The sequence below is a fragment of the Thermobia domestica genome, chromosome 9 (assembly GCF_964235325.1).
Source record: "Thermobia domestica chromosome 9, izTheDome1.hap1.1, whole genome shotgun sequence".
NCBI classification, from domain to species: Eukaryota; Metazoa; Arthropoda; class Insecta; order Zygentoma; family Lepismatidae; genus Thermobia; species Thermobia domestica.
The window spans coordinates 162,884,558-162,945,265 of NC_137462.1; the positions used below are offsets into that span (position 1 = coordinate 162,884,558).

At 35.4% G+C, this 60,708-nt stretch overlaps 1 protein-coding gene across 2 annotated transcripts; it reads left to right on the forward strand.

Annotated features, from left to right (window-relative positions):
- Positions 1 to 15,184: 15,184 nt before the first annotated feature.
- Positions 15,185 to 51,393, forward strand: Gnmt (Glycine N-methyltransferase). Of its 2 annotated transcripts, XM_081772110.1 has the most exons (8): positions 15,185 to 15,590; positions 19,360 to 19,592; positions 27,838 to 27,965; positions 32,294 to 32,426; positions 37,741 to 37,861; positions 41,637 to 41,726; positions 46,654 to 46,790; positions 50,564 to 51,393. In XM_081772110.1, exons 2-8 carry the CDS (start codon positions 19,387 to 19,389, stop codon positions 50,730 to 50,732), a joined length of 984 nt encoding a protein of 327 aa, XP_081628236.1. In that variant the 5' UTR covers positions 15,185 to 15,590; positions 19,360 to 19,386; the 3' UTR covers positions 50,733 to 51,393. The 2 variants fall into 2 exon arrangements, with proteins under 2 accessions (XP_081628236.1, XP_081628237.1); XM_081772111.1 differs by lacking the exon at positions 41,637 to 41,726 and having other exon boundaries at positions 15,195 to 15,590.
- The last annotated feature ends 9,315 nt before the right edge of the window (positions 51,394 to 60,708 follow it).

The window sequence follows — 60,708 nt, forward strand, 5'->3', positions numbered from 1 at the left end:
TTAATTAGATTTTTTCCAATAGTCTGGAAATTCATGATCCCACTAATTTCTGCTAGATATAATTTTCTGCTTATTCCCATTGGGTGCACTTTTCCCAGCTCTTTATCATTCAATTTAAGAAATACAAAATATGGGGCAAGATGATGATTTTGATATACATTATTTTGTATTTCACCTTTTGATTTAGTAATCATTGATTTATTATTATCATTTTCGTATGACACTTCCATTTTAGTTTCATTACTTGTACTGATGTTGTCCTTATTAGAAGGATTACCTGTAGAACTGATTAAATCTATAATATTCACTTGTTCGTTAATTATCTGAAGACTTTCCGCCATTTTTAAATGAGCCTTAACCCTAACAAGAAATAAGTTAAAATGTCTAAACCTAATGCCTTAACACTATATTATATATACAACCCTAACCTACTTAATATTATTTGCTGGAAAATCTTACTACTATTAACTTATATTAAAATTAAGACAGCTTGCTCATTTATTTTTCACTTAAAGTAAGGGGGTCCATTTTTTCCCTAGTTTCCATTTCTTTGTTTCTGGAATAATCCTTGTCGTTTTAACTAACGTCACTGAACACACAATAAAATTAACACTTTACATTTTAGTTTTTAATTTTTCACTTTTTAATGGAACCCATATAAAATGACGTTCACTAATAAAAGTATGAAATATGACTGCTTATGCACAGAAATTCTATAATTATTTTTCCACTAATAATGGAGACCTTGCTTGTATACATTCGCAACACAGTTTTCATTTCAGCACTTCTGTAGTCTGAAACTTCCACACACTCCAGTTCTTTCTTCTTTCTTCTTCACCATTATCGGTGTAATTAAAAAGCATCAGCTTACATCAAGTATGCTAAAAATGCGATTAATTTGAAAAGTTTGTATTGGTTTTGTAACTAATCGTGCAAATGGCGGAAGCCGCCATTTGCATTTTTTATTTTTTTGTTGGTCGACTTACTAGTCGTATTACCTGTAACATATAGTATTAAATGTATTTTAAGTATGAATTGTTCGTTAGTTAAGATAAGGTATATAAAGAAACAATTAGACAAATTCGAGTAATAATTGTAATGTCATAGTCAGGTAAGAAAATGTCAAAATCGGGAAGGAGTTCCAGCGGGAAGAAGAGGGCCAGTTACCCTGATGGTCGGGGTGAAAATGTTGGATAAAGTGAAAAATAAATGAAATGAGTATGTGTAGATTAATTGTAATTGTGTGTAAACGCTTTCGTGTTCTAATGTGATGAGTGTAAGTGGTGAATGATGAAAATTTTCCACTTTAACCACTTCCTCTTCAGCAGCTGTCACGATCACCGAGATGTTTACACTGTCACGATCACCGCGGAACTCCCACACTCCAGTTAGACTGCCCTTTTAACATTAATTTTTGACTTTCCATTGTCATATCTTTTCACAACAACAGTACTTTATTATTGGCGACAACCAACTTCAACAAATTTCGAGTGAGAACAGTCATAATCGCTAGTTGCATTTTTCACTTACTACAATGCTCTCGTGCCTGGGCCCATAACCTCTTAAAAATTGGGAGTATGATACACAGGAACTTGAATATTTAATGGTTTTATTTTGACTAAATGTTAGTATTTCAAACAAGAACGTTTTCAATTATTTTAACATCTTAGCACACATCTCTTTGAACTAGGCAGTCTGTCTCTCTTCTTTTTCTCTTAGCGAACACACATAAAAAAACTTCACTGTTGCCAGATACAAAACAACATTATATTTGCAATATCTAACGGAAGGGGTTCAAAGTACTAAGTAATGACGTCATACTCTATGAGGTGTTTTGCTCATAAAATCAACTGGAAATTTGTCAGTGTTTACAGCGAGTAAGTGTTGACTTGACAATGTAGATCAAAAGAAAGGACAATAGTCTCCTGCATGAGTTGACAGTTAGAACAAGAATAAACATGGTTGAGTATCTTGATATAGCAAGCAGCAAGAGCAAGGAATATTTACGGACTTTTTTTTTTTTCAAGGATGCATTTTGATTTTCCTCGACTTCTGCTGATAGCGGCCTTCTTCACCAATGCTGCTGTAGGTCTGATAAGACAGTCTTATAACTAGAGGAAAGAAACGAGCTTGAGAGCCTTGACTAGAATAACCATTCATTTTACTTTATTTTACTTCACAACAACAAATTTCCAGCAGATTTTATGAACAAAACACCTCCTAGAGTATGACGTCATTACTTAATACTTTGATTTCGTTCTGCTCAAAAACGCAAAACGCGTTTTGTTGTGTGGTATGGTATATTTCAGATTTTTTATCCAGGCTCATTGGAGATATTAGACAGTGAAACATGCCAACTTGGCATAATTCTCCAAATTTTACGATTTTTTTCAGGCCTTTGGGGGCAGCTACAGGTCTGTAATTTTTTGTGTATTAACTTATGACCCCGGACTACAAGCACTCACAAATTCAACCTTCTGTGTAAGTTGTTTCCTCTTCCGAAACATATTTTCAATGTTCAAAAATGTTGCTACTGTAGGCAATGATTTCACCCCCTTCAAATGATTTTAAGAGACCAAAGTTTTAGCTCTGCACGAGCTGGAGACGTCCAGCAATTTTCAATTTGTTAGGACAAATACATGCTGAGATATTCAAAACAACGTAAACACCTAAAATCGAGAAAACGCAAAATGGCGCCAGCCCCTGTGTCGCCATGGGATGTAAGAAAAAATTAATTGTGGGTTTGAAGTAGCCTGACATAGAATAACCATTCATGAAAAAAATAGATTTTTTTTTGAAAAGGTCGAGCGGCAATTTTTCTTTTTTCTCGATCACTTTGCATGGATTAAGCCCAGGACGATGTTGCGTCCAACCAGCTCAGCTCGAGCTCCGGCTTGACTCGGCTCGATTCACCTGAGTCATCGGCTCGAGCCGGTTCGGTTGCGATGAGCCATCAGCTCGGTTCGGTTCGGCTGTTGAGTCTTCGGTTCGGTTCGGCTCAGCTCAAGTGAGCCATCGAGTCGAGCCGGCTCGGTTGGCGTGAGCCATCGGTTCGGCTCGGTTCGACCCAACTGAGCCTAGGCCTTGAGCCGGCTCGGCTGGGTGAGCTGTTGGCTCGGGTCGGCTCAGTGGTGACTGAGCCGTGAGCCGAGCCGCTCGAGCCGTTGGCAACACTAATACAAAGTAGAAGCTGGATCCGCGGTATTGCACCTCCGGGTTCCGTAGGCCATAGAGTTAGTTAGTTAGTTAGTTAGTTAGCTTAACGCAAATGTAATCATTGCAAGTTCCATACGTAGCACATTTCTTTGGAGCCCACCGGAAACAAATTATACCGGAAGTATTTCATGCTTATCTCCATCATTTCAGAAGGTGGAATTTCTACCCCTCAGAGTTATGAAATCGAAATCACCCCCACGCCACCTGGTCATAGCTACAATCGTGCGTATTATCTCTACTTTTGTACTACTATTTCTCACCCATCTACTTTTTCAGAAGAAACTTTTAAATCACCACTGATTATCCCATGCATAGAATTAGAAAGCTTATTTGGATATTTGATCTAGCAGCGTACTTGGATATTGAGCTGGCAACCCTGACAGAATTTCTGGCTATACTGTAATATTAACGCCGTTTCGCCGTGTCTAAACATTCACATATGAGAAATGAAGGTTGTGGTTCGAAAGCTTGCTCTATTAAGAGGAATCAATGCATATGACGTAAATGAATGAAGTGCATTGTATACTGGATTTTACGAGTCAAGCACAATAAATGTTGCTATGAGCTAATTTGACAGCTCAGGTTACTCTCAATTTTCCATTATTTCTGGATTTAAGCAAATGTAGTGATGTTGAAATTACATTGCATTGTACTACGAGTTAATTAATCAAATAGCACTAGTGAGCCTGAATTGAGAATGAATAAACTAATATTTGTCTGCTTGTTCTTGAAGTCGTAGTTCTGCACCGAGGATAAATAAGACATGAGTCTACAGCTAGAACCGTACTATGTAAATATAACACTATTTTAGTTGAAGAATAACTATAAAAGACGAGAAAAGTTAAAATTTAGAGATTTTAGCTTCCAAAAATTTAAAAATTACTTCGAAAAGTCCTATAACAACTTCGTATCACGTCATGACGCTTTACGAGTTAAGAAATGATTCTGATATGTTTCTAACTTGGTGATAGTGGCAGAACACCTACATATTAAAAATGTATCTGATTTGTGCCAAAATGTCCAGTGCCGAAGAAAAGATGTTATCAGCTGAGAAAAAGTTCACTTGGCACAAATGTCCATTATCAGGAAATGAGAAATGGCAATGCAGCTATGCCCTTAATTCCTAAGTATGACTCTACTTGTTTGTATCACGCTTTAAACAGTAGCGTCTGCATTGTAGTTTGAGAGATGACAAGGTACATCAGCGTAAAATCAATCGATCAATCAATGAGAAGTGAGAAGTACACACGAAAGAAAGCTTTTTACAAACTAAGTTTTCTATCAGCCAGTGGCGGATCCAGGGGGGCGATCGGGGCAATCTCCCCCCCCCCAGAGGAGGAAACTTTCTTATTTTATGTATTTAAATAAAACCCATCCCAGAGTTTGAAGCTCTTAAATGTAGCTGAAAGTAGCAGTATGACAACCCCCCCCCGAGAAGTTGGTCGTGAATCCGCCCCTGCTATCAGATTAGTTCCACTGTAACGCAATAGCTCGCAGGTGATTTAGTTGTAATTTATCATTCTTAAACTTAATCAACACAACCACAATTATGAATGAAATGCAAAGATAGCTCGGATTATTTCTTAATTTGGGATCAGAGATCCCCGCTCGTAATCGAATACGATTCCTCAAGACCAAAACTTTACCTTGTTAATTAATTATAAATGTACATGATTCCATACTAAGAGATTCGCCACATCGGCCTCCTACACTTTTCAGTTTCTGTAGAACAAGAGACAAAATTTGGGGAAAAGAGAACTGTCTAGAATGTAGAACGTATTACCAAAAGAGTGGAAACGAATTTTCATTCGCTAGTCTTAGCTTAGACGGTATAGTAAATGACATCACAATGCTCTTTCCATAATTCTCACGTAAAAGTAAAATCTCAAGATTTTCCCACTCTATTTGAGTGTATATTCTATTAGACCGTTCTCTTTTCCAACTTTTGTGGTGGACAACATTGTGTCCGTGAGTTTTCTCGGGGTAGTCCTCTTCTACATTCTCATTCCACTACATCTTCCATCATCATTCACTTCCCTTAATCATCCATCTCCCTTAGCATAAAAGGCATAAACGTGGGACGTTAAATTGAAACATTTCATTTCCTTTTCCTTTTCCAACTTTAATAATTTCATCTTGTTTTAAAGGTAGGTTCTAGTGCGCAAAATGCAAAATTGAGATCTAATAACTTAAGCATATACAGAGTAAGAAGCTCGTACAACACAAAATATATGAAATCCTGTTCCTTCTAAAGTACTAGAACAAGCAGAGGAAGAAAATACATAAAAGTACACAAACAAATCAAAACAAGAAACGACGTAATAGTCTGCGTATTTCGCTTCTTCCATTAGGAAGACTTAGGCGGATAGTTGGTGTACCTCAAACTACGAAACGGTGGACTGTCTGCAGCTGCTACTGGCGGATCGCCAATGAAATTAGTTATACAGCCATTAGTTCGAGGGCAGTTCCAGTGCTGATCTCGACATAGTATACCCTACGGAACGCACTTAATAACACGACACGAATATTATGTCTACAAAAGTAACAATTTCCCAGGACTCGAGCCATCACCCATAATTAGAAACATTCAGCCTTTAATCACATTTTTAAAGTTAACTGATTTATTTTACCTAACGTTCCTCAGTAACGTAATTTCTCCACCTCTACTTTTACTTCATTTTATTGATTTCCATTAACCTTAAAAGAGCAGGGACATGAATACAGGAACATCGATCAGAGTTAAAATTCCAAAGGCTCTTCCATTAGGAATCGAACCCAGGACAATGTACACCAAAGGTGCACACGCTAGCCACTAGACCAGCGGGAAAAGGATACTACTCGGCTATTTCCACGTTACACCTTCACTCATACGGAGCGCTATAACGTTTTGAACGACAGCACAATTTTACGTGAAGACACATAAAAAACGATTGACAAAAGTAAAGTGAACATGGCAAGTTTTCAGAGTAACCCCCAGACTTAATCTGGGAGCAAGCCAGGTTGCGTTCAGCTGTCATAGTAGTACCACCTTCTGGTCAAAGAAAAAAAAAAGCTAATCGCGCAGTATCCGACTTCGGTCCGAATACGAAATCGAGCCACTCATAGCAGCCTAAATACCGAAAGTGATCTAAATATGCTTACACTTTCCATGATCTGCTTGACCCACACTGTTCCTTATCACGGGGCTCCATGTGCCACCCTGAAGTTTCAAACAGTAAGGTATGTAATGTAATATATTATTGAAAAGATAATAGAAAACAAACTACTTTTGTAGGAAAAAAGCTTTCCGTGTGCCGTGCCGTTTACGAAATGATCACACGGAAACGGTGAACCACGCGAAAAACTTTTTACCATAAAAGTTGATTGTTCATCTGTGGCACTTTTAATGGTGCATCAAATTACATCCCATACGATTTACAATTTTTTATGCTTCCTCTTAGGCCCATGATAAAGTGTCTGTGAGTTATACAAAAAGCTCCATGCGGTGAGCCTTCTGATATTTTCTTATCAGCCTTTTCTTATATCCTCCTTTTATCTCCAACCAATAATGATTTATAAGCATTGGGAGTTTGACAATAATTTAGTTTCCGGGGGTGGGGTATAATCAGCAACGAAACATAAATAATATATTAATCGATTCAGCTTGACAAAACAAATCGATCAATATCGATTTTAAGTACTTCCGATTAACCGCTACCGGTTTGCTGAGTCTAATTTAGTTACCAAGGGTGGGGTATAATCAGCAACGAAACATATAAAATCTGTATTTGTATATGTTTCGTTGCTAATTATACCTCATCCCCGGTAACTAAATTAGGCTCAGTAAATCGGAAGTGATTAACCGGAAGTTAAAATCGATATCGATCAATTGGTTTCGTCAAGCTGAATCAATTGATATATAGATTGTTTATGTTTCTTTGCTGATTATACACCACCCCCGGAAACAAAATTATTCACGGAAGTTTTATCTGAATATGCAAGAACTTCCAGTTGAATGTCAACCATTTCACGAAAACTTTTCCTACAATCACTGTTTGTTTCCAACGATCTTTCCAATGAAGCAAACATTACTTACGTAGGTAATCCCAGAAGTACCCGACCTGACGTGTAGATGGCGATTGTTGTTTGAGAAACATTACTATGATCGAAAATGCCATCCCTATCAAGTTCAAGTTTGAAGTTTGAAGACACTCTTTTATTTAGTATTTCTTTGGCAGCCATCAATATTGAACACTCTCAGAAAACAATGTGTCAACTGTATGTGATACAATACCATCATTTGAAAGGTCTAAGTTCAACCAATATCAAAGCCGAGCTAGATTCTACTCTTTGAGAGACTGCTGTTTCATTAATTATTATTATTGGGTATTCTATCTTTCGGCAGGTCCTGGGACTAATGAGGATTTTTTTTTCAATTTTAGATTTTGGACTGGAAATGTTTATTCCACTTTTGTCGATCTTCAGCTTCCTCTTTTAACTCCCAATATTTTCTTCTATCTTTCAAATCATCGCTGAGCTGTGTTCTTATTCTTATTCTTCGCTTCCCTTCCATCTTTCCTTCTATGGCGGTGTGAAGAAGACAATTTCTTCTCAAGATGTGTCCAATTCAATTGGCCTTTCTACGAAGAATGGTGGCTAGAAGTGCTCTCTTCTCTCCTGTCCGTTTTAAAACATCTTCGTTTGTTGCTCTCTCTGTCTATTTTATCTTCTCCATCTTCCTCCAACACCACATTTCGAAGCTCTCCAAATATTTCCTCTCTAACTTCCGTAATGTCCAAGTCTCTGAACCATACAGTCCAATGCTCCATATATAGCACTCGACCAACTTCTTCTTAAGTCCAATATTGAGCCTGCTAGTTAAGAGTGATCTTTTCTTGTTGAATGCTTCTTTAGCTATGGCCATTCTTGACCTGATCTCTTTGGTGCAGTAAGCGTCTCTCGTCAAAATACTTCCCAGATACTTGAAATTATCGACCTCTTCAAGTTCTCTTTGTTCTACTCTGATTCGTAAGGGCGTATTTCCAGGGGATATTCTCATGACTTTCGACTTTTCGATGTTAATTTCCCTTCCATGCAGTTTTTCAGTGTCAACTAGTTTGTCAATCATCTCCTGTAGTCCTCCTTCGCTTTTAGCTATTATAACTGTATCATCTGCATACCTGATCTTGTTAATGATCTGTCCTCCAATCTTGAAGTCTCCGGTTCCCATTAATGCTTCCTTCATTAAACATTCACTGTAAATGTTGAATAATTGGGGCGACAAACTACATCCTTATCTGACCCTTCGTCCAACCTCCACACTATTGGTTTCTCCTTCATTCAAGCGAATCTTCACTCGTTGTCCTATGTACAGGTTTTGAATGAGTCGTTGATCTCTCCAGTTGACTCCAATTTCTTTAAGTATTTTCAGAAGTTTCGTCCGAAAGCTTTTCGCCAGTCGATGAAGCACAAACGCAACTTTTCCTTTAAATCAAGAATTCTTTCTGATATAATTCTCATCAATCCAATAGCATCTCTGGTGCCTTTTCCTTTCCGGAATCCAAATTGATCTTCTTTAACCTCTCATCTATCTTGTTTTCCAGCCGCCTGTTCAGTATGCATGCAATGTTCTTTCCAGTGTGGGGAATCAGGCTAATGGTTCTGTGATCACTGCACTTCTTTGCTTTGTTTTTCTTGCTCAACGCAATCATTGTAACATCAAGAAAATCCTTTGTCCATTCTCCACTCAGGTAGATCTTGTTAAGAAGTGAGGTCAGCACTTTCATTGCATTGTTTCCTAATTCCTTGAGCAAATCTACTGGTATGTCGTCGTCTCCAGTGGCCTTTCTCCTTCGCATGTCTTTTATTGCTTGTACTACTTCACTTTTCAATATATTTGGTCTTTTTCCATCATTATCCACCTCTTCCTCTTCTTCGATCGCAATATCTTTGGGGCGGTTCTTCTGATCATACAGATCTTTTATGTATTCCTTCCAAATTCTAAGGATTCATTGATGGTCAGTGGTTACATTACCTTGTTGATCTTCGATGCCGAACGTTCGTATACTTTTGTTAGCTCTCCATCCTAATTCTTGTGCTTTCTGGTACATCAGATCATATCTGCCGCGCCGTTGAAGTTCCATTATTTTTTCACATATCTACACCATGTACATTTCTTTGGCTTTGTCCGTTTCTCTTATAAATTCTTTATTCAGCCTTCTGTATTGATTGATGACCGTGTTTTTTGTTTTCTTTTTGCCGTTCTGCGTTCCTCCATTTTCTTAAGCATTGTTTCATTATCCATGGTTTTCTCGGTGCTCTTTCTATCCTACCAGTGTTATTGTGGAGTGTGTCAAGTAGAATCTGTTTAACTTTTCCCCAAGTATTCTCTATATTGTCAACCATATCTCCTATTGCACAGAATTTTTCTTCAATCTCTTCTTTCACATCATCGTCGATATTTCTTAGTCGCTCTAAGTTCCATTTTCGATTTCTCCTCCCATTTTTCTTGATCGATTTTGACCAGGTTTGCACTTCCGCCACCAGTAGATTGTGATCCGAATCAATGTCCGCTCCTGGCAATGTATTTACGTCTCGTACACTATTCCTGAAACGTTGCTTTACAAGAATATAATCGATTTGGTAGCGTTTCTTATCTTCTGGACTTTTCCACGTGTGCAGCTTTGTTTTTCTTTACTTAAACCACGTGTTCATCGCCACCAGGTCATGTTGCCTACAGAAATCGATAAGCATTTGGCCTCGTTCGTTTCTTCTACCTAGTCTAAATGGTCCCACTACCTTATTCATAGCTCCTTCCCCTACTACGCTGTTGAAGTCTCCCATTACTATGGCGTTGACCTTACCTCTTCCTTCCTGATGCAATATGTCACTGATCTGATCATACATTACTTCTGCTTCATTATCATCATGGTCAGTTGTTGGCAAATACACTTGTATTATCACAATATTCACTGGTTTTGCATATAGTTTTACAAACATCAAGCGGTCACTGCAGTATTCCACTTTGGTTACACTTCTTGCTACTTCGTTTTTCATTCTCGGCCTTATATTTTACAGTTGTAAATGAAACACCATTCTCGGCCTTATCGCCACCGGAATAGTATATTTTGTAATTTCCTGATACTATCTCATCTTTCCCTGGCCATCTCACGTCAGTCAACCCCACTATGTCCACTTTACATTAATCCATTTCCATTTTTAAATTTTCAAGTTTTCCCTCTCGTCGTAGAGTTCGTACGTTCCAGGTTCCTATGCTGTAGTGAAAGTTATTATTTTCTCCTCTGATGTTTCTTCCGGGAGTAGTCCCCACCCGGAGATCCGAACGGGTGACTATATTACCTCCGGAATTTTTTACCTCAGGAAGAACCATCATATTTATTTATTCTCCTCCTTCGTCCCTTCTGGGAAAAAGATAAAGTGGTAGTATTCCCATTTCCTTTCCACATCTCCATGTCGTTAACTATCTAGTGGTTCATCCGCCTTTTAGGACAGTTTCCCCTCCTAAGAACAAGAAGGTGCCCTGACATCTACCCGCTCATCCGTCCTCCGAGAAAACTGTTGGCACTTGGTAGAAGCCGACTCATTATCCAGGGAGTCGGTCGGCCCTCACCTACGTTAGCCGCCAAAGACGTTGCCCGCTTTCTCCCGAGAGGAGGTGTAGGTTGGGATTTTCCCTTCGTTTAGGATGAGACCCGAAGGCTTTTCTCAAACCTCTCCAGTAATTTTAGAAAGCGCTGTTTCATTTACAACTGTAAAATATTGGGTGGCAAAGTTTTAACGAAAACGTACGAGCTGCAAAGATGAACATGGCAGTGGTCGACCAAATGAGACGATCACACCAAATATGGTGATGAAAATCCACAAAATTATATTAGATGAACGTCGATTGAAAGTGTGCAAGCTAGCAGACATAGTGGCATTTCCAGAAATGCAGTATAGCACATATTGAGTGAAAATTTGAAAATGGGAAAGTTGTACGCGAGGTGGGCGCCGTGTTTACTTATAATGGAACAAAATCAACGTTATGAGGATGTTTCAATCGAGTGTTTGGCAATGTTTCACAGCAATAAAACCGAGCTTTTGCGTCGATTCATAACTCGCTTCACACCTGAGACAAAGGGACAGTCAAAACAATCGACTGAAAAGGAAGAGTCTGCTCCAAAGAAGGCGAAGAGTTCCATCTGTTGGCAAGGTCTTGGCGTCAGTTTTTCAGGATGCGCGTGGAATTATTTTCATTGATTATCTTCAAAAAGAAGAAAGCAATCAACGGCTAGTATTATATAAACTTATTAAAGCGATTCAGTGATGAAATCACGAAAAATCGGCAGCACCTGATGAAAACGAAAGTGTTATTTCTTGAAGACATTGCACCAGTTCACACCTCCGTTATCGCAATGACCAAAATAAATGAGTTAAAGTTCGAATTGCATCCTTACCCACCTTATTTATCAGATGTAATCCTCTCAAATTATTTTATCTTTCCAAACTTGAAAAATTGGCTCGATGGTAAAAGATTTGCCAACAATGAAGAGGCGGTGTCTGTAGTTTGGGGAGCTCGACGGTTTACACTATAAACAAGGAATCGAAGCAACAGAACATAACTGGGAAAATCGTATCGAGCTTAAAGGAGACTATGTTGAAAAATATAGTTTTTTCCTTTTTTGTTTTTGTTTTCTTTGTTAGGTCGGGTACTTTTGGGATTAAACCTGTACCTAGCTACTTAAAATTTTTAGGTGACCCCAGCTTCCCCCTGATAGGGCCTCTTCTGAGGCAAATAAATTGTACCGTTTGGTGCTCCCTATGATATTTCCCTATTTCACTTTTTCTTTCATTCCTTTATCTGTGACTGTTTTTGCTTTAAAGCACTGGCCATTTTTCAAACACCCTGTATACAGATATAGATCTGTAAATAATTGAAATAATCGTTGAAATTAATATTGTTGCAGTGTTCAATTTCCAAGAAAATACAACAGAAAACTCGAAGCAAGGAAATTTAATTTTTATTTCCTAATCGGTACAGTGACTTCATTTCAGGCATCAGGTGGGAAAAATCCCCCTTCCCCCAAGTTTGAGATATGTAGGCCCTATACATTTAATCAATATAATAACAATCAATGAGAATCTACTTATATTGAAGAGTCACTCCCCCTCTTCACCATCCAAGCAAAACCTGAAATGAAACTATTGAAAGTTTAGTTTTGTAAGTTATAACTTTTCTCTATGCCATTGAGAGATTTATTCAGTTCTAAAAGTTGCCTTTTTTTTAGTCTGTCATAATAATGGTACTGTAACCCTATTCAAAATGCGATACAGAATTCCGCATTTAATAATGTTTTATAACATGATGAGCTTACTTCTATAGAAATAATAATAATAATAATAATAATAATAATAATAATAATATTGTTTGCCAAACCGTTCAGTGCTTCCTATTTGCCAAGGTCAACGGTAGGTACAAAGAGAAATCTTTTATCATAATTCACAAAGCTTATCCACTTTTGATCGGTAAACGAACGATATAATTAATTGACTTGATAAGAAACTGGAATATACTGCTTTTTACCAGTTTTATTGTCCTTTTCTTCTTTCTTTATTTTGTTAATTGAATTATGTATCATGTCATATTGTAATATTGTTGTTGAAATATCCACTTGAGATATAAAGATAATTGCTCGAGTCACTTGGAAAACATCCTCCGACGAAAACATCTCAATCAGTATATGATTGTTTCTACTTGTATGTGTCTGTACTTAGTGTTTTATGCTAATGAAATATATACGGTGTATTTATGAAATACAAACAAAATAATTGGAGCTTCTTTCCAGAAATTGCAATTTTCGATTTTCACCCTCTAGTAAGCTACCCTAATTTTGGGGTATCATATAGAAAGAAAGTACGAAAAATATCCCTGAATCATTTTTTTTTTGTCAAGTAAAAGTTTGTTTTCATTTGTTCTATATATACAGGGTGTTAATGAAATACACCGACAAACTGTAAGAGGTGATTCCTCTCATGAAAATAAGAGAAAAAGTTCATATGGACCTACGGCGAAAAGTGCATAGTTTCAGAGCTAGGGCTGTCGAAAATCGCAAAAAAGCCAAATTTCAACAGACCCTATTTCGAATTCGAGAAACTGTGGATGTGGTCCTTATCAGCGTAAAGGAAGCCACGCATACACAATCCAAAAATGCATATTTCTTCAATTTTCAATAGGTGTAAAGGGTATTCCCTACAGGGTATAATTCTCAGATATACTCTCAACAGAGTTTTCAGATATACCCTGATTTCAAGGAGGGTCCAAAGTAGGCAGGAGGTAAACCTTGACAACAATCGACATCCAATGCTTCGGAGGGAAGTCGGAAGTGTTAGGAACCGGCAGTTCCATGCTTTTTTGTATCCAGAATAACGTGTGATGCAATGTATTTCGTCACGGTATATTTCACGTTTTCTTCACTTATAAGCGTGAAAGAAAACATCCCAGCATACGTTTTTCCAAGTACAAGAGATCGTGCTGCTGACGATCCTTAACACTTCCGACATCGCGCCCAAAACATTCGGTGTTCACTGCTATCAAGACTTATCATTTGCCTACCTTGGACCAATCTTAAAGTCAGATATCTCAAAATTCGGTTTTTGGTATGTCTGGAAATTTCATTCTGCAGGGAATACTTTGTATACCCATTGAACATTAATGAAATGTGCAATTTCGGACTGCGTATGCATGACTTCCTTTACGCTGATAAGGACCACCATCCACAGTTTATCAAATAGGGCCTGTTGAAATTTTGCCTTTTCGCAATTTTGGACAGCCCTAGCTCTGAAACTATGCACTTTTTCCCGGAGGTCCATATGAACTTTTTGTCTTATTCTGATGTCAGGAATCACCTCTTACAGTTTGTCAGTGAAGTTCATTAACACCCTGTATATTTTAAACATATTTATCTGAACAAATAACTGAAAGGCTCAAGGGGTGTTCAGGTTCTCTGGCCAGCCTCTAGCTACAGACCTGCATAAAAGAAAAAACGCATTTTGTTGGGAGGGGTCCTAAGTTTTTTGGTGGGGTTTCAATATGTCTATATAGTATTGAGTCTGTGGTATCCTGCACCTGAAAATACAATAATAATTGCTAATTACTGCCATCTGTATTCTCAGAAAATTATATAAGAGAAAAAGAATACAAATGAGGTGTAAAATTAAATCTTTAGGTTACTTCAATCATTGCTCTGTTAAATAAGTACCAGTTTAGTTGTGTTCAGAAAGTGTACAAATGTTAAACGAATTTCAAAGTTTTTTTTGAGAGAGGGGGTCCAGACCCGATGGATCCCTGCGTGGGTGCGCCTCTGCTAGCCTGTATACATTTTCTTTCTCCACCCCTTTCTTTAAAGGTAAGTTCAGAATACCTACTGCAGAACTATGTAATTAATTGTACGGTACATACGTTAAATTAATTAAACGTTGTGAAGATTAATACTTTCATAAGATAAAGGTTTACAATAATAATAATAATAATAATAATAATAATAATAATAATAATAATAATAATAATAATAATAATTAAAGAGTACAAAATGCAAAGTCAGTACTTCAAGAGTGCAAGAAAATCCTCAGAAACGCTCGATTAAAGAAAGCAATAAACTTGCACTGTAATCCAATCAAATTGTCATTAAAAAAAGAAGTGAGTCACTCTGCAATTTCAGATTGTAACTAGTGATCTCAAAAACTTTCTACTCACAATTTCGTGTATTTACAAGTTGCAATATAGTATAAGATTATGTTATCTAGTTTCTGTTTGGAAGCTATTCAATTTTGTCTTCATGGACAAGTTCAACACCGAAGTATTAGTTAAGTGTAAAAACAAACCTATGGAATGGGAAATTGTGACATATCTTGAACGCTTGCCAGTAGCTTCTTATCTTCAAAACAACACAAAGTTATATAGGCAACGACGTAAATTATGCTATATAAGGAAGAAGAGGATTTTGGTGTAATAATCCTATTAAACAATAAGAAATCTTTTGTAGTTTTATGTGGCTATTATCGATTTTGTTGCCAGAGGTATTGTTAATCGATAATATTATCATATGCATAGAAATGGAATGTTTTGAATTACTCCTGTGAGTGAGAGGTTATGAAAGAAGAAAAGAAGATATTGAAGAAGTGGATTGTTGTTGTCACGTGTTCTTTCGTTTTAATCATTGGAAAGTGTTTTGGGGAGCGTTGTGTGACATTTCATCAGAAACAGCTGACGTAGATGTGATAAAGCACTTATCGAACAGGGATAACGGCTACGTAAAAAAGCGGGGATTGCAGCATGCGAACGCAGATTGTTTTCTGGTGCACACAAGCAACACGACAAGGCAGCTTCGTTCCTACAGGCAAGTTACTTTACTTTTGTGTTTTACAATGCATATTATATAGCTATCATAAAATATACCATCTAATTAGTTATGCTTACGTTTAATTAATTAAAACACCGTGAAAATTAATACCATTATAAGCATGAGCGTTGAGAGAGAACTTTTAGCAATATTTCTTATAACGACACCTACGCTCGTACTATGAATGCTGAATGAGGTTGTCTCTATAGCATACGCCAAGGAAGTAGTTTGTAGACATTGACTAGATAATGCAGAAAGCGTAATGATAGAAACTCGTTGTACCATAGTTATGCTGAAACGTATACTCATACATACATTTATATATTAGATTGTCTAAAAAGTATTGGACCTTTGAAGGTCAAAATTGAGAATACATTTATTTAATTTGAAATAACATTTTGAAATTACATAATTTATTTCGATGATCTGTCATTTTTCGGCAATATCATAATCCCGTCACTATTGAACTTCTGTAATGACTGTTAAATATTGTGACATATGATTTTCACAGCCCTCTTTCGAAACTAACTTAACACCATTCAGTGAGTTATGCAGAGATCGAGACAAATGGTAGTCTTCCGGTGACAGACTCGGGCTATACGGTGGATGCATTAAAATCTCCCAGCCAAGTTCTATCAATTTATGACGAGTCGTTGAACGTATATGCGGTCTTGAGTTGCTACCGTGGTATACGACACCCTCTCTCTTCACCAGTTACGGCGGTTCTTTTGACTTGCAAGGTGTACTCGCCCTATTTTGACAGCACAGTTCCGAGTTTATCGTTCTGCCTGGTGGTAGGGCTCGTGATGTATGATGCCCTTCCAATCCCGCGAAACGCACAGCGTACTTTCCTGTACGTTAATGTGAGGTTTGTCATAGACTGGAGTTTCTCCTCGCTTCGACCAACCTTTTTTCAACATTGTTGTCGTAGGTTATCCACTTTTCATCACTCGTGATCAAGCACTTCGGAAATGACTCGAGTTCATTACACTTCAATAGAGATTCACATGTAGAAATTTGATTGAGTACATGTTTTTGAGTCAGATAATGTGGAACCTAAACGTCGAGCTTCTTTTCCTAGCCACCTTCCTCCAAATGCTGTAACACTGTTTGGTGGTGGATGTTTAGGTCATTGGTGATGTCATGACTGCTTATATGCCGGTCACAGACTATTATCCAGTTTTGCTCTGATTAGTCGTCCACTGAGAGGAGCGTCTTGGACATTGAAACTTCCAGAACGAAAGCGGCTGAACAATCTTCTGGCTGTTGCTTTTGATAACGTATCTTTCCTATAAACACAATATTTTTCATGGGTGTTTATATTTTTTATATTATATGCTCTTTATAGGTTAGGTCATAGGGTTGATTTTGTATGTACAGAGCGTATTGGTATACAACCTTTCTCCTCATACTTATTCCGTCTATCAAAACAAAACTTGGTGCACACATTAATTTCTTATCCCCTTTAGTATTTTTCGAGATACTTTTAGATTGTGTGTTTTTACCCGGAACCATTCCAGAGAGAGCCCAAAGTTGATGGGAGGGACTTTTGGAGGGAATTTCCTCGACATTCTCCTAATTTTCCCTGTTCAAGTAAGTTATGGGTTCTCAATACCTAGCACCTCTGGAAAGCTTGTTTCATGCTGAAGAGAGCGAAGTTTAACTTCCCACAATTAGGAAGGCTAAAAGAGACAGTGACGATGATGAGATGGATGATAATAGTGGAATGACGAAAATGGGAGAGAGAACTCGAAGAAAACGCATGCATACGGTGTTATTCCATTACAAAGCCCAGTTGTAACCAGGGACACTACGCGCTAGGGATCCAACCAAGGACACTACGCGCCAGAGGTGGACACTCCAGCACTGAGGCACATCGGCTATTTTAGAATATTTCGACAGTCAAAAAAAAATTTTTTTAAATTGTTTTATTCTTACAAAACACAGCTTAATACAATAGTTTTTACTCTCGATGTATTCTCCATTTTCAAAGAATACATTTCGAAATATATTAAATTATGTGATAGTAGGCTTAGACGATGAACAGACAAGAAAGAATGCCGTGCCAACTGGTAAGTTTCTTAATTGCAGAGTAAAATCATTCTCTATTGATTAACAGTTCTTTATTCTAAGTACCACTACATTTAAAACATGGTTAATTAAAACATTTCATAATTTATTTTTTTATGCCACAAATGTACGTTTAACAAGTTTGTTTCATATAGTTTTGTTTTGAACAAAAATTAGATTTTCTTTGCGCGAAAATGTTACTAACAAGATACTTTAATTTTAGTTACTCATAGTTCGAAAATCAAAGGTCTGCACAGAGAAGTATTTCACATGTAGACTGAGAAGTTTAAGGTTACCATTGTGCTAAATTTGATAAATATCGGATTAAAATTAAATGAAATCTTTTAGTTTTACGTCCTACGGTTATGCGTGTAGGCTAAAGGATACATTAATGATGACAAATGAATAAAACGGTGGAATGAAGAAACTGAGAGAAACTTAAGTACTTCGAGAAAACCCACGCACACGATGTTTTACCACCAAAAAGTTCACTTGACGTGAGCGGAAATAGAACCAGGGATCACACACCAGAGGTAAACGCTCCACCAACTAAGCCACTGCGGCCCCGAAGATCGGGTGAGTTTATCTTAGGACTTTTTTCTATATCCTTTCAATTGCATAGCCTCTAGGTACGTACATCTACATACACGAACGGACAGACAGATATACAAAAATCATGTTATCGACATGTATAGATTATGAAACCTGTAAATCCGTTGAAATCTCGGATTCGATTTTTTTTTTTTTTTTTTTTTTAGGATTATTACAATTTCTTAAACCCTTTAGGAAGACCGGAAAGATTTATCAATATGCACTTGTGATTCCAGTGATATGACATGCGAAGAAATCCTTTCACAATATGCAATAAAGTCATTCGTGCACAATGACGCATATCAGTGGATAAAATATTCTTATGCACTTTGTATTCTATGTACAGCCTGACCTTGTTGACGTCAGACTGACCAATGCAATCGTTCCTTTAATCTACTATTTGAAGCAATGTATGTACACATGCATGCTTCCTAGCTTCCAATAGACTAACAATCATGTAAGCTAGGAGAAAAATACTATATTAAGACAAATGAAGCGAAAATGGAAAAAAGAGATTATTTAGCACTACATCTTACACGGTTACCGAATTGACGTTTGACATGAACCAATGAGCTCGTGGCGTACTGTTGCTAAACCCCTGATAAGTTTCCTTTCATTTTGCGAATATTTGGCACACGTGACCTTACTAAAAGAACATATAGCATATCGGCCAGATTGGACTCCCGCATCACAGTATTGAACAACGTCATTGGAAGCTCATTGGTAAACGTGATAGCAGCTCTCAACGTGAAATGCCAGTTCGACTGTCTTGCACAATAGTGATGTGATTCGGAGGTGGAGGTTAATTCAGTCCCTCATTATTGACTGATTTCAATCCCAAGCAGTAGGAATTGTGAAAAACGATTTTTTTTAAACGAAAGCTATCGTAGAGCATATTTCCTAAATGACTACGGAAGGGAAGTTAAATTCAGTCATTCATTCTCGAATGATTTTAGAAATAAACATTCCGAACGTTTCTAGTGATTTTTCATAATGTGAGAGAAGGCTACCTTAAGTTCTATTTAGGTTGGGAGTTAGGAACAAGACTTATGATATTAATTTAGTAAAACCTTTTAAATAATTGCTTCTTCGTTTTCTTTTACAGAAATTATAACGTTAAAGTATTAACAAAATGGTTGACAGTATATATCGTACTCGGTCTCTTGGCATTGCATCCGAGGGTTTGAGAGACCAATATGCAGATGGCAAAGCTGCAAAAGTATGGGAAGTTTATATTGGAGACAAAAATTCAAGAACGGACCATTACAAACGTTTCCTAGTTGGTCTTCTACGTGAGAAAAACTGCAAACACATTCTTGATGTTGCATGTGGAACAGGGTAAGTAGTAATATTTATAATTTTGTGATATGTTATCGTGTTACTGTTTCTGTACTTTTAAGGATAGACATATTAATAAATATGTTTTATTAAATTGAAAAAAAAATATCAGTCATGGAAGGTTTATGCAGTAAGGGAATAGGAAAATGAAATTAAATATTTAAGTTTTACGTCCCACGGTTATGCCGGCTAGGCTAAAGGAGATGGTGATAATGAGAAATGAATGGAATGGTGGAGTGAAGAAAGTGGGAGCAAGCGGGAGAACCCCGGGAAAACCCATGCACACAGAGTTTGTCCACCACAAAGTTCACTTGATGCGAGCTAGGATCGAACCAGGGACCCCATGAACCAAAGATGATTTCTACCACTGAATCACCACGGCCCGTAAGGGAACAGGAATTAAAGTTTCTATTCATCTGCGAATAATATAAAATTCTCTGTGTTCTTTAGGGTAGAGCAAAATACGGTACACGGGAGATTGGACTTTCTCATCACTTTTTATTACAAAATGTTCCTCTTGAATACAAATATATTAGGCCCTACAACGAATAAAGTTTTCCTCTAATATATGGGTAAATAAGTGAAAGGAACCCAATGACCAGGCGTCTTAGGGCTTTGTTGATTAGGTTACTCTCTATGACCAGCCGTCGTCAAAGGGAAAAGAAACCCAATGACCAGGTGTCTTAGGGCTTGTAGGAAAGATACCTCTCAATTGACCAGGCGTCGTGAGAAAGGTAAGGTGTTCCCAATGGCCAGGTGCCTTAGGGCTTTTGGTAGTTTGATCAGCCGGGTAAGACTTATACTTCTTGATGTGTGCTCTCCTCTTTTATACCATAATGTTGCTGACTGCTGGCCTATTCGTCACTAGGCGAATATTGGCGATGATGGACGATGTCCTCTTCGGTGCTGTCGTCTGTAGTGTGTTTGTTTACTGTAAACACGTGGTTACAGCATGGTGTGAAGACATGTGGAACCTTACAATATTCTATTCATCTAGTTGCAAGTCTATTGACCTTCTAATATATCCATAATTTCGCTTAGAAGGGTATCTAGAGATAAATTTTGGGGAAGGTAATCGTCATATTTGAAGTTTTGTTTGTTTGGAACTTGGGGAAGTAATTTCTACCTATTTTCTCCTCCTTGGATCTACCTCTTCTTTACTGACTTTCTTGATTTTATTAGATAAATTCATTACTGAAGTCAAGGTTATACAAAAAGAAGAGTGCTAGAGTGTTTGTGATTGAATAAGTTCATAAAATGATACAGTTTTCAACAAATTACAGTATCCCCCCCTCCCACATTCATAAGTTTGAAGAAACAGGAGGAAAATTGTGCAAATTAGAGAAAGGTGTAAATTTCATGAAATGAGGACGACCTTGAAAATGTATCGTCATAATCTACATAATGTTCCATATTCTTTTCATGCAAAACTGCTGAATGAAATAATATACAATCTTGGCTAAATCACATAAATCTGATACAATATTGGCTAAATCACATAAATCTGATAAAATATTGGCTAAACCACATAAATCTGTGTTTTGCACTGTTATAAACTTGCATCTTCTTCTTCATACAGTGGTTCAACATATGAACTGTTGCCATTATCATGTTGTCATTTAAGATAGTAAGTCACTGGCCAGAGGGCTGACATGCACAGAACAACGGAACTCAAAAGCAAGTTTTTTCTTTTCTTTCTTTCTTTTCTTTCTTTTTCTTGTTATCTAAATGTAGTGGAATCTGATAGATAGCACACAGATTAGGAGTGTTACCGCGCATCACCTTCGCAAGAACTAGGGAATCCGTGGTTTATTTCGTTGTTTCGATTGGTTCTATTATGTCTCTCTGTAGTGCACGCTTTCTCTTACGCAGTAACAGAATATTAACATTTCGTCAAGGTTATAACGAGGATTTTAATGTATTGTGAATATAGTGAAATTGTAGGGAACTTTAAAAGGTGTGCGTTAAATGCAGGAACTTAAAATCTAGTTAATACCATATTTTCATCTACTTTGTTTTCTGAGTTTATAATCTTCTCTCACGTAATTGAGTATCTCTCTCTCTCTCTCTCTCTCTCTCTCTCTTTCGTAACAGCGCTTGCATCTACTTACAAGAAAGTGCGAAAAGAAGTTAATTTTCATCCCACATTAATTTGGTACATTTTTAACCCTTAGAAACCTGCCGTGAGCTTAAGTTACAGCGTGTATTTTAAGAAACCATTTCCCGCATTCCAATCAATCTAGAGCAGCGTTTCTCAACCGCTGTGTCGCGACACATCAGTGTGTCTCAAATACATTTTAAGGTGTGTCGCGAGATTATTAATTTCTTCTAACAGTAGGATCTTCCGCAAAGAAATTATCTTTAAAAGAAAATAAAAAAAATATCGCCAGTCGACTTAATTTCATACTTTTCTTCCAAATTTAAAGATCGAAAGTTGGCTTTTAACGCTGTTCATTTTTTTTTGGGGGGGGGGAAGACTAGACACAGAAAAGTAATTTCAGTAACACGATTTTTGCGTCTAGGGAAAAAATCACATGCAGGGGTATCGCGAAAGTTTGAAATATACTTCGGTGTGTCCCAAAGGAAAAAAGTTGAGAAATGCTGTTCTAGAGCAGTATTTCTCAAACTGTGATCTGTTGACCAAAAGTAATCCTTGGAGATTATTTTTCATTCTGTGATCCTCGACGTCTGCTTTTGTGGTTCTCTTAGATTGAACATTAGTCCCAAAAAAGAAAAGAGAAAAAGATAGAGAATTTCGTATTACACACTCTAGCTGAGAATCTGGAAATAAGGTAAAAATTAAAGAAATTCTAATAGTCTATAAAGATTTATTATTATATAATAGATTTCAATTGTATTTAATCCCCTTTCATTAATTCTATAGTTCAAGTCAATGTGCAACAATCTGATTTTCTCCTAATTTGACATTTTAAAAATCAATCCTTCCGGAGTGTACACAGACGGCAAAGGGTAAATGCTGTAAGTGAATATATATAGATTACGGTAGACGACACGCGTAATCATAAAATGAAAAGCCAATCTACGATCAGAGCCGATGAAAAGCTTCTTTCGAAGACACCGGACAAGGTCAGTAGAACTATTGCGAGGTTATAGAAAGGCTGTGAACCCGACACATTCAGAGATAATTCTTGAGTACACAATATATCTTTAAACGAAATATATAACGGAAAAGAATTTTTTCTCAGTCATTTCTTATCACTTATTATTTATTGCTCAATTTGCTGTTTAGACAAGAAACTCCTATCACCATAGCAACAAAAATACGTATATTTGTTATTGACATAAGAAGTGTGTAAAAGAATGAAATTAATAATAATAATAATAATAATAATAATAATAATAATAATAATAATAATAATAATAATAATAATAATAATAATAATATTATTAATAATAATAATAATAATAATAATAATAATAATAATAATAATAATAATAATAATAATAATAATAAACTTCTGGAGGAACAATCCTTAGAGGGTCAGTTTACAAGCAGGTTTTTAGCACTTATGTATTTGACATGATGTGTGGTCATCACCAGGGCCCGGATCTTGTTGACAAGTTAACTTTTTTCTGTTACGCATAGGACAAGGCAAGTTCAAATAAAAACGTTATCCATCAACTCTAGGTTCTAAAAATATAGTTTTTTTAGGGTCAACTTTTGATCACTTTTTGCTGTTTTGAAATTTCAGGTCATTTTTTAATATTTTAAGGTAACTTTTAGGTCACTTATGGTCTTTTTATTCTTTTTTTTCTACATAAGGAAATCTTTAAATGAACACGGTTTACAGTTGTGGAAAAGACGAAGTTGAATAATCTCTTTTCTTGCTTCCTGTCTATTGGGTGTGGAAAAACTGCATTCTTAACAAGCTAATGAAAACTAAACTGTTGCTGGTTAACAAAAGGTGGGGGTTGGTAGGTGGCCAAACAAATAGTTTTGGGTTGTTGACCACAAAGAATGTGATCAGGTGAATAACTAAAAATGCATTAGAAGGCGTACAAGGGTTTTAAACAGGTTTTTATCTATTATTTTCATGTAGTCTAAACTTGCTAAGTTTTATTGTTTAAGAGTGCTTCCTAGTTTCAACTCGGGAGTGAATTTCAATACTTACAATGCCGTACAATGGACTGATCAATAGAAATAAATGATCAATGGACTGCAACTAACTGAAACAAAACTTTTTGAATATGAGTGAGAAATGTTAATTAAAAATCCAATGGATATTTAAAAAATGTCAATGTTTAATGAAATAAAAGTTTGAGAAAACGTAAGTTTTAAGGTCAATTTTTGTGATTTTTAGGGTCATTTTACAGGAATTTTAGTGTCATTTTATAGGTCACTTTTTAAAATTTTTTAGGTCAACAAGATCCGGGCCCTGGTCATCACATAGGCTTCACTCGCCGTTAATGTTGACTTTCTAGCTCGCGGTGTTCGATACTTCTTTCTTTCAAGTGTCTCACAATTGTCCACACGATGCTAAGTAGACAACGAAATTTCAATACAATCTCACAGTGACGGCGCAAAGGGAAACAATGGAGAGGAACATACCCCTCTGTTGACGACGTTTGTCTCCCAAAAATGTGGTATTGTAATATAGGTAAAGCAATATAAAAATATCATTTTCGGTACACAAAAAATTGTTGTTCGCCCCTCCCCAACCCCCAAAAAATTCTCTGGTCTTCCGCTTGCCCACCCAAGAAATTAAAGCTGGCGTCGTCACCGTCATCTGATATGTACGAACGTCATTCATATTTCCTCTGACCAAACCTAGCACCACTTGACTCCGTTAATCTTATTAGAAGCAATATTCCAAAGCGGCTATGGCGTTGGCAATTAAGTTATAACTAATTAAAATATTAGAAAAATGAAAGGCGTCAACCGTCTTTCCATTAGATCTATAAACACAATTTTATTTCTGCTTTATCCCTAATTGAGTGATAATTTGTAAAATACAAAGGCATCTACTAGTGTGATGTACCAGCTTACGAACGGCTCTGGTTAGTTATCAATATGAGTCTTGTTAACATGGTGATATGGTAAAAGTATATTTGTTCCGAACTCTATTAGTTCTTGTTTTCTAGGCTGGAGCTCGTTACCAAAATGAAATGAAATGAAATGAAAATTCAAAATGAATTGAAAAGAAATGTCTAATTTTAGGTCCATACTTATACTCTTTAGGCTAAAAAAGATGGATGGTTAATGTAGGTTAATGATAACAAAAGAATTGATTGAAAGAGAACATAAGATGAAATGGAAGAGCACCAAACGAACCCATAGACACAATGTTGTCTACCACAAACTCACTCAGCCTAGGATCGAACCAAGGACACCTAGTATCAGAGGTGAGCATTCTACCACTGAACCACCGTGCTCCCTCTCTCAATTCAAGTATCTCCTGAGATGCCTTACAACATTGGGGAAAAGACAATTCAATACCCCCTTTGTGAAGTAAAACCTGGACTACATTCATCAAAGGTTCTATTCATAGTAACACTTCTTTGTAAATAAATTATGTGTGCTCCTGTTATATGAATTGTCTGCCGAAAGGGGGAAATGCCCTTTATAATCAATAAATTATCACTCGGGGTGATGTTGACTATCCGTGTACAATGTAAGTTGATTGGTGGAGTTGGAGTTTACCGACACTTTTCAGCACCGAGACTATATGAGACCTGAATCTACCTCTTAACGTGGAATCCGAGCCACTTAAACTCCCACTGGAATCCGAAAAAGGTTTTCTCGTACTGAAGGTGCGTACGTTTACCTTACGCACAAGGGCCCTTTCGTCTCTAATGTTGACGTAAAAGTACCATTTAATACTAATTTCTATTAATTGGAGTTAAGTAACTACTAATTATTAATAGATTAGTCTAACGTTATACTTTTATGATCCCTTACAAATCGTCATTTTTTTCAATCACCGTTTTCGTCATTTATCCCATTGTTTTATGAATTATGGGATTTTCCTAAAATATTAAATAACTCGATATCATTTTAATTATAAGGAATTTAAGAGAAAAATAATTACAAACCTTCCTGCTAACTAAATAATATTATCAGTGCTGCAAATGAGATCAGCGATAAGGAACCGTATTACGCCAGTCTTTCACAATACTTGATTATTCCAAATGTTAAAACAAAGTTAAGGTTCAATTTTCTTCTTTTCCTGATATTTGTATTCTCTATGTGCAACATTAAAACATTTCACCAGGATATGTCTATCCTTTTCAGATGTATACTTAACAATTAACCAACTTCCGAAAAAGAAGGCAATAGATTATTATAGTATCTTGTGTCGGCTTATTAGAGTCGCGAGGCATCAGCATGCGTCACGACAACACAAAATTTGCGTTTAAGTTTGCGATAATCAGTATAGTAGTAGATTTTTCCATATTTTGTGTTGCGTTCGAGCAACAGATTTTACGAAAGACTGGTAGGTAATAAAGCCTCCGAAATATATTTTAGTGTCACCGAAGATATATCCATGAAAAATGCGAGGTTACAAATGGGGGTATTGGGAATTTATCCTGTTTGGCTCATTATTCAGAACTTTAGACTTCCAAGCTACTGTATTATACGCATGAGTATGCAAAATTTAACGGTTTTGTTAATCCATTTATCTCGATAGGTACGGTAACAAAAGTTAGCAGAAAATAGTGAAACTTTTTTCTGATATTTATCCTACGTCTCAAGATTTAACCACTTCCGGTTGTAATATTAGATTCTCAAGGTCTAGAAATTCATAGTTGTTTTTCATACAGTGAAATGAAACTCAGTTCATTATTTTTAAGTTGAGATGTTTTGAAAAAATTATCAGAAAGAAGACAAAATTATCAGAAAAAGTTCTACAGTACAGTAAGTCAGACATGCCCTCTTGTAATAACTTACAAATAACCTTCTACTGTATATATAGGCCTGCAGAATTTATCTTAAGACTTCCCTTGAATGTAATTTCCTCACATTCAGAAATGAACTGAATAGGACCTGTATGAAACTCAATAATGCGCTTGGGAGAGTGTCAACTTAGAATAAAGAGAAACACACGTTATTTTTCAAAATTATTTCAAGTTAATGTAAAACTTTTTTTTTTTAATATTCAACCTAGTATAGAGTTCTCGGCCCATTTTATTAAATTTCTGATAGAACCCAGGCCTAAGTTCTTATTGTCAAAATTTTTCCTGTCTGAAAACCTTTTCATAGCTTTCAAAAATGAAGACCCTAGTTTGGCTACCGAAAACTTCACAATATAAACCACTAAGACGTAACTCCATAATACTTCGTATAGAATTCGGCTCTCAGCATACTTATCCACACTTCTGTATTTATATAAGGTATATGTTTGTGACTTATATTTCCAAATTCTAGCTATATTCCGGCATTTGCAGAAAACTTGTTGTTATCTTTCCTTATTGCTGCCTTATATTTACATTTTTACACTCGCATATGATATGTCATTGCTCAATCTTATACCAAGTAAATGTTACCATGATATTTTCACTAGAAGTGCGCTTACAATTTTGAATAGCAAATTAATTATTTACCTTTCAAGTAAATTTTGAATGGAATGGTGTATCAAACTCAACATTTACTATTCTCATAAGTGCTCTATAATCGCTGGAAGATCATATGCCGCAATCTCAGGAGTTTCCGTACATTTCTTTGATTCTTCGACGTAGATTTAGATGTTATATTGTTTATAACACAGTTTATCATTTATGGTTTTCTGCTCCCACTTTGCTAATTTTCCTTCCATCAGCAATCTCAAAATTCAATTTCTTCTAAAAGAATATCCTAACCAGCTTCTCCTGTTATCGATTCCATCCTTTGATTTCATACTTTATTCCTCACACTTTCTCATCCATATATAATAAATAATGAATAGAGAGAAATTATGCAATAACATTTCTTTCAAGTGATTCTTATTGTTTGTACTATGGAATTAGGTCCTCAGGTAATATTTAGATGAGAGTTTCTTCAATTTACTGCAACCTTTTTAAAAGTAATTTCAGTCTGCAAAATTCTTTCCGAAATACGGTACTTTCTTCAATTATTTCAAAGATAAGGTTCCAATGTTTGATCATTTTCTCTACCACGTAAGAAGTTTTAAGGACATATAAAAACGAATGATTAAATAAAAGGAATCAGAAGTTCAAGATAATATAGAACTTTGATTTTTTTACTACACATACATTTTACAGCATATTTTATATCTATATTTTACAGAATAGACTCAATAATGCTGTTGGAGGAAGGTTTCAAAGTCACTTCTGTTGATGCCTCTGACAAAATGTTGAAGTACGCATTGAAAACCAGGTGGAACAGAAGAAAAGAAGAAGCTTTTGATCAATGGGGTAAGTATTTTATGGTAGTTCTCTCAAAACCATACATTGATACTCATGAAAAACACAATGTGGTCTCTCTGGCGTAAATTAGATCGGGACTCTTAGATTATATTGGAAACAGAGGTGTGCAGAGAGTATTACTGTAGTTGGCAAAATCTCAGAATATTACTTTTGTGTAAACCGAGAAAAAGAGGGCAGTAATATAAAGTGCAATTTTATTAAAATAGATCATATAATAATACAGATTGAATTGGTATGGCACAAGGTAATATCTCCTGGCATGCTTTTGTTCCTTCTGGTGATGAACTTAATGGGTTCCGTAATCCATACTAGTTATGCTACGGTCAACTCATATTCCCAAAAATCAAGGGAAATAATCTTTCTTTCAAAGTGCTTCCTTTCCTTTCATCTATAGATATATGAAAAACAAGTAGACCTATGGATATATGAAATCACATAATAACTTATTATGTTGGAATTTTTCCTTGTAATAGTAAAAGTGAATAGATTTCTAAAGCATTAGAGGGAAGCAATGTTTAATGTTACATAAGAACGCAATACTATAAAGAATTAACATACTGCAGGAAAACAAATTCTCTTTGTATTTATTAATTAAGTAAGTTGTTTTAGTTTGTATAACAAAAGTTTTATTCAGTGACAGTTTCTCAGGTAGTTCACACCGCAAAAAAAAGAAAATAAAAAAAAATAAAATAAAAATAAATAAATAAAAAATAAAAATAAATAAATAAATAAATAAAATTGTATCACTTCAAACGAAGGGAAGAAAACTTACTTAATGTAGTAATTTTTGTATGCAATGTACTGTACTTTGGTTTTACCGATATGACATCCCTAATGAGCTATCAGTGATTTTATTCAATTAGTTCATTAACGTGTCACACTATTTGTGATACATTTAAGCAAAATATAGATCTAGTTTTCAAAGTATCGACTTTAAAGATATGGTTTATGAAACAACTTTTTTATTTCACTTCAGAGAGGACAATTTTAACTGTGTCCACAATAAACAAAAATGTTGCTTACAGTAAAATAGGTTTTCCTAAATCGGGATGTGAAATGAAAATCCTTAATGTAATGTTCTAGGCTTATGGCGTAGAGTGAATAGGTGATAAATGAAAGTGAATAGTGATGGTAAATATAGTGAATTGATAAAGTGCAACAAAGTGATAGAATCCGAGAAAAACCTACGAATAGATGTTGCAGACTCCAAGGATCTGGATTCAAACCACGGACTCTGCATTAGAAGAGATCGCGGAGATAATACTTGAATCTCAGTTTGTCCGGAAAACAGATATGGTTTATCCTTGACCTTTTTTTCATAACAACAGCAATATTGTTTAAATCAATATTATTAATAATTATTCTTTGTTGAAACTAATTTTAACATGGAAACAATTTTAGCGTACAGTTTCTGGTTTGATGGTAATTTATCATTAATTCCATTTATCCGAAAACAATAGATATGTTTATAATTGTTTGGTTGGAGTGTTTCTGATAAGTCAGAAACCGGTAATATCTGGTTTCAGATTATGTCTATCAAAAGAGTAATCTTACAAGCACTTCACTGTGAACTTCATTGTACGATAGAAAGATAATATAAAAAGCAGTTAAATCCAGTTTTATCTACATTAAACAAGACACTTATAAAAGTACTTAAGATAATGCAATGCTAACATCCTTTCAAGTTGGGTAAGGACTGTTCAGTTTCTTTTGTAAGCTACTTTATTGTGTACTAAATATAACTAGTTATATGAACAGAAGATTAAGTAGCGATGTTAAGTTATACTTTGTGAAATTACGTAAAATACTAGTTTTTTGTAAGATACATGAAATATATTTCTAGAGTAGAGAAAAAGATTCGGGTTCACTACAATAACCTCACGCAACAGTACACGAAAACAAACATACCAGTTAACTATTCTTTATGGATTATTTCTAAGCAAATTAATATAATATTAACAAACATGTCACAAATTTACGTTTTATCTTCAATGAATCAGTGTTAATTGAGAGCGAGAAAAAATGAGGGAATATTCTGAAACATCTAACTTTAAAATATGATGCAGTAGGGTTATCTTTATTTGAGAGAGAAAGTAAATGTAACAATATCCTGAAAAACTTAAGTTCAAAATTTGGTGAGCTGCAACTACTTTAATGTGGCCCCGCGTAGCGTAATCGCCAACGCTTTCGTCTTTGGTGCGAGTGTTTCCGAGTTCGATTCCAGGTGTGGACAGTCGGTCGAAAAAGTTGGTTAGGTTTCCTCATTCCTACCAGGCAAATGCTGTGATGGTACCTAACATATAGGTCCCAGGCCGCTTTCTTCCCCAAATCCTTTCTTCCTTCCCTTTTCTCAGATAGTTTGATCGCCGAGAGACGTCATCCTTCATACGTGACGGGTTAACATGACCATAGATGCCAAAAGCTCAGAAATCTAATTTCTAGCGACTACCTTTAATTAAGAGCCAACATAAGTGAGAAAATATCCTGAGACACATGAGTTTAAAATTTGACGCCCTAGGGTGATATTCATTTGAGAGCCAAAATAAAGAAAAAAATATCATGAGAAATATTCTGAAAAACAAAACGAACATTAGTTATGAGACTTAGGTACACATTACGTTACTGTTTTTACACTGTGATTTACTTAATGCTGACTGTAAGAGCATAATTCCTTCTACGCTACTTTCTCCACTATTGCTATTACTACTACTACTATTTCTTCAAAGAAAATAATAACTAACAATATGAACATTTTGTACCAGGTATTACTTATAAATTGCTATTAAACAAAATAACAGTCATTTTGAAGACCGTTCATACAACGAGAAAATTTGAATGCACCATAATTATGGTGTCACACCTACAAATTTCTAACCCATGAGAAAATAACTGGAAGGTGATTAATATTTTCTAGGTACTGATAGACTTGGTATTAATATTTACTAATTTATTATTATTACTTATTATTACTTATCTAAACTTTTTATACTATCATTTATTGCCTTTTAAGTTATTCAAACTAAAATTCAAAGATGTAATAGGAAGCATTACAAAATAAAATAAAATCTTTGAGTTTTACGTCCCACGTTATTGCCGGTTAGGCTAAAGGAGACGGTGATTATGAGTAATGAATGAAATGAAGAAAGTTGGAGGAAACGGGAGAACCCCGAGGAAACCCATGCATACGGTGTTTGTCCACCACAAAGTTCATTTGGCGGGGGCTGGAATCGAACCCGCGACCCCAGGCACCAGAATTGAGGAAGCATTAAAATGACGTTTATTCATATAGTATAATAGTTACGATATGTATTTGTTTTACCTTGTATCGTATTGCAATTTCTCAAATTAAAGAAAGGAACTTGTTAGAATTTTATGTTGATGAATGTGTACCTCTTTTAATACAGTAGGATTACAATTTGTTCGAGTCTTAATTAGCAAAGGTTTCATATTATCAAATAAGCCTATGAGTGTAATAAACCATCTCTGTGATGGATAGTGTTTAACAATCTATTCATGGGTTATATCCTCTCAAGAAGTTGACATTATTATTATTATTATTATTATTATTATTATTATTATTATTATTATTATTAATAATAATATTATTATTATTATTATTATTATTAAGTACAAATCATGGAAGAAAGTTAAAACCTTATATTACCCTATGCGATTACTAATTTAAATATAACTTATACACGCTGTTATACAAAACATAAGCAATGTTCCAGAATAAGTAACAAATTAATACTGTGTTATTATTTAAGTACGTTGTAAGAGAAAAAATATATAAAATAAATTTAAATATCTGTTAGTGTTTAAATACTAACACCATTCCATCCAGGTAAAACTAACAGATGCAACTCAGATAAATGAAAACTTATGTAGAAAGGATAGCTTTTCTCATTGCGAATTTAAAGTTATGGATATAAAATATGTAATTAATTCATGTATCTTCGCATCTGTTTAACATTAACGTTTTTTTAGCTGAGATATCATCCATTATAAGCTTCTCAAACATTAGCCAGAATAGAAATAGCGTGTTACTTATTACACTTTACAAATATTAAATATGTATACGTAATTTATTGAATATTCTGTAGCATTACGCTTTTTGAAATTTTGAATTTAAGAGTTCTTTTAAATATTCTAGAAGCTTAGAAACGGGTTTCACTATCCACCTCATTTTCGGCCTCAGTAAATATAACAGTAATACTTCGTAGTTACCTTCTCTTCCGAGTTATTTTTATTGCTGAAGGCGTCTTCATGTGAATTACAATGAACTGCGTTATTAAAGTATTTTCTTATATTTTCAGTTATTGAAGAAGCTAATTGGTTGACGTTGACTGAAGACATAGAAATTCCAGGAGAAGGTTTCGATGCAGTCATATGCTTAGGAAATTCATTTGCTCATTTACCAGACTTGACTGGAGATCAAAGTGCTCAGAGGTAAGTTTAAAAAAAAAATCCTCAATATTTAAAACTTATAAACATATAACTTTATATATACATATACAGATAGGTAGATATATATTTGAATATTTGCCTTGGGTTAGTTTCTACTGTATTTCTTAAGTATCAAAGGAAGTTCGATTAACAGTCTGGTACCAGAGTGATGCGGAGCTTTAGAGAACATTATTTGGTATTTAATTGTAACTAAGATTAAATAAAAGGTTTGTATCCAACTCGCCAACGCAGAATGTTTAACACGGCATTAGGAAACTTTTTTCGGAATATAGACAATGGTAAAAACTAGATTCAATCGAGAAAATGGTAATTTTGATAGTGATACTTACGGATGAAACTTTGCATTTATCTCGTCCACCCACGTTTGCATCAGATAATCTTGGAAAGCATCTCTATTATGAACCATTTGCGCATCTTCTTGCAAATGGAGAACAGTGTCACCTAGATTTTCCAATGCAACAAGTGGGAGAGCTGCGAGCCGACGAATCCATTTCCTAGGTCTTTTATCTTCTTGGTAGAAACATCCACACACTGTACCGTTCGGGAAGATGCGAGCCACAGTATTTATAACGGCTCTTTCAAAGTGGATTATAACTTCTGTAGAACTGAAGGAAAAACTATATTCTTTGGCCTTTATGCCTCTTCTCACCATTATGCCTATTAATCCGATATAAATAACCTTCAAATAATACTCAAACAGTTTGCCTCGACACTTAGTATTAACAAAGTTCGACATATCTTCGAGGACAAAAAAAGCTTTTTACAAAATTATTCTCACAAAACACTCAGAAGACAATTCTATCTACAATATTAAAAGTTGTGCGGCACGAGCCCATGAAAAAGCCTAGGAAATATCTGAGCTTCTACAAGTATATGTCAGATATGAAGTTTAACAAGACTAACAAACACGATTTCCAGTGGCTAATTAAAATTTTCGATTCAAAGATAGACATATTCTGAGATTCTGATTTGTCCTCTCCTCAGTGAAACGCCAATCAGAGCGCAGTATTTGTTTCGACTAGCTAAGATTACTTTTGGTAAAAGTGAAAATACGTACATCTACTTCTCCGTTTGTTGTTCGTATGTAGTTGTTTTTAAAATTGCTACGCATTTAATATTAATGCATTTTCATTAATATTAAATTATTTTACTAAATAACTGAATTCACATTAAAAATAAAATTCCCAAGAAAAATCTCAAACTCAAAAATATTCCTTCATCTTAATAGTAGGCGAAACAGGAATACGTAAAACAGACATTCCTGTTTCGCCTACAATCTTGATAACAATGAAAGCTTGACATATATTCCTAGGAGGCTAGTAGGCGAAACAGGAATAGGCAAAAAAGGAAGACATCATAACAATTGAACAAATGAATTGTTATGCCCGGAGGTTCAATACCGCGTTCACAAAAACTCTCCATTGACTTCTGTTCTTAGCCAACTGGATCCAGTTTCTACTTTGTATTCCTATTTCTGCGAAATCCATTTAAATATTTTCTCTCCACTTGTGTCTCTCATCTACAGAATAAAACATTGTAGAACAAAAACAAAAGATAAATATTCGAAATAGGGAAATAGGGTAGCCATTCCGTGGCTACCTCAGTCAACCATTGATGACTACACCATTGTATAAGTGGAAGTCGTCATCTCGGAGAATCGCCACATAACTACTCGCCAACTAACTGAAGATGTCAAGATAAGTATGAAGTGTGTGAGAAAAAATAATTCATGAGCATTTACATATGCACGAAGTGTCTGTCTGATGTGTTCTCTGACTACTGCATCTTTCCTAAAGCAAAAACTAATCAGTTGCTCCCGGGAAATGTTGACACAGTACCTCGAAATCTAAGACATTTTTGACATACTAATATCTCAAAACGAAAGTGTGTTTATCATTATGATCTAGAGCAGCGTTTCCGAACCTTTTTCAACTTGCGGCACACTACGGGTGTAAGTTGCATTCTCGCGGCACACTCATAGATATTATTATTATTATTATTATTATTATTATTATTATTATTATTATTATTATTATTATTATTATTTGCAAATATAAAATACCATGGTAATTTTTTTCTGTGATTACTGAACTTCTCACAGAGATGAAAGCTCGATCACTGGTTTTCCCCTATGCTAATTCATTATGCTTATTTCTTTTTAAAAAATGAAATGAAGTCTTTAAGTTTAACGTCCCACGATTAGGCTAAAGGAGACGGTGATAATGAGAGATGAGTGAAATGGTGGAATGAAGAAAGTGGGAGGAAAGGGAGAACCCCGAGAAAACCCACGACCACGGTGTTTGTCCATTACAACGTTCACACGCCGCGAGCTGGGATCGAACCAGGGACCCCAAGCAACGGACGTGAACGCTCTACCACTGAGCCACCGCGCCCCCTTATTTTTTTTATAATTCTAATTTTAAAATAGAAAACAATTGCAATGAAATATAGGGCTCAGATTTCTAAAAATACGCTTTATTTTTCAAAAACTGTATCCAACCTTTCACTAAGAACGAAGATCACTCAATAACGAGCGAACAAATAAATGTCTTGTACTTTTAACTTTGCTGTTTTAACCAAAATCGGAGCATATTATTCCAATCACACAGTTTGCGATGCGTCGAAGTCAAAACACAGCTGTTGAACAAACTGTTGTTCTGTCATTCACGTGCGAATGAGTGTTCTAGGAACGTTAACTTGACAAGTACTGTACAAGTGCTTCCATTTCTCGGTGTTAGTATGACTCTCAATTGAAGCGCAACATAGCAGCTAACCGTGGAAATGTGTACGAGCCGAAATACTGTCTGCTACACAGTAATAGATGTATAATAATATATTACAATTAGAGTAACTTTTTGCACGGTAGAAATTCATAGTAATGTGAAATACAGAAATATTCATTCTTTCCCTATGTCTTGCAATTTGGTTGCTATAGAATTAATAATTTTGTTTCGATTTCCTCGCGGCACACCAGTTGGGAAACGCTGATCTAGAGACTAAATCTCAGTCAAAGCAATGGAAACATACTCACCAACTCCAAAGAGGATTGTCCAATCCTCAGCGAGCAAAGTGATGTTAACTGTTTTTTGGGACCAGCATGGTAGCTCTAATAGATTTCCCGGAGAAGGGTACAACTATTACAGGAACATACTGCGCTTCGCTATTTGCAAAAATTACGGGATTCCACGAAAACCAAAAGGTGTGCAATACTGTCCATATCCTTCAAGACAATCCTCCAGTTCATAGCTCGCATGTTACCCAGACAGAAACACGATTCTGAGGATTTAAAATCCTTCTCTATCCGACGTACTCTTCTGATCTTGCACCATCTGACTTTTATATTCCTTCCCATGAAGTCATTTATGAAGGGGATGCATTTCAAAGACGATGAAATATTGATTTCTCAGGTGAAATCATGGCTTCTGAAACAACCTGCGAACTTCTACAAACAAGATCTCGACAAGTGTGTAAAGTGATGGGAAAACTCTGGCCATTGGAGATTCCTAAGTAGAGAAAGACTAATGTCTGTACCAAATTTCGTTTATTTCAGTCAACGTTAAGTTGGTCAGAGAAAATCTTTAATGAACACCAAACTTATTTATCAAATCAAGTACTTTATACCTTGACATAACCTTTTTAAAGAAATTTACCTCAGTTTTTCTAGTAATGTTGCATGTGTTATCTCTAAAGGTTTTTTTCTCGTTGATTATTCATAATTTGTGATTGCATACAATGGTAATGAATAATTATAAGAATCTTTTAGAGTTCACAACTCATTCTCGGTGTAAGCGTTAGTAAGTATATGCAATCCTTCTTAGCAATAAGAATCTTTCAGCTCCAAAATAAAATGAGAGTTAAATAACATTCGTAGTCTTTGCTAACGTTTCATTTATTTAAGAAAGCGCTATTTAATTAATTATATGGAAAAATTAAAGTATGTCTGCTCACAAGTAAAGGTTACGTTTGGGTGAATCGAGATGCTGTCCGAGACACTAGAACGTCACATGGAGGTATATATTACGTATAGTCGTGATACATAGTCCGGAAAAATAACTATTATTCCCTTTAAACTAGATTATGTGCGTGTTTCCAGCATAATCTAAGTGATGAAACACAAGAAAAAGTTGTTTGTTTTGCACATGCGAAATGGTTTTGTTATTGCAGAGAAAAGTTAACAATTACTACAATCAATATGCAGTTCAGAAAAGAGTACAAATACTCTGCTCACAGTGATCACACCTGACAAGCGCAATCAAGTTGCACTTGAAACTTTTATCGCTCACAAATACGTCGAAGCAGTAATCTTAAGGAACGATCCAACGTTCAGGCTCCTTATTGAAGTATCCAGCCTTATAGAAAGCGAATCGAATCATGTTGCGAAAACTGTGAAGAACTGAAGTTATATGAATCTCTCACGATGCCAAGTCTTCACGTCACTTCCTGTTTTGCTGCATCATTGATGAAACGAACAAAGCTTTGTATGGACGAAAGAAGTGAACATCCAGAGGCTGAATCATGTTCACTACATCCACCAGCTATCAGCCATTTGATCAATGCAAAGCCTACTGGCACACACTGTGATGAAGGTCATCTTTGTTTGCAGACCATGAATCAAGTAACAGGAGGAATTCCTTCCTATTACTTGGAATGTTTTTCCACATGACCTCCGAATAGAATGTCTTAGGATCCTGCTTGTTCATATTCGCTGTTTTACCAGCAAATGAGATTAAGATTATATTAGCCGGATTGGCTGGCTTTACTGCGGGGAACCTACCATTTGGTTCAACCACCAGAACATACATGGGACGCAGAATTACTCCTTCCATGGACACAACCGGCATTATCATGTAGGAATGAGATGTTGCACTCACATATTCCACGGTTGTTTTAATCTTCACTCATCCTTTCTTCCTCAACGTCCGGTACGAATGCAATTTCTTCTCAAAGCGACTTTGATCCACATTGAAGACATTGGCAGCTGGAACGTCATCAGTGATCATAACATCACGTTCTGAAATAGACTGTAACATGTACCTCCATGTGATCTTTTAGTGGCTGTATCTCCTAAACCTTTTGAGCTTCGCACCTAAAACTTCACTGGCATATTGAGCACACTTAGTACTGCTATACTCGTATCACATATGTCTCAGGCAGCAATTCGATTCACACAAATGTGACCTTTACTTGTCAGAGCGAGAAATAATTACGTTTTGAAATATTATTTTCAGTAACTAGAACTCTTTGGCTCAGTTTTACAGCTAAATATAGTTTTAAGTGTGGTGTTTATTTCTTTCAGGAAAGCCTTGAAGAACTTTGAAGCATTTGTCAAACCCGGAGGACTGTTGTTAATTGATCACAGAAATTATGACTATATTTTAAGAACTGGAACTACTCCAGCCAAAAATATATACTACAACGTAAGTATAAGCATTTTCATTGCCAATATCTATTTATAATATATAATATTTGCTTTGAGATTGTTCCTGCTCGATAAGCATTGTTATATTGAAGAAATACCAAAACATATAGTTACCATGAACACTATGTATTTTCACTATTGTTAGAACATTTTGTTGCTGGGTTCGATTAGAATCCTAATGCACGAATTTTTTATCTGATTATGAGTGAACAGTGAACGTAAGCGAAGTGGAATCACGTTCATCATATCAAAATTTCTAAGTTTCGTCAGTCTTAGTAATTATTATTGTTGGTAGTATTTTGGTATCTCTTTTGACACTAAATTACTATGAACGGAACCTACCTGTTAAGATGTGGTCTGAACCACTATTCGGATTTGTTCCTGAGACAGATGTCCAATGAAGATCGGACCCGCTTTCATACGTACAGAAAACAAGCGTTTTAACTACTTGATAAAAAAAAAAAAAAAAGTACACAATCTTTGTATTGTGTCTCTTGGGTCAATTTTGTCAAGTGTTTAGTTCAGTATAATCAATTTCTAGTTAGAATCATATTTTAGTGACTTAAATGACAAAATGTTCATAATATATAAGTGAAATAATTAACTGAACTGTTGTAAAATTAAGAAAAGAAAAGAAGTTAACTCCAATTTATGGATTACAAAGTGAGTACGACAGCGTGTTATGGAGTGACTCTTACTATAGTATTAATGGGATCGCGGTGGCTCAGTGATAAAGTATTCACCTCTCCTGCAAGGGGTCCCTGATTCGATCCCAGCTCGTGGGACACTGTGTGTGTGGGATTCCTCGGGGTTCTCCCGTTTCGTCCCACTTTCTTGATTCCACCATTTCATTCATTTCTCATCGTCACCGTCTCCTTTAACCTAGCCGGCATAATCGTGGGACGTGGAACTCAAAGATTTCATTTCATTCTTAATATAGTATTAGTTCGTTCTAGTCTAGTAGTAAATGAAGGAATGCAAGGGAAGTTAGTGTATATTAATTTAACCCAATTAACCAAACATATACATTCTTATCAAATTAGAGTTTTTTGAATACTTTTTTTCTTTTCTAGTGGTTTCCATAAAATGCGAAAAACGACTATTTACAATCGTGATGTTTTTGTAGTGTGTTCCTTTCTCAAATAAACTGCTACTTACGAAACTTTACTTGTACCTCTATCGAAAATAATAAAATTAAGACAATAAAAAAACAAACTACATTGTAAATAGGTTACGTAACTGTAAGATTAAAGTACAATTGTGAGCAATCAAACAAATATGATATATCTGACATTTATTCTTATTGTCCTTAGTATGAAATGTGTTATCAGAATACTTTTTGTGCTGGAGTTTGTGCACTTACACTTATTAGTATACTTCATTTCAGTAAAACCTGTTAACTTGGCCACCTGCCTCCAATAAAACTTACATTGCTTTGGCAGCATTAAAGCAATGTTGTTCCTATTTTTTTTTTTAGAATGATTTCAAGGGTTGCATGTTTGAGGAAGTAGTAAACCGAAGGGGAAAAAGGGGAAAACTTGTTAATTGAAAGTAACTTTTCCAAGAATATAGTAAGAAGTGGTTGTTTTTATTGCTGTTAAGGCTATTGCCGGCAGATGTATCAATAGATTGGTGCCGTTAAGGTTTTGCATTCATATTCTATATTGCAAGACCATTCCGTATTCGTACGATTTGGATTAGGTTGTATTTTTGTTTTCATTACGTCTTCGAATAGTTTTTTTTTTTTTTTCTTGGGGAGCTTGCAGGAAATTTAGAACCAATTGACGGTCAGATATACGTTGCAAAGTGAAAAATGCGTAAGCAGGAATGGGCACGAGCGAGTTTGAGCGAGTTTTCTTTGAAACTCTACTCGACTCGAGACAGTCATCTTTGAGCTCGACTCGAGAACTCGACTCGAAAAATTTTCTCCACCTCTACTCGAAACTCGGCTCGAATTAAGGTCGTGTTTCGAGTCGAGTCAAGCCAAATCCTGTGTGTAGTTTCAAGTACTCTCTTCAAGTATCCTACATAAACAATATAATTATTATAAATGATACTACTACTACTACAATTTCTTCTTCTTCTTCTTCTTCTTCTTCTTCTTATTATTATTATTATTATTATTATTATTATTATTATTATTATTATTATTATTATTATTATTATTATTATTATTATTATAACACCGTATATAAACATGAAAGATACGCGGTTTGTATCTGAATATTAAAAACTAATTGACTGCCAACCTTGGTTGTTGTGAAGTCTAGGAGAAAAGGACATCAACCACGAAGTTCTGAGTTTGACTTCGAGAGGAGCAAGTATTCGGGCTCGAAACAAAAGTTGTTAAAAGTTATTGTGCGCTGACCAAACATGTTAAAAACTGCTCGGCCCGGGTTTAGGATTGTCAACGACTTGAGCGACTCGGCTCTTAGTTCATTCACTATCGAGCCGAACCGAGAAGTGAGCCGGGCCAATAGCTCAACCAACCGAGCCGGCTTTAACCGATGGCTTACTTGAGCCGAACTGAAACGAGCTGGTGGCTCGCCCAACCAAGCAGGCTCGAACTATGGTTTCAGTTGACCCGTGTCGAACGAAGTCGATGGCTCATCCCAACCGAGTCGGCTCGGGTTGTTCGCTCAGTTGAACTGTGCCAAGCCGATTGACATCACTACCCGGGTTGGGCTTCTACTTGGGCTCAAATATTTTACCGCGCATGTCTCAGCCTTGATGGTAAGAACTACAGCATATACTTATATTGGTGCTCACGACAGTTAAGACTGTTTCGTTATATAAATCTATTATCATCACAGTGTCCCTTCTTGTGAACAACACTAAATGAATTCCGCATTACTGTTTACATTTCTCATGAATTTATCTTTCCAGTCTAATGAGGCCATGATTTCAAAACGAGTTAAAACGAGCCGAACGAGAGAGCGATTTATCAAACTCGACTCGACTCGAAACTCAACCTCAAAAACTGTGACTCCCTTGGAACTCAAGTCGTTTTATCTTGAATTGTGCCCGTCCCTATACGTAAGATAATAGAACAAGTCTTGCTGGTCAACAACCATTTTCCAGATGCACAATAGGTAGCTTTTGATGCTTAACTGCTGAGAGCGGAAGGTGTGGGAGTGTGGACGTTTTGAGTATTTCCTGAAACTAACATTTTATCTTATCTCATCTATCGTCATAGTGAAAAAGTGCAAATGCAAGTGCCATAGCATTTTGCAGCTAATTAGCATGTTGAAATTAAGTATAAAGCTGTGCAAATGAGCAACTAAGTTAAGCAATGAGCACTTATTTCATGTGAAATTTTCATATTGCAGAAATAACTTTTATGATTATTTGAGTTAGCTTTCCTTTTAGCACCGGAGCTATATAAGACGTGAACCCGCAGCTTAACGTATTATCCGAACGACATGAACTTCCTTCAGAAAGAAAGAAAGGTTGCCGTATATTATCTATAAAATACAATATAATACATAGGCCTATGTAATAATTAGTTGCTGCATTTGAAGGGATTAGTAGGTATCTATAATTGTTTATGTTTCAAAAGAATTTCTTTTTTTGTAAGTTGCTCACTTTCCAATGGAACCGATGATGGACAGCATAGACATGTTTCACTGTACATTATTACTTGCTATATTGAAAATTATTATCTTTTGCTTTTATTATTTAAATTTAAGATGCATCCAAATCTAATAGGAATTAAAGACAAATATTTTCAACTTTGCGAACACAACATTAATTCATTACATTGCTTTCAATAGCAATTCGGGTCATGCAGTTCCAAGGTGATGTCAAACCAGGAAACGACATTGAATACAACCAAAGCATGTAACAGACGAAATCGGGAAAAGGTTCAGTATATTATATTTCAAACGTTGTTGTATTGCAAAAGTTTAAACAATGGTAATAACAGCTCCACCAGATCGTCAAAAACACGAACATGTCTAAACGAAAGTGTTAATTTTAATTATAATTAAGTTTATCGCGTAAAACGTGACGATTTACAAATAACCAGATCGTATTATTGATATTTTTTTTACTATTTCAGTCTCTCTGAAAGTATGTTCAATCTTATAAATAGAATAATAGATGCAGGACATTATGTTTCATTACTTCAACCAACATTATGAAGGTTGGAACAGTTGGCAGAGCTAGCAGATCTATTCTCTCATATTTTGCCAATCTGGAGGTGCTGTAGTTCGCTTCCTTGTTTGTGGGTAGATCTTTTTACTGTTGTATCTTTTTATTGTATATATCTTTTATCACAATTAATGCAATGTTAAAGGTGAAGGGTGCACTCGCCGTTTTAAGAACTTAGTACTAACTCGCTTTGTTGATTTATCTGGGGAAACTTAATTTTTATGTTCAGGTGCATAACAATTTGTTTTCCATTCATATCTGCTACGTAGATATTTGGCATTTGTTCGTGCTAATCTTCATTCAAAAGATAGTGCTTCGCCGTATATCCTATTACTTTTGTTATTAATAAGTTTAAATAAGATTAGGTTAAGTTACATTAGTGATCATGCTATATGAACTTACCATTTATGAACTTTACCATTTTTACATTTAAAATCACTGGAAAACACCAATTTGTGAGTAAATTTTACATTTAATAGAGATGTCGTATGAAGCAAAACACAGATATTTTAATAGACAATTTGCGTTGTAAAAGTGAGTTATTTATTCGAGAAATAATTTATAGTAGAAAAAAGATTTACAAAGGAAAATTACTGCATCGAGGAAATAAGAATTTTAAAAAACTATCTTCATTTTATCCACAAAAAGCAAATATTTTAAAAATTACCTTCCTTTTATTAACAAAAAGCAATTACATCCAAGTATAAATCAACATGCTACAAACCCAAGATGGCGTGTGAAGTATTTAGTGTCAATAATGTGTTTAACCTTTGACAAAAATAGCAGAGTGCTTATTACAAATTAAACCACTATCCTTCGTATGCTTCATTTGTTAAAGAACAGTGTCTTTGTTTGTTTTATGCCTGTTACAATAATATGTGCACATGTGAACGTTTGTATGGCAACACACCAGTGGCAATGTTCTGTCAGTTCGTAACCTAGTATTATTCCGATTTTTTAAAACATCCCAATTACCTTCCTCCTCAGGCGTTTAGAGATTTTTAAAGTGTTGTCGGCATAGGATTATGCTTGTATGTTAATTAGAATATTAGACAATGTCTTGAGTGTCACAATATTAATGCTTAACGTCAGTCTTTTGGTGTATGTCTTGCAGAAAACTACTTATGCTATGATTAACTTTTGTCATCAATAAGCGTTATGTTGATGTAATAGAATGCTATACCCAATTTTTGTTAATATGTAAAAGGAAGTACTGAAAAGAGCAATAATTTATACTTAAAAAACGGAAATGGAATCAGTGTATTATTAAAATTTAACAGTAATTGTTACGTTATAGGAGTATCAGTGATTAATATGTTTGCTATTGCGTAAATATAAAACAAAGTTTACCCGTGTGAGATTGATGTAAAATTTTAGGAAAGCATATTTCTGAAGAGAGCTCAGGCGTTTGTTATTATTACTATTATAACATTTTCTACATAACACTACAACAGAGACATAAAAATTCAATTCTCGTTCATATTCAATGCACATATCAGATGATGACGTAACTGATCTATCAAATGAAGACTTAACTCATCTATTAGATGATAACTCATATTTCAGTGAGGACAACTCATCTAACAGCTCTTGGTATAACTCACCTATCAGATTATGACATAACTCGTCTATCAGATGATGACTGTTTATAAATCTGGTAACATAATCCATCAGATGAAGACACTACACATCGATCATATGATGACGTAACTGATCTATCAGGTGATGGTATAACTAACCTATCCAATGATGATATAACTCATCTATCAGATGATGACTGCTCATAAATCTGATGACATAATCCATCAGATGAAGACATTACTCATCTATCAGATGATGATGTAACTCAACATTAGATGATGGTATAACTAACCTATCAGATAATGACAGCTCATGTGTTATATGGTGATATAATCAAATTCGATGATGATATAGCATCTAACAGATGATGACAAAATTCTTCTATTATTTTATACATCATGTTTTAAAGAACTAACGATAATGCCACTGATAGAAAGTGCCCACACTTTTATAAGTTTCTAATCGTGCTCTTTATATTAACTTCAGGCTGTTGAATTGAATGGGACTATTTTTAAACATATCCATCCATGAAATCACGAGAAAAATTACCTCAAAGTTGGGATGTTTCTATTTATTTATATCTTGCATATTAGATAACCTTTCTTGGAATCCCATGAACGTATACTATTTAATAATAGTTCCATTGGACTCATCGTCGTCAAGTCAGTATATAAGGATCAATTACGAAATTATCCAAATGTGGCATTTTTTTTACTAGTGAGATGATCCTTAGTTCTTTGCAAGAAATACGATTAAATTTTATCAGAATTTACCCATTTTTTTAAAAAAATATTACAAGTAAACAGTGCGCATCTTTAGATTTATTGCCAGCTGATAAATGTATTGAATGTTATGTCTTTATTGTAGCTTTTCAGAAAATGTTATTTTTATTGCTGTCAATAAAAGTAGTTAAATTCCATGTAAAAAAACGAATCATTCTTACTTCAATTCTTTACAATGTATTCTTAACAGTTAAAGATTTCATGTTATTTCTATAGTTTTTATTAATGGTCTAATTGTGGTGCATTGCAGGTAAATATTTTGTAATTAATTGACAAAACTAACATCAGTGGCGTACGCAAGGGGATTAGGATTCAAATTCCCCTTTGAACAAGATACTACGTAAAACTAAACATTTACTATTTCAAGATATATCTATAAAATCACGCTTGTCCTAAAAGAATATGAGATTATGTATTTTAATCTCCCGTAATGAAGTTCCGCTTACATGACTGACTAAAACATAATGATATAACATCTAAAGTTCTCCTTATTGTTTTTAAATAATTAAAGGTGAACTATTAATTTCCTCTTTACCAAATGTTTCCTTGATTGAAATTTGGTTTCCTAAAATACACAGAAAGGGTAACGAGTACCCTATCATAGCTTTCATTTACAATTGATCATCTAAAAATATCTGCATGACTCGTATAGCATAGTAAGTTTAGCACAAAAGTTTGCAGGCAGTTAGGGCAAAAAAAGAATTTAACTTTATAAAAAAAAAGTATCTAAATAAAAGCGAAAACCATTCTTTACATTTATATCGGTATCAAAAATAATTACAAACCAAATATTTCCTCCTAATTTTATCTACGTTTTTTTATATTTGCATTTCTCTAATAGAGACCCCTATTAAAGCTCAAATAACATTCATATATAATTCTCAGGTATTTTTAGTAAACAAAAATGACTAATACCATGTGCAAATAATTTAATCTTATATCTTGTTTTTTTAAATACTTCTACTGTAAGTTCAAATCGGTTTCATTATCTTTTTTTTTAAAGTAAAACGTTAAAGGGAAATTTTGATCTTACTAACGCTAATTACACATAGCTGCACTAAGGTTAAGAAGGATTCAGTAACCGATCCCTAGTTCGATTTTTGACAATAGGGGAGAACCACTGTATAGTAGTTGAGCTTTTTCTAGAGATAGCAAAAGTCACTAGGTTCTGTGGGAAAATAATTAAATTGCTATCCTTGCTCTTTCCTTGCTTCTTAATATTACTTCTTTATGACTGGAATATATGTTAAGTATTTCACAGGTAGATTAATATTATTTATTCGTATTTTTTTTTTATTTTGCTCTGAGTCTAACACAGAAGGAATAATGTTATAAAGATTCTTTAAGTTATTCCGCGCAGTGCTCACAGGTAGAGTTAAGAGAATTAAATTATGCTAAAGCAGAAGCTATTTTTTAAAATTAAAATTGTATCAAAAATTTATGGGAAAGTAACAGTACATGTTCAAATTTAGATGCTTACACTTGAAATAGAAATCGAAACATATTCCAGTAATGATAATCAAATAAAATTCTATAATCCGTACCATACTATTATAATAATTTTCATTGTTGCTACCATGGAAATCACAACCTCATATTTTATATATTATTGTATAAATAGGTAAAGAGTAAAAAATATTATTCATGTTGCTATGTTAAACATAATTTTCGGAAAACATGCTCCTATGTATCTACAGTATAAACTGTGAAAGAGTGCATGCAGACCTCAGTGAATTCCACGACAAGTTTTTGGTCGGAGGACATAGGAGATATCGAAACTATTGTTAAATATATTTACAATAAATTTATATATAAATTTTTGTGCTATAGTCTACTTTTAAGAGGTACTAAATTAAGTAGATATTAAAATTGTTTATAGATGTAAATAATGTGTATTGAATTATTTTGTAAATTGTTTCTACCGTACATTATCCACCATTTGTAGATAATCAGCTATACCAAATGTTTTCCTTGTCCTGTCCCCCTTATAGGAATAACTAATGATGTAACTCTGTCTTTAATCTAAGATACTATCCTAAAAGTAACTCTGCCTTTAACTCAAGAAAATTGACAAAACTTCGCTTTACAAGACATAAACTGGAGCATTCTTGCATAAATCGATATATATTAATATAGTGTATTAATTATGATACACTTATTTGATACTATTATATTAACTCTTAACTGCTATGCTTCTAAAAGTAACATTAGAAAATATTAAAAATTATTACTTTTAATAATTACAAGTATTCCTATATTTTGCTTCCAATTGCAGAGCAAACACGTCAGCGGGATCAAAACGTCTGTGTTATATGTAAACGGAAAACCCAATATTGTGACAATGGATTATAAGGTTGCAGTACCAAACGGAATTAAGAATAACGAAAATGGCGTATCAGATGAAACAGACAGGTAAGATAAGATATATACATATTTCTAAGTGAGAAATGTCGGACCAGATGGGGAGACGGTTCTTTTTCACGGCTAATTAACTGACCTTTGCGCTTTTTCAAAATGAACTTGCATTATGTATAAATTCAATATTGCTTAAATATGTTAAGTATTAAAATTGTATACGCATTACAAAATTAATGTTAATAAAGAAAGGAATATTTAAATAGGTTTGGGAAGAAATCATCAAAATTTTCAGTACGTTTATAAGAAAACAAAAAAGTAAATCAATGGGCTCAAAACAAAGATGGCGCTAAATGTTCAACGTTGTTGAGAGTAATAATTTATACAAAGAAATGTCCATGGCACCACTCTTCGGAAGACAATAACACTTGTAAGCTTAATGATTCTGATCTTCAATGTTCCCTTAATTACAGCATTGATGGTCTTAGAAGAATTCATAATTCCCACCGAGAATATTGTAAAATTGATACAGGTGTGTCTTACGAAAACGAGTAGTAAAATACAAATATTTACTAAGCTGTTTGATTCCCTCATAAGGGTCTGAAGCAAGGGAAGGCTTTATTCCTAAAACTATAGGAGACAAGAAAAATTAAAAGTAACAAAGAAAATTGAGTGTTTCATACAAGCACTTCTCTACTCGGACAATGTAGACTTAATAATAAAAAATCAGAGCAAGAAAACGAAAATGTCCTCTTGAAGACGTACAAGGAAGTCGGTCTAAACGTGGATATAAATAGGCAATATATGTATAAAATGACAAGTAGAATGTACAGCCTATTCCGAAACACAGTGATCAACAATTAATAATAACGTAGATGAAGTGAATAAATTAAAAAATAATAGTGGTAAGAAATGAGAACAAAGTCAATGAAGGAGTTCTACCCCGTAGAAAACACGAAAATTCATTTCAAACGGTTCAGCCATTTTATCGTGAAAAGCTAACATACAATATCGATTTAGCTTTACCGCACATTCAGCGATCCATATCCTCCAAACGATCGTCCTGGATTCGCTAGTGTTTGTAACAGAAGTCTAAGTAAGATGACAATACGTCCTGCATTCTAGATTGCTATCCTGCTGTCAATGAAACGATTGACAGGACTTACTTTTTAGATTTTAGTACGAAAATATCGAACAATCGTGAAAATAGTATCGGTTGTTCTGGTGAAACAAGTATAGCCACCTTAAGTTAAAATAAAATTTAAACATGAAATAGGTATCTAATGAACATTATGAAATATTGGGAAACAAAATACGAAAGAATCGCCATATGAGTCACAAACAGTTTTCTGACTATATTGACTTTATTGAGTGACATATATTTGATGTCATAATTTATGCATATTCGTACTTGATACCTAGAATTTAAATAATAATAATAATAATAATAATAATAATAATAATAATAATAATAATAATAATAATAATAATAATGACAAAAACAATAAAAGGAAGTTAAGGTCGCATGTCATTATTTGAAAGTTGCCTTATGGTTGATATATGGATTTTATTACATAATTTGAGACAAACGGAAGCAGCGACTTAGAGAAAGTGTTTCGGAAATCCTGTGTTTAATAATACATGTACACAACTAATTCCCTGTCACTAATCAGGTTGACAGCATTGACAACTTAAGCTTAGCAAAAAAGAACGTTAAAAGATTAATCATATTCTGGCGGTGTGCCACGACTAAATATACGTATTTTCTTCATCTGATCATCTGATATTTTAATGTTGCTACATGCAGAAGATAATTATTCCACATGGAGTTTGTTTTGAGTAGTACAACAAAATGACAATCAAAGTTTTTTGTGTGTAAAATCTGTGTAATATTTGAACTTGAGAAAACGTTCAATAGACACGTAGGCCTAATTGTTGTTTCAAGAATAAGAAGAAAAAAACTGGATTAAAACATATTTTGGATTTTCCACAAACGTGAAAATGGTCAATTCTGACCCAAAATTATCAAGTAAAGAACTAATAGCGGTCATGCTATTAGTAAAATGTGTCCACGCTGGGATAAATTTCTAATTGCTCTTTTTATATACTAACTTGATAATGATGAATTCAATGAAACTATTTTTGAACATATCAATCCATGGGGTTACGAGAAAAAATTATCTCAAAGTTGGGATCTTGAAAGTATCCCTTACACCAATGGTAAAAGTCTCCACCCTTCGATACATTTCTAATTGTACTTCTTGTACTAATTTGAAAATGTTAAATCCAATAAAACTATTTTTATAAACATACGTGTTGATGGAGATCTAGAAAAGTGATCTAAAATGTGGGAAATAAATAAATATAAGTATACCAGCTTTGAAGCCATTTTCCCCTTGATTCCATGGATGGATATGTTTAAAAATAGCTTCATTGGATTCATTATCCTCCGAGTAGTATAAAAAGAGCAATTAGAAATATAGCCTATCTAAGCGTGGGCACTTTTTACTAGTGGCATGACCCTTAGTTCTAGGTTATTTGGATTAATTCCATGCATTTAATAAGTCCCTGTTAATGAAGTAAATGTATAAAATCACATAATCTTGCAGTTCAGACAAATCCAACTGAATAGTAAACATGGTATAATACAAGTAAATTACACTATTTATTCTAACGTTACACGAAAGAAGCCTATCTGTATTATGAAAGAAGCCTTGACTGTCTGATCAATGTCTAGGTTAAACTGCTTAAGACAGAAACTTCACGTTTGAGTAGTACATGGGATTTGCAGCGAAATGTACCATCAAGGAAGGGTCTTTGCAAATTCGATATGAAAAATTGGCGATGTGGACATCTTATTACAATACCTGTAGGTTGCATTATTGTAGTAAGATGTCCATATCTCGAAATTCCTTAAGGTTAGAGACGTAGAGACGTGTAATTCGGTATGTAGACTTTTCATAATAATTAAACGTATGTTTCAGAGGATTTTTTATATTTTAACTAAAATGGAAGAGAGAAGGCGGAAAGAAAAACGGTGGGAGCTTGAATTATTATTATTATTATTATTATTATTATTATTATTATTATTATTATTATTATTATTATTATTATTATTATTATTATTAGCTGTCCATATCTCGGAGTTTCTTAAGGTTATAGTCGTAAAATTAGGTACTTACACCGTTCATTTAAAATAATTAAAGACGTATTTCGGCGTTTTTTGATGACTGAATGAAAAGAAAAATTGAGGGTTCACTAACATGCTCATACTAGGGATTTCAATTTCATTCGTGACTTCGAGTTCAGGCAAATTCTTCATGGAAGGTGAAGAAGGAAAACATGAAATACTGACCGCCGTAACACGTATGAGGCATTTGCTAGTACGAAATAAATTAAAGAAAAGAAAGTGAATGCGGATACAAAAATCACAAAGAAATCGAAAAGCTTAAAAATTGAGAAGGATTTTTGTCCACCAGCAGGTCCACTTGGCAGTCCTGATATTGAACAATTACAGTACAAATGTGAGCGAATCATCATCAATGAGCAGAAAGATGACTCAGTGGTAATTAAATATTTCCTTCGAGATCATAATTCCAATCTGTAATCATTCTAAGCAATCGTTCAAAGTATAACTCAGGTTACCATTATAATATGTGGTATCCAATCTTATTACCCTACCTTAGAATAACATTATGTGCTACTGGATAACCTGCTTAGAGAATCTACAAGCTTTCGAGTGACCCTGTAGGTACTAATATGGTTCACAACCCTTACTTTATTAGATGCTATAGAATATAAATTTTGAAAAAGTCTCTTTTCTTTTGCAGCTATTTCAGATTGTCTTACTTCCCACACCTCCTGGAACAGTTTACCGATCTTCTCAGAGAAACATTTGTATCTGGTTACGTGCATACCATCTACAGTGACTTCAAGCCCTTCACAGAAGTTGAAGATCCTGCATTTTACATCCACGTCGTCGAGAAAGCAACGCATTAAAAAAAATGTGAAAACAAACCACATTCTTCCTGTAATTTTAAACCGAACTTGTATTGTGATGAATGTATTATATTTCTACGCATAATAATATAACAAAAGGTGCCTATAATTGGGTAAAATTGACTTTACAAATGATAATACAAGAGTGAAGTGAAGTGAAGTGCATAGTGTATAAATCAGTGAATGTATGAACTATTTTTTTTAAATGATATCCTAGGAACACTAAGTGAACACTAATTCTTTTGCAATAAAAATGTATGATTATTTAATGATGTCTATATCAACCTGCAACGAAAAGTAAGTTAAACAAAGTGATTTTGAAGGGATTTTCATTTGATAGCATGGTATGATCAACAATAATGATAATAAAAAATATTACTTTAAGCAACATAAAAATACTGTTCTTAAAATTGGCAAATGCAATGCCAATGCAATGCAATGCAATGCAATGTTTGAAAATATGTATGCAGTGCTGATTGTTCGAAAGAGGAAAACAATAATCAAACAATAAACAATAGTCAATACCCATTATTTGCATTAAAACTAGAATTAAAATTAATTATTCCAAAAATCCAAAGTACTGTAAAATATTAGATACTTAGTAATGATCTTGACAAAAATTTAAATAAAATAAAATAAAATAGACATTACAGAAATAACATATTGTGGTTTTGATTTTGTACTGAGAACCGACTTTTCCTTTTTTGTCCTTTTTTATTTTTAAATTTACGTAAATTTATAACAAATTGGACAATTATCTGCTGTCTATTTCCCAATTTTAAGTGACTGATATCAATATTACGTTCTCAGTGGGAGTGTCAGAAGTTGTGATTGTACTTTATTTATTTGTTTGTTAGTTTAAGGTCGAACGTATACGCACCGTGGCTAAAGGAGACGGTGATGATAATGGTGAAAAAAAGGAAATGGGAGAAAATAGAATAACTAATAAAAAGGTAACTCCACGCACTAGAGGTGAGCGTTCTACTAGTGAGTCATCGTGACCCTATCCTAAATTCTACAATACAATACCCAATTGATAGATCTGACTGAACTGAACAAAATTACATATGTGAGGATAAATTGTCATGCTAGTTATTTTGAAAAATCAGCAAAAAAATTTTAATGCGCTAAGAATTTCATTCGTGATCAACTGTAATAGGCTAAATAATATTCACCCCGAACTCCATCGTGGCTATGTAGATAGTGTACGTGCCTTTGACGTAGGAGATCCGGGTTCGATTCCCGGCGGGAGCTCATGTGGATCGGATTCCACATTAAGCTGTAGGTCCACGTCTCATATAGCCTCGCTAAAGAAAGGGGCGCTGAAACTATAAATCAAATCAAAACAAAACATACCACTCCATCAAAAAACCTTTTTTTAATTATGATACTAGCGAAAGGGCAGTGCAAACTAGGTGAGATTGTACAAACTAGAGAGAGACATTAATGAGATAAAATAGCCTAAAATTATTCTTAATGCTTAAAATTTAATTTTGATATCCTTAAACTATTCTTTTCAAATTTGTACGTGTTCAAGTTGTCATACAGTGTTTGTCCGGGAAGTAACGAACTCCACTTGACTGTAAAGCGACTGTACAGCGCCGAGTGGTTCTACCGGTGAAAAGGAGTGGGAGGGACCTTAGGCTTTCCAGCAGTACCTTGATCAGTCGTTTTCGTGCTTTCCGCAGATCAGGAAGTGCTGCGGCGTGAACCACTGTACAGTGACCTTGCCGTACTTACAATGGAGAAAACGTTAGAGCAACGTTACGCATTGAAATTTTGTATGAACTTGAACAAGACGCCAAAGGAATCTTACATGCTGAAGGAAGCCTTTGGGGGTGCCCTATTCACAGGGAAAGAACTGGCACAAAGCGTTCCGAGAAGGTCGGGAAAATATCAACGACGAGGCCCGTTGCGGACGCCTCTCAACATCGCGAATGGAGGAAAATGTCACCTGTGTGTGCGAATTGCTCAACACAGATCGTCGCATTAGTATTCATATGATAGCGGAACAGTTAAACGCAGGGATGTAATGGAGGGTATACGGCGTATACCCACCTCTAATTTTTGGAAACTATCGTATAACCACCTAAAATTTAGAAAGTACGCAGGTATCCGCTACATTCGATCCACAGTATACTCACTTCATTCGAACAAACAACAACTGCTTTTCATGTACTGTATTTCAAAAAAAAATCTCACTAAAAGGCTGGTCGTCAGGCTGTTGCCGCGAATGATGTCTAAATTCTTTTAAAATGTTTGTGTTTTCGGAGTGTGGTAATAGTTTTCCCAGAATCTCTTCTATAATGGAAAACAGCATTCTGAACCTGCAGTGTTTATTTCTTCAAGATGTCAGATGCGCTGTCCCTACATTCTGAAAGCTGACCTCTGGTATTAATTATATAAAACTAAGCTGTTTCCAAACGTTTTTCTTGAAAACTCTTTTGCTTCTAGAGATCGGTGGGAGATAGAGAGTTGAGAGTGAGGAGTAGGGCCTATATTGATGTGGTAACGTTGAAATTTTTCTCTTTTGACATAGGAATGACCACAGTTTTCATACCCTCTTTGATCAAAATTCAAAGTCTGCCAATGGGATACAATTTGAGGCTCTCTTCTAATCGCCGAAGGAGGTTATGAAAAAATGTGGACTTTACTTTAGTTCAAGGGTTGAGAGGAAATTGAATGAATATATTTGCGCCAAGAAATCGTTGACCTCCACAAAAATAGCAAAACATGTGCCCTATCGTCGGTCTAGTTTGAAGCATTCACTGTCTTTCCTAATACCATCAACTACAACAGTGAACCTCGGATTAGTACTGTTCATTCGTAGCCGCAATTGACATCAAAGAAAGCGGCAATTTATTTCTATAAATGCTCAGTAGCTACAGTGCCCGAGAATTATCTTGGCAGTGACGTAGACACCGCTATTGCTCAAATGCAGTCCCACTGGTTAAAACAGACGCTTCGTTCAATTCAACGTCCAATCCCAGGAAAGAGAAAATGCGGGAACACAAATACCAACTTAACAGCAAGCAGTGTTCTCTACAACAGGAAAGCTAAAGCAAATGAACAGAAATGGGAGATTAATTTCTGACAAATATACTTGTTATCTTTGTATAACGATAACTGGAGTTCGAGAAGACATAAATGCTATATTTTTTGCTTTTCAATTTATATAACTTTCATGAAGAATATGATTATTTTATATTTGAATTTTATATTATAAGTATGTGGAAAATAATTTTAAACGATAGCCACTTAGTTTTTATTCTGTTCTAACAACATTCAGATTTCAACATGCTACAAACTTCCGTTCTGTTGAAGATAGACACAAACATGCAGTGGACGAAATGGAAAGGGAAGTTTAAAGTTTATTTTAAAGAAAGCCCCATGTTTTTACCTATCACAGTTCTTGAATTAGAGGATGATATGTGAACGTGTTTCTTGCGCGCGGAAACAGAGCGTGGGGGTTGTGAATGTAGCTTCGAAAATTCTAATATTTACCGATAGGGCACAGGAACAGCGCTTCCAGGAAAAACACACACACACACCAGAAAAAAAAAGTGAAACGAAATGAACTGGAAAGTGTTTTCTTTGTGTAGGGCTATACAGTGTGTAGTGACTGGTAAGAGTTGTGAATCCTTTTGTTTTGTTCTCGTGTTTGAAATTTTGTGTGTAAGAATGGGTGATAGTGCCTTAAAGAAAGGCAAGCCGTTGCTTAGTGATGCAAGAGACATTGTTTTTAATGTTTACAACTTTTTTGCATCAAACAATAATAAATCTGATAGTGTGCGTGAAACCTCCCGAGCAACATGTGTCAGTGAGAGATCCGTGTGGCGAATTGTGAAAGAGAAGGAGAAAAGTCTAAATACAGGACAACCCGTCGTAACACCCGGTAAAGCAAGACCAAATACCCAGAAAAGGCAAACAAATTTAGATTCTTTCGACGAAGCAGTAGTTCGTAGAACAATTCACAATATGTATGCTGAAGGCATTGCAGTGACCGTAAATAAATTATTGTATGAACTTAAGAAAAGCATTAACTTCAAGGGTTCTGAGTGGGCATTACGACAAATACTGCGCAAGTTGGGTTTTAGGTTTAAAAAACATTCTATTCGGAATAGAAATCTGCTTCTTGAAAGAAGCGATATTGTCGTTTGGCGACATAAATATATACGCGAAGTGAGGAGGTTGCGCGTAAACGAACCTCAAAGACAATTTGTGTACTTGGATGAAAGTTTCGTTCATACGCATCATACTGTACCGAAAGTCTGGTTAGACTCGGAGGGCTGTGGAGGGTTACGAGTTCCGACTGGAAAAGGTCCTCGGTTCATTCTCGTCCATGCCGGTAGTGAAAACGGGTTTGTAGAAGGTGCAAAGCTGGTCTTTTTCTCTAAATCAAGTGCTGGAGATTATCATGGTGACATGAATGGCGATAATTTTTTTTCGTGGTTTCAAGAGCAACTCATTCCAAATTTACCAGAAAACTCAGTGATCATTCTTGACAATGCTCCATTTCACAACAAACAAATTGAAAAAGTTCCAACTTCCAATAATAGAAAATCAGAAATGTTGTCCTGGTTATCGGCTCATAATGTACCCCATAGTCCGGATTTCTTGAAAGCTGAACTTTATGAATTGATAAAGAAAAACAAACCTCAACATGTAAAATATGTTATTGATGAAATTGTAACAAGCAAAGGACATAAAGTAATAAGACTACCGCCATACCATGCTGACCTTAACCCTATTGAATTAATATGGGCAAACGTAAAGAAATACATCGCTGTCAATAACAAAACTTTTACCAAACAAAGTGTAGAGAAGCTTATTGAAGAAGCTTTCAAACAAGTAACGAAAGAAGACTGGAGGAAGGCTGTTGAAAACTCGCGAAAATGGGAACAGTTTTACTGGGAAAAGGACTGTCTTATGGATGAACGGATTGACAATTTAATTGTGAGTGTTGGAAGCCATTCAGAATCCGATAGTTCTGTAACAGACAGTGATCGGGAAGACGGGCCTGGGATTTATAGCGACGATTCAGACGACTTCGGTTGCTCACCAATGATAGACTAAAGGTAAATTATTTCTATTTGTATTGTGTGATTTATTGTGTACATTTTAAAATATTCTGATAATTGTTAGTGTAATATTATTTTTTTCTTTCTTTGTCATAACAATGCACATATATACTAGAATTATACAAATCAATTGTTATCTAAATTCTCCCATAGTTTGCTAACAGCATATTATTACACTGCAGTTTCGACGTGACGTACGAAGCGTTCAGTGAGCTTTCTAAGTACTATTTGTGAGTAGCGTAAGTTGGTAGCCTTGCAACTGAGAGCGCTGACGTTACTGCCAAGATAATTCTCGGGCACTGTAGGACTGTAGTAGTAGTGTTCCCGCAGCCTACTGGGCAGGGAAAAAAAGGAGGGGTAAAAATAAACATTTTTCTTCATGTTTCGGTTTCATTCAGATAAGAAATATTTGAAAAAATTGTTATCACGAGGGGTAGAAAACGAAAGTCAGGAAAGATTTGTAACGTATGAGCATGTCACAGCAATCTTTGACCATTTCAGTACAACCGTCACTTTGAAAATATTTCCTTAGTAGTGTTTAAGCTTTCTTTGTGGGTTGTTGTCGAATTAAGAGTTGCTTCGCAATTTGCAAGATGTTCAAAAAGGTTCTCGAAAATTGGTTAAAAAGGAAAAGAGATAATACCATTGTAAATTCCGTTGATGAAAATGTAAAAGACATCGAGAAATAGTGAAGAAAAATCCAAAGAACATGTTAATTTGCCAGCTACTACTTCAGAGAAAAAAGTAAATATATTTATTTATTTATTTCATATAACGTACATAGGAAGACGACACATACGAATCTTAATCTCAACGCAAGCAGCTTTCATCGCAAGTCACAACGTCTTACAGTGCTAAACACCTTGATCTAGAGAGCAGTCTTTGTAAATGACCAGGAAAGGTTACAAGAGGAATTCAACCATCTTCGTTCGACACTTCAAAAGGATGGCTACAGTCTTACATATATCAACATGGCCACAAAAAGGGCCGTTACTTCCCAACACAAAGTGATCAAAAAAGTTAACAGTGAGGATTATTTCTTACTACCATATTACCTTTCATTGACTGACCGACTGAAATTCAACGAAAAGATATATCAAACGCAATCCCCACCCAAAGGGCGCATCTCTGGCATGCTCAACAGAATACTTGCCTTGTCAGACATAATATAAGAGTTATTCATAAACCTCCAATCAACATCAGATGATTACTCAAATCAGTGAAAGACGACTTTCACTTGCGCACTCCTGATGTATATCGTATACCATGTCAATGTATCATACTTAGTATAAACTGGACGTACAATTGAACAACGGTGAAAAAAACACAAATTGGTTTTATATATACCACCATAGTAGTCAAGTGCAGCAATTTTTCGGACAAAATAATAAAGAAAGCCATAGCTATTTCAAGTCTCAATTGACAATGGGGTTAAACTCAGCCCTATCTGGTCGGCTCTTTTCAGGAACAAAAAGGACATTCAACAAAGCCATTTCTCGTAGTCACAAGAATAGACAATAAGGAGCCAGCATCTCTCAGCCAACCAGAAACCAGCATTTCCCTCAGTCAACCGAAAGTCCCATCCATAGCTCCGCCCCTAAATAGTCATCATGTTTACATGCCCACATTTCCGGTGTCATCATAATGCAAGTGCTCCACGGACCGAGAGGGCAAGCTGCAGTCCACGCGACCGCGCAAGAATTATCGTCTACAGCGTACAGGAGCAGTGCAAGTCTATGGAAGCAGGATAAGTGACAGCACTATGTCTGCATAAGACTGTTAAATCTCAAAGAAAATTGATTGATACGATTGACCAAGATAAGGCTAAGGGATCGTGCCGCTCTTATAAGAGTAGTATCATCCGGCTCTTATTGGAGACATCTTACAAGCTAGATTTCCCTTCTGAACAATATTGACGTTAAACAAACCGAACGGAGAGGTTTAACTATATGCTCTCCTGTCCCTCCTGAGTAACCGAGCTTACAGTAGGTAGTCTTGCATGTACGGACCTTGCCAACAGTCGGAGAGCAAGTAGGCTAAGTTTATCTCAACAGGACGACACTCTAGTTACACCTACACACACCTACAGCATCGTACCTCGGGATACCTTGCGGTGTTATACCAAGGGGCTGGTTACACCAAGAAAACAAATATCTACTCATGTTGTAAATTACTGGAAGCAGAGCGACAGTGTTAAGAGCCTTTTTACGTTCACGCAGGAACTTAAAAAAAGAAAATATGGAAGCGCCACGGAACACAAGGAGTAGAAGCCTTCTAAGGAAAAATAGAGAAGAGAAGTTACTCGTAGAAGACCAACCAACAAAAAGAGGAAAGCAAAGGAAACCTTTCCTGCTATCGCCAGAGAAGTCGGTGCAAAACATTCCTGCAAGGGAGCCACCTTCTGAAGAAGACTTGCCCCCGAAGGTACCTTCTCTCCAGCTACGGGATCACCTAACTCCGTCTATAACTATTCTGATGCTGCGAAGTCATCTACACTACGGGATCGAAACAACTGCTTACTTACTAGTAGACGAAGAAATACTCAAAAATGGCTGAGAATAACTGCTGCTACACAGATGTGCCCATAAAGCCACACTCACGAAGATCGCATAACCAAGACAAGATGCAAGAAAAGGGGAGATGTAAAAATGAACAGGAAGATGACAGAGAGAAAGGAAAAGAAAACCATGCTATAGAGAGAAAGGGAGTGCTATCCAGGGAAACAACTACACATCATAATCAGAAGGAAACTCAACAATCAACAGTCAATATTGGTCACAAAGAAAAATAACAAAAAGTTTTTCAGTGGCCATTTTTTACGCAGACACAGAAGAGAGGGCCACTGGTCTTGAAAAGAGTGATTACACAATGACTTCCCAACAGAAAAGTGACAATATGTCAACTAAACCGCAATAATGGAGTGAAAATAATCTTTGGAAACAAGATGGACAAGAGAAGATTTCTAGACGGCTTCCAAGCAAAAGCACATGCACAATGGCTCACAATTGACTATGTTAAAATCAACAACTCCGACAAACAGCCACAAGGAACCTTCACTTACGTTGTTAGGGGCGTGCAGGTATATGAAGAGACTGCTGGAATCAAAAAGGACCTCACTGAGGACCTTTAAAGCTAATAATTGCAGAACCGGAAGTAGCCGATGCCCAGACAGGCCATTCCAGAACGCCGACAACCAGATCAAAAAGGTCATCACACCACCTAAAACCAGCCTCAACGCTGCAATATAAAAAAGATGAAGAACACAGGAACCAGTGGTGAGAAGCCTAAAGATGATGAATTACTCAAACCCAGTCTGCTGAATGACCTATTCGAACAGATTACAACTGAATTACAAATATTACAGGACAACATCCTAACATTTGTGAGTAGCACTCTCACGCTTCTGCACAAAGACGAACCACAGGGCCTAATAAATATCCTAAGAAGAACCACGGAAGTTGTCTTCCAAAAAAATCAATATTGTTTGTTGATATTATACAATATCAACAAAAATGTTTCAGTCAACGTAAGTAACAGGATATACCAGAAAGTAATAGGCGCAAACTTAACATATGGCTCATCAATCTTTAAACTTTAGGGTATACAACAACAACGCACAGAAACATTCTGGGTCAGAATGACCAGAGAAGATACAGAAATGGAGGAAGCGTATCGTATATGCAACATTACAGAACTAGAAGACTTCATAAGACACCTTTACTAAAAGTTCGCAAACAGATTAGTAGAATCAAATTTTTACAAGGAGAAATTCGATGAAGCAAAGATCACAGAAAACTCGGGAACAATAATCGAAACTATAACCAACCTCGCAAAACATAATAATAATAATAATAATAATAATAATAATAATAATAATAATAATAATAATAATAATAATAATAATAATAATAATAATAAAGTTTTTCAATTGAATTCCATATTGTGGGCTTTGCTTGTCCATCGCGTGTATGGGCGTTCAATCTGGATGATCTTAAAGAATATGATTCAGAACTACCTAAGATGATTAAGCCTGCCTCCAATATAAAATCCTATCTACACAAAATATAATATACCCTAACTCCCAGAACTTTCTGTCCGCAATAAACACATGAACATAAAATATACGGTACACATTGAACAAAGTAGCCGTTTAAAATCTAGACGTCCCGCCCCCTTTCGAGGGGAAAACAGACTTAACTTGACTTGACTCCAGTCTCTTCATCACAATCCTTGAAAATGAATGGAATGACTGCATTCGAAACGTCGGATGTCAATACCTTCACCTGGCTCATAGCCTACGTAAAACCTACCTAAGACAACCTACCTAAAACTGTTGTCCACGAGATTGTATCGGAACAATTGGGCATTTGGAAAATTGTGCAAAATTTGTGCCGAATGTCTTGACCGATGCGCGAAAAGTGAATCGCGTGGAAACGTGTCAGGAACTGAAAGAACTTTGTGAGAATCATCCCAATTTCCTGGACACCGTAATCACTGGTTATAAGTAATGGATTTTTAAATATGATCTGGAATCCAAGAGGCAAAGCTCCGAATGGCACACGCCATCGTCACCGCACTAGAAGAAAGCTCGAATGAGCAAATCCAAAGTCAAGTTCATGGTCATACTTTTATGCAAAAGGAATCGTGCACCACGAGTTTGTTCCCGCTGGCCAGACTGTCACTGCTCAATATGACAAGGGAGTGCTTCAGAGACTGAACGCCAGGATCACCAGAGTCCGAAAGGAGCTCCAAGTGTCATGGAAACTGCATCTTGACAGTGCGAACTCTCACAACACCTTTGTTGTGACGTCCTACCTGACCCAGATCGGCTCAGCAACGGTTCCCCACCCACCCTACAGTCCCGACCTATCCCGGCGGACTTCTTTTCGTTTCCT

Excerpts from the sequence above, each read along its gene's own strand:
- Gnmt (XM_081772110.1), top strand. The coding sequence starts at position 19,387 with ATGGTTGACAGTATATATCGTACTCGGTCTCTTGGCATTGCATCCGAG. Across the intron at positions 27,966-32,293 it reads AGAAGCTTTTGATCAATGGG|TTATTGAAGAAGCTAATTGG; the intron begins GTAAGTATTTTA and ends TTATATTTTCAG. Across the intron at positions 46,791-50,563 it reads GTATCAGATGAAACAGACAG|CTATTTCAGATTGTCTTACT; the intron begins GTAAGATAAGAT and ends TTTCTTTTGCAG.